The sequence below is a fragment of the Chrysemys picta genome, chromosome 2 (assembly GCF_011386835.1).
Source record: "Chrysemys picta bellii isolate R12L10 chromosome 2, ASM1138683v2, whole genome shotgun sequence".
NCBI classification, from domain to species: domain Eukaryota; kingdom Metazoa; phylum Chordata; order Testudines; family Emydidae; genus Chrysemys; species Chrysemys picta.
The window spans coordinates 104,952,454-105,024,542 of record NC_088792.1 but is presented as its reverse complement, the minus strand read 5'-3'; the positions used below and the strand labels follow the sequence as shown (position 1 = coordinate 105,024,542).

General features: G+C 43.2%; 1 protein-coding gene across 1 annotated transcript; it reads left to right on the top strand.

The window, feature by feature from the left end:
- Positions 1–24,394: 24,394 nt before the first annotated feature.
- Positions 24,395–26,779, top strand: LOC135981428 (general transcription factor II-I repeat domain-containing protein 2A-like). The gene has a single exon (XM_065583892.1). The coding sequence runs from the start codon at positions 24,649–24,651 to the stop codon at positions 26,455–26,457; it is 1,809 nt and encodes a 602-aa protein (XP_065439964.1). The 5' UTR covers positions 24,395–24,648; the 3' UTR covers positions 26,458–26,779.
- Positions 26,780–72,089: the final 45,310 nt, after the last annotated feature.

Below are 72,089 nucleotides of genomic sequence, written 5' to 3'. Positions count from 1 at the left end.
TTACCAAATTCTATTATTATATATACATTAGCACTAAGGTTGCCAGCTTCCTAATCGCACAAAACCCGAACATCATAGCCTTTCCCCTTCCCCTGAGGCCCTGCCCCTTCCCCACCTCTTCCCAGAGGCCCTGCCCCTCGCTCACTACATTCCTCCTCCTCAGTGGCTTGCTCTTACCCACCCTCACTTGCTTTTATTGGGCTGGGGCAGCGGGAGGGGAGAGGGCTCCGGTTCGGGGTGCAGGCTCTGGGGTGGGGCCAGGAATGAGGGTTTTGGGATGCAGGAGGAGGCTGCCGGGGGGGGGGGCAGAGAGGTTCAGGATGTGAGAGGGGGCTCTGTGCTGGGGAAGGGGCGGTTGAGGGTTCTAACTGGGTGTGCAGGCTCCAGAGTGGGGCCAGAAATGAGGGGCTCAGGGTGCAGGAGGGGGCTCCGGGCTGGGGCAGGAAGTTGGGGTGTGGGAAGGGGTATGGGCTCTGGGCTGGGGTTGTGGGCTCTGTGGTGGGGCCACGGCTGAAGGGTTCGGGGTATGGGAGGGGGCTCTGGGTTGGGGCAGAAGGTTGGGTGCAGGGGGGGAGTGAGGGCTCCAGCTGGGGGGTGCAGCTGGGGATGAGGGGCTTGGGGTGCAGGAGGGGGCTCTGGATTGGGGGGGCTCAGGGCTGGGGGTTGGGGCTCGGGTTTGGGGTGTGTGGGCTTACCTTGGGGTGGCTCCCTGGTCCAGCAGTGCAGTGGGGCTAAGGCAGGCTCCGCGCTGCACCCCAGAAGTGGCCAGCAAGTCTGGTTCCTAGGTGTGTGGGGGAGGGGCCAGGAGGCTCTGCGCACTACTCTCACCCACAGGCACTGCCCTCACAGAGAGCAGAGCCAGTGTTTGGAGCGGAGGCAGCGCGCAGAGCCCATGACACCCTCCCCCCGCCTAGGAGCCGGACCTGCTGGCCTCTTCCGGGGCACAGCATGGAGCCAGGACAGTCAGGGACTAGGCTGCCTTAGACCCACAGCATCGCCTACCAGACTTTTAACGGCTGGTCGGCAGTGCTGACCGGAGCCACCAAGATCCCTTTTTGACCGGGCATTCGGTCAAAAACCGGACACCTAGCAACCCTATGAGTAGGGCCAGTCACAGTCTAGCCCTGCCGAGAGTAAAAAAAAAAACAAACAAACACAAAAACCAGTTAACTGAAATAGCCAACACAGAATACATTTGATAATTTTCCTGTCATTCGTTTACATCACAATTTAATGTTTCATGCTCATATTTACTGCAGTCAGTAAAGCTGAAATATATTCTGTGTATCCCCACCGCAACGCCTTGTTGTTGCCTACAGAAAGAGAGCATAGCAACAAGTGTTAAGATCCAGAAGGTCATTTGGCATGTTGCCCTCTAAGGTTTTATCCTATGTCGATATTTCCCACAGAACTGCATCTAATTGCTTCCTGAATAACCCCATTGTTTTGGTCTCAACAAACTTGGCTGGTGGACTATGAAGTACATATACTGTGTGTTTCTCTGACAACCAGGCCAAGCAGTTTCTTATGCTGGAGGTACTCCAGCTTTCTCCATTTTGTATGGCTAAAGCCATTTTTCACAAACTGCTTTCCAGCTACGACTGCATTGGAAAGATTCCAGTTGACTTCAATAGGCTTTGGATGAGGCTTTCAAGAATATCTGTTCGCTGTGGTACAGTGATCTGTGTGCCAACCTGGGAGCTAAAATCTTCTAATACCATTGCTGACCTTGCTTCCTCCATAGCCTCCCGCAAATTAAATAAACCTTCTGCCTTAATTTACCTTTCTGTAAAATAGTAGTGATAATACTTACCTCAGTCAGGCTTTCTAAGAGTGAACAATTGTGAAGACAGAGCGCGAAGTATAATTATTGGACCTACTTATTAGCTTTCTGTCTATGAAGTGTCCACAAACAAATCAATTTTCTTAAATATACTTGTTTGAAATAATTTGTCAAATAACTGTCTTTAGATTGTTGGTGAGCAATTCTTAGTGAGGGCTTGATATTTAAAATAAAAAATATAAGCTGTGATGGTTACTTCGGATTGGAACCAGAGGATGCATAGTATGTTTCAGTTCCTTGACTAGATAGGTGTAATACTTTCAAATCAGGTTTCTATTTGTGTTCAAAATTAGTTTTCTCTGAATAGTCTCTAATAATTCCTTGAAACTTGCTGAGCATTCTTGCTAGTAAACTCATTGGTGACAATATTCACAAAAGGTGCATGGACGCAGTCAAAGTAAATTCAGATGTTGTTTTATTTGGGAATTTTTTTCTGGAAACTGTTGAGGTATTTGCTTATCCCATTTAGTCATGTGTATAGTATGTATAGCACATTAATAAAGGAAATTCTGGAAAATAAACTTAGTCTCACCTACTAAGGTTCCGTTTATATATGTGGTAAACCTCTACCCCGATATAACACAAATTCGGATATAACGTGGTAAAGCAGCGTTTGGGGAAGGGCGGAAAGGGGCGGGGCTGCGCACTCCGGCAGATCAAAGTAAGTTCGATATAACGCGGTTTCACCTATAACACGGTAAGATTTTTTGGCTCCCGAGGACAGCGTTATATCGGGGTAGAGGTGTATATACATTATTAATGCATGATTAACAGGTGTTATAAACAGGACACTACACTGATAAAAATAGCAGTGTAGCTATGGGATGCACTGTTTGGATGTGTAGAAAGCTGTGTAGGGTATATGCCCTAGGGTTCAGGCATGTAGGGCTCTCTAGTCTACTTTGCTCACCTAAGCTGTGTCTCACAGTCTACACTGCTGTTTATACCTGTGCTAGCGAGGCATGCGATATCTGTACACATCACCGTAAGTGTAAACATACCTTAAAGTGAAGCAGAGAAGGAGATGGCATGCTTTATTATTAAATTATAATATTTAGTGATAAAGTTTACCTTATCTGATCAATGTCAGGAGTATGTGACTCAGTTTAAAAAAAAAAAATCACTACATAACACTCTGGTGCATAGGTGCTGACTCCATGGGTGCTCCGGGGCTGGAGCACCCACAGGGAAAATATGGTGGTGCTGAGCACCCACCGGCAGCCCCCCCTATCAGCACTTCCCCTTCTCACAGCGCCTTCTGCCCCCTGGCAGGCCCCGCTGATCAGCGCCTCCTCCTTCCCTCCCCGTGCCTCCTGTCAGCCGCAATCAGCTGTTTCAAGGGATGCAGGAGCCTGGGAGAGGAGTGACGACTCGGCACGCCCTGGGGAGGGAGAAGAATGGGGCAGGAAGAGGCGGGGCAGGGCAGGGGTGTGGCCTTGAAGGAAGGGGTAAGGGGTGGAGCACCCCCAGACACAATGGAAAGTTGGTGCCTGGACTCTGGTCAGAGAAGAAAGTCAGGCCTTTATTTCTAGATTTGTCTAATAAAAGAAATATAAATACAGCAATAAAACAATACAAGAATAAATTTTGAGTAAAACCAGAAAAACACAAACATATTTACAGAGCCTAATGAAGACTCACTAGTAACTGTAATGTTTAAAGTACATTTTCTTCACATAGGGCCTGGCTCCTGGCAGCCTCTGCAACATCATTGGCGGTGGGGGGGGGGAGAGGGTGAGGGTGAGTGACTGACTGACTGACTCCATACCCTGGTGGTTCGGGCACCCACCTGGGGAAGAGGGAGACCTAGGTTCCACTCCCTGTTTCAGTGAATATTTAAGTATTTAATAAAAAGTGAAACAAGATAGTGAGGCTAGGTCTAGGGGTGTGATTTCCCTACTTGTATACACGTATTTGCACTAGCACAAGAATAAATAAGACTGTAGCCGGGGTAGCACTGGTAGGGGCAGTGGAGGAATGGCTGAGCCGGGGCAGGGGAGGCACAACTGAGCTGTGCCGAGTACATGCCCACCAGTTTCAGACAAGTACGTACTCAGCATTGTTCAACTGTGCCTCCACTAGTGCTATTGTGGGTAGCATGAGCGTGTATATGTGAGCAGAGGACTCACACCCCTAGCTTGCAGTGCACACATAGCCTGAGATAAATCTGTTCCAGAATATGCCCTAACCCATGGATAGGGCACCCTCCTGGGAGGCAGGAGACATGGGTTCAATACCACCACCACCACCTTCGGGTTCATCTTGAGAAAGTGCTGAGCTAACTCCAGTAGACATAGGTGCCTCCCTCTGACCTGGAGTTAAGGGGCTAAAGTCCCTTAGATGGGTGGGGCTTAAACCAATAGGCCTATTGGTTAATTTAGGCAGTTTTCCTCCTTAACTTGCTGGCTTTAGTGAATCCCATTGTTAGGTGCCTAAATCTCCTGGGCATTGTATAGGGAGCCTAGGCACCTAACTCAAGGTTGTGGATTCTATTAGCTGACAGGGTGCCTAAAGTTAGGCTTTGCAATGCTGTCAGTGCATCAATTTGATGAATACATATCTCATCAGAAATGAGTACAATGGGGTTCTGGTCCATGACTGGGCTCTATCACAGAGTGGCTTGCCCCTTAAGGACTGGAGCTAGTCAACTCTGAGTACACAATGAACCATACTTTGAGAGAGATCAGGGTGATTGCCCTCTAACAGGGCCTGTGCAACCCATTAGGCAACCTAGGCGGTCGCCTAGGGCGCTACAATTTGGGGGGCGGCGACCGCAGCGGTATTTCAGCAGCGGGACCTTCCACCGCCTCTGTGGGGGGTGGCATTTTGGGGTGGGATCTTCCACCACCTAGGGCGGCAGAAAAGCTGGCGGCACTCCTGCCCTCTAAAGAGCAGCAGGCGGCTGCAGTGAAGGGGGGGTGGGCAGGGGTTTGAATGCTCAGCGATTAAAGACCGCTAGGAGTGAGCAGGTTCTAGCAGAGAGTCCTGAGCATTAGGGCTGAGAATCCAGGGAGGCAGAGCCTGGGAGTGGCCAGACAAAGGAGGAAAGGCCCCAGTAGGAAGGCCTGGGTGGAGGAAGAGAGACATTTGTTTTGTGACTTTTGGATGGACTTGAAAACTTTATTTTGAATGTTTGTTAATTTAATAAAGCAGAACCCAAAAGGGGATGGGAAAGGACAAAAGTGTTTTTGAGTTTATTGAACAATCCGAGAGGGGAAACTGAGGCAGGCTGCTTGTCGCATGTTCCAAGACCACAAAATGCCTCATAGGATGCGACCGGCCAAGTTAGTCTCTAGGCAGTATGGTATTAGAGATTAATAATGATGGTACAGTCTGCTTGGTTCTGTCACTTTTGGTAAATTAAACAAATATCAGAAAGGGAACGTTTAATTCTTTTACCTTGTAATTCCTGATCACAGAGTATGAATTTGGACAATTTGTCACTCTGTTGGCACTCCTAATAAGGTAGTGATGTGATTTCATCCCCGCCCCTCTTTGTCTGGTTTGCACAGTGCAGGAATGGAACTGCATCCATCCATACAGACCTGGCATCACTTGATGTTTACTTCAACTTCATAATTAAATATGGATGGTAAGTGTAGGTCTCGAGTGTGATAGATTGATTGATTGATTGAAAATGCTGGAGCCTGGAAAAACTAATATGTTCCATAAATAAGAGATTTGGAAAGTACTATCCACTATGTCTTGAGAAAGATTAAACTTTTTGTTAACTGTATGTTGAAACTTTTCTGGCAAAGTCTACCCAAGCATGTCATTTATAATAATATTTTGGAGATAATGATCAGAAGCAATAGAAAAATAAACATATTCAGGGTGGAGATTTGTGAGCAGCTTTCAAAATACATAATACATTGAAAAAAGGGATTTGAGAATTTAAATTTACACAAAACAGGGTTTTGTTTTGTTTTAATTGATACCAGGAAACAAGCTCTTTTGTTAATATGTTACATAACACATGGAAACTCTGGGCTTTATTCAAAGTCCATTAATGGAAAAATGACCATGAACTTCAAGGGGTTTGGGATCAGACCCTATCTCAAATATATGGAAGCTGTTTAAGGATAAGCATGAATTAATGATGTGTATATAGTTAGGCATTGCTTTAACTACATAAAAAGGGTATCCGTAAAAGATTCAGAATCTGTGTTTAAAGGAAAGCTAGACAGAAATACTGTAATGCCCAGTGGCTAAATGTATCTCAAGAAGACCATAAACTGTATCCGGTGGCTGACGTATTTCAAAGGGATGTCATCTCTATGTTTAGCTGTCAATCCTGAATGGATGACACTTCTGTGAACATTCAGTAGAACATCCGAATATTATGTACCATTTTCTGTGTGATCACAGTAATCTCTCCATAGTTAGGAGGCCCAATCTTTTAATCCAGGATGGCCTAAAATTAGGCTCTTAAATCTACATTTAGACTTGATGAGAAATGCTGAGCACCTACAGCTGTCCCTGACCTCAGTGTATTTAGTGCATGCTCAGCACACTTGAAAATCAGGATATTTTATTTAGGTTCCTAACTATAAATTTAGGAGCCTTCCTTCATGCAACCAGCATTTAATAAATTTGGCCTGCATTTTCATTTGGGACCCCTTTAGCTTTCCACTAAGCCTTAATTGTCACACATATTTTCCCCGGGGGAGTGTATTTCTGGAAAGCTTGAACGTAACTGGGCAAAGCATTTGAGAAGGATGAGAGTGTAAAAGTGAGGGCTATTAACTTTTCCAGAAGTTTCCTAATTTTTCCCCTTCACCTCATATCTCAAAAACAGTTTGGCCCAGAAATTCTACTCTTGTTTATAAGGAAGGGTTAGCTATAATTTGGTGGTATTCTGCTTCTGTGAAGCATGGCGCTCGACCATCTTGGAAAAGTGTGATTGTAAGTTTTTTGGAGTAATTTGATACATAGGGACGTCCTGGATCATCAAGTCCAGTCTCTTGCTATCACAGGCAGTGCCATCATATAATCCTTTTCATAAATTTATCAAGCTCCATCTTAAAACTAGTTAGATTGTTTACCCCCACTACTCTAATTGGAAGGTTTTTTTCCATTCCTCGGATGGCTAGAAATTGTCTAATTTCCAGCTTAAATTTATTCATGGCAGTACAGATCCATTTATTATTGTGCCAACATCAGGCTTTAGCTCAAATAGTTCTTCTCCCTTTCTGGTGCTTACCCACAATGTATTTGTAGAGAGCATTCATATCCCTTCTCAGCCTTCGTATTACTAGGCTAAACAGGCCAAGCTTTTTTAGTCTCCTCTTGTCAAATAGGCACTTCATTCCTCTGACCATCCTAATAGCCCTTCTCGGCATCTGTTCCAGTTTCAATTATTCTTTCTTGAAGATGCATTTTCTCCATAGCTGTGAACTCTGTCAAGCAGTGAGCTTGTAAAGTTTACAAATAGTCTTGCATGGATTACAGGAAGCCAAGTTCATACTGGAGCCAGGTCAAAATATGTTTAAAGATGTCCACAGCTGAAGGCTTTAAGAAGGATTAAGGACAATCAGTACACAGGAAGATCCATGTGAGGGGGACAGTAACAGGGTCTCTTTCAGTACTAGCAAACTCCACTGGGAAGCCTGTATAACCTATATGCTTTGTAGTGCACAGTGGCGCTGGAACACTTAGTAGTGAAAGCCAGCCCCCTTACCCTGTCTGCCTCCCACCCCCCAAGCTGAGGCTGGGAGCAGGGCTGTGTCTCCAGGAGGCGGGGGACCCAGACAAGGGTAAGAGGGACAAGACTGTGGCCACAGCTGGGGCTGGGCCTGGGGCCAGGAGCGGAACCCTGGGCAGGAGACCGCAGCTGGGACCCCACATGTGGGGCCAGGAGCAGAGCCCCAGCTATGGGGCCAGGCGCAGGCCTCCAGGAGTGGAACCCTGAGAGCGGAGGGCTGGGCATGGGGCACTGGGAGTGGAGGCCTGGGAGCGGGAAGTGGGGTGGGTGGCCAGGGCCCCAGGAGCAGAGACTCGGTTGCAGGAGTGGGGCCCTAGGCATGGGCTCCGGGCACAGGACAGGGGAGTGGAGCCAGCGGCCGGCACTTCAGCCCCACATGCGGGGTTGGGGAGTGGACTGCGGGGCATGGGGCCAGCAGCCGGGGAACGGGGCTTGTGGTCAGGACCCGAGCCCCGGGTGCAGGGACGGGGAGCGGAGTCCCGGGTGGATGGCTGGGAGCAGGGCCCCAGGTGCACAGCCAGCGGCTGGGCAGCGGGGCGCAGGGCTAGACCCAGGACCCGAGCTAGGAAGTGGAGCCCCAGTTGGGTGCAGGGCCAGTGGCCCCGCATAAAACCTGGGGGTGCTGCAGCATCCCCCACACCTCTACTTCCTGCGCCTGATAGTGCAGCATTTGACTTTCAGAGAAGCAGAGGGGAGACATGAATATTAGTTGGATACTCCATGCCTTTGCATAAGTGCAGAGAGCAGGGCTGCTGGGCAGGGCAACTTCCAGAACAGGGTGTGGTAGTTACCAGAGACACTCAGTAATATAGGAAGTTTTCATTGTGGGCAACATACCTGAAAGGTCAAACCCTAGTCACCCTCTGAGAGCTCAGCCAATCATAGAGGAGTTAAAAACAGCCCTTTTGGTCCAAGAATTGTGTCTACTGTGTGGGCTATACCACCTTGGATACAGGTGAGTGCTACTCCCGGTTTATTTACTAGGGGAACTCTTTGATTTATGCTTATGTTTGTTCCCCACAGTGTGTGTTATCGATGGGCGGGGGGGAAACATTTATCACCCTTAGAGGCTACAGAGCCTGTGGAACTTACATTTGGCCGTCAGCAAACTGCTCTCAACTGGGATTCTTCTGCAATTAAAGAAAGAATGAGGCAGAGCTGTGTGACGTGAGGATTTGTGAATTTTTGTCTGAATTAGCTGCGCTTATGGGGAGATGGTGGTGCCCTAGGGGTTCTCAGGACTAATTTTTTGGTGGCCGCTCACACACTTTTTCCTAAAATACTTAATTAGCTTTAGGAAAACCAAATAAATATGCACATATACACATCCAAATCGTTGTAATTTATTTATGGCTAGCTAGTACGACTGTTGTGAAAAGTGATATTAACAAACATACAAATATCACTTTTCACAGCAGACTTACTCAGCCCTGGCAAGCCTGGGGACAAATTAAGCCCTGGATGGAGGGTCGGAGGAAGCAGCAGGGGGCTAGAGCCTGAAGCCCTGTAGCCATAGCACAAAGCCTCACGGCCAGAGGACAGGGCCCAGGGCTGGAGCCCGTAGCCCTGTGGCCAGAGTCTGCCATCCTGCCACCCCAGGGGCTGAAGCCCGAAGCCTGAGCCCCACCGCCCCTGGGAAGGTGGGGACCTCACCATCTGCCTGCATCTACAGCCTTGTGCCCCAGGTGTCTCCAGACGGGGGCAGGGCCCAACCCCTGCTGGTGGCCCCAGTAATCAGCACCAAGGTTGTGTGTCCAGGAGGGGAAAGGGGAAAAGGGGGCTGTGACGGGTTGGATCACAGAAACCCCTTTGGGGGCTGCCACCCGATGTGCAAAGACTAGCCCTGCTTCTGTTTTCCCTGCCAGCTCAGGACTCCATCACCCTGTCTTGCTGAGCCAGCCACTCCTGTCTGGCTCTAACACAGATCCAGGGTCTGAATCACTTATCCCAAAGCTGCAGGTTTACCTGAAAACAGCTCACAGAAGTGTGCTTGTCTTTAGCACTCAGATGCCCAACTCCCAATGGAGTCTAAACCCAGATAAATCCGTTTTACCCTGTATAAAGCTTATGCAGGGCAAACTCATAAATTGTTCGCCCTCTATAACACTGATAGAGAGATATGCACAGTTGTTTGCTCCCCCAGGTATTAATACATACTCTGAGTAAATTACTAAATAAAAAGTGATTTTATTAAATAGACAGTAGGATTTAAGTGGTTCAAAGTAGTAACAGACAGAACAAAGTAAGTCACCAAACAAAATAAAATAAAATGCGCAAATCTATGCCTAATCAAACTGAATACAGATAATTTCCTCACCAGTTCCAGAGTGCTCCCTTTTACAGGCTAATCTCCTTTTAGTCTGGGTCCAGCAATCACTCACACCCCCTGTAGTTACTGTCCTTTGTTTCAGTCTCCTTCAAGTATCCTGAGGGGGTGGAGAAGCTCCTTCTTTAGCCAGCTGAAGACAAAATGGAAGGGTCTCCCATGGGTTTAAATAGACTCTTGTGGGTGGGGACCCCCCTCCTATGCAAAGTCCAGCTCCAAGATGGAGTTTTGGAGTCACCTGGGCAAGTCACATGCCCCTGCATGGCTCAGTCTTTACAGGCCGACGCCATTGTCCACCTGGTATCTTGCATGTCTCCAGGAAGACTTCTTATGTGGATTGGAGCATTCCAAGATGCATTGTTCCCCAAGTGTTTCCTGATCAGGTACTTAACCTGGCGAATTCCTTCCTAAAGAAGCTGACCAAATGCCTCCCAAAGCTTACTTAGAAACCAAGCAAGCATACAGCCCATATTCTTAACCTCAAGTAGAAAATGATATATATATGTACAAATAGGATGAATAGATATAGTAGACCATAACCTTTACAGAGATATGTTACCTGGCACAGACAGCACAAAACATATCCCAGTTATGTCACACATACATTTATAAGCACCCCCTCCCCATAAAGCCTTATGGGGTACACTGTCACAGGGGCGGAGGGGACAAAGTAACACCTATCATAGCCCAGGAGACTCTTGCCGCAAGAAAAGCCCCTGGTGGCCGAATGCAGCCACAATAGCCGCATTTGAGAAACGCTAAAAGTCTTATAGCGACCCAGGGAATAGATATTTCATATACTGATCCCACTCCCTGTGCATTTTTAGATACAGGCTACAGACTTTGGTTTCACCAGCAACTGATACCTAATCAGCCATTAAGCTGAGAGCTGGAAAGCTGCTAGCTGTGGAGGTCCCCCAGGCTATTTGCTCACAGGGTTCTGAAGTATTTGAAAGGACTGAGGTGATGACATTTCTCAAGCTCTGAAGAGTACAGATGACACTTAATATATATTATGGTCACACTATAAAGACTGAGAAATCACCTCTGAGATTAGATCAGAGGGGAATGTGTTTTGATCTGTGTGCTGAAGTATAGAAAATGTTATTTTGAAACCTTACACTGAATCTTTGTAACAAAAATGAAAGGGGAAAATGTGTATAAGGAACTCGGGTAAATTCATTGTTTAATAGCTTGTGTTTAATAGACATTCAGAGTATTCCAAACACTATTTACAATGTTGTATGCAGTTTACAATGTGTTTTGTGTGCATTAAATGTTTGCTTTACTGAAAAAGCATATGGTATTCTCAGGGCTGCCGAGAGCGGGTTTGGGCATCGGTGAAAATTTTTTTTGGGCCCCCCCAGCAAGGGCAGACCGGCTAAACAGCTCCACCCCTCCCCCTCGTCAGCCCTGGGTATTCTTAGAGTCCCATTAAATTCTTCTTTTATAGCAATTTTTTGTTTGGTAAATTTGTGTTTTCATTTTATCCCTTTAAAAATGTTTTTATTTTTATTATATTTACATTAATGAAATATCTCAAATGACCATATATAAATAAAACCAGTATAAATTCCGGTTTCTCTGTAATACCTTTTTGAATTAAGCATTATGCTCTGGTACTGAAAGCTTTTTGGAACTAAAAACAAGCTTAAAACAGTACTCTATACTTTTTTGGTTTCTTTGTTGCTTACAATCAATGTATGTTTCAGAGGGGAAAAAAAAAGTTCAGAATCTACACTAACCATTAGCTACCTGAACCAGGAAATTATAACAGCAACATACATCCCCTCATGCTCAGATTCCTTGCTATGACATTTAATTGTAACAGATGGTTTAGGCATTTTAAAACCATGCATCTCTGGTGGCAAACTAAATTTCCATGAGGTGTTGAACCACTCACACTATAAATATATTTGCATAGGGGCAAACCTGCCTTGAGATGATCATCAATCCCCACCACAGTTAGCCACCCCAAAATACTCTGGACGGCTTCTTAGGTTCCCACCTTGAAATGTATCCAGTGTTGCAGCCCTCAAACCCCCCCCCCCCCCCCAGTTCTCCATTTTACACTCAGTGACACAATGGATATTCCCAATCCCTACTACTTCATTTTCCAGCACCCCCACCAATCCTCCTCTCTATATCCCCCAGGGACCACTTCCCAGGCACCCCAATCCCCTCTTATACAATCCTCCTCTGCCATTGAACTCCCATTAGTCCCAGGGACCACTCCCGTATCCAGTTTATATTTTCCCTCCCCTGCTTGCCGCCTTCAAGGGCTCTCCTGTTCCCTCAGGCCTGGCGAGAGGCTGAAGCTGCACCCCACTCTGGGGGTCAGAGAGGAGGCAGAGAGCTGGCTGCTGCTTCTTGGCTGCCCAGGGATCAGAGAGGAGAGGATGCTCTGCTGGTCCCAGCTTCACCTCAGTCTCCAGGTGGCAGCTCTGAGTGGCAGAGTCAGTGCCCATCTATCTCGCTTGTTATCTGTGTCCCCTTTGCCCGGCCACTGGAACCAGAACCACCACTGCCATCCACACACTTCTGTGAGCTCCCACATGCTTCCATCCCAGAGTCCGATCACTGCACACACTGAACACATCCCCACACTCTTTGCAGATGAGGAGGGCTAGGGTGGGGGTAATAGAAAGGGAAGAAGAGTTTTTTGCTTTTTGTGTTTTGCATTTGCTCTAGGTATTCTCTTCAAAATTGGCTGGAAACAGTTAACATGCATCTGTCAGAGTTTTACATACAATATCCCTGAGGGGTAGCTCTGGGATGCTCTACACTGAAAATGTACATGCCCATAGCTACGTCTCTTGGGATGTAAAAAAATCCCACCCTCGAGAAACGTAGCGAGGCTGACCTAACCCCTGGTGTAGACAGCTCTAGGTTGACAGAAGATTTCTTCCGTTGACCTAGTTACCACCTTTCGGGAAGGTGAATAAACTACAATGGCAGAAAACCCCTCCCATCGCTGTAGTGAGTGTCTACACTGAAGTACTACAGCGGCATGGCTTAACTTCTATGTAACGCTTTTTGAAAAGTCCTGAAAAGAGATCTCTGGCCTGTGCTTCAGCAAAGAGTTAAGTTGAGGTGTAGAAAGAAGGGGAGTGTAAATAGATTTATACAGACTGAGCATCCCCTTTCCCCTGCATGGCTTGCAGCAGTACAAACTCCGGTGGCTCCATGTGCGGACTTTCCCAAATCTTGCAGCTACCACAGGAACTCCCACAGAGCATATGTACTCTGAAATAAATCTCATGTAATTTAGACATCCTACAGGGAGTTTATAAGATTTGCAGTAGCTGCAAACCCATGTTTTCTCTGTTCCAAATTAGTGACTCCATCAACATCTAGTTTTCACACTTCAAGGTTATAAGAGACCATCCTCTACTAATGTAAGATACTATGGTTGAAATTTTCAAAGTGAACCAAGAGATTTAGTTACACAACTCCTACTGGAAAATAATTAAATTCCTTAGTTGCTTTGAATATCTCAGCATGAATCGGTATTCCTTAATATCACATAATATATTACCCCTATAACTCCTTCTTGGCACTCATGGGCTTTATCTAAATAGCTGTATATCCTCACTCTAATATACCATTTTAATGTAAAAACTACTCTTCTACTGTAAGAGGGACCAATTCAACCACAGCCCCTCTTCCAATGTACCATCCTCTTATGTATCGGCACATTTTAGCCAATACATGGTCCACAAATACTTCTTACCATTCCACTATAATAAGCCACACAGTCAAATATCAAAATCTAGACAGCAGAACAAAATGCCTGCCCTTCTCTGTAACCACTCTAATTAATTAGCACATTCTTTCTCCCTCTCCCCTGATGTGGGCCTAAGGGCTAGTCTACCCTGGCAATGTAAAAGTGCTGCCATAACAGTGCTTTAACGTGGCTTGTGTAGTCGTGGCACAGTGCTGGGAGAGAGCTCTCCCAGTCCTCTAAAAAACCCACCTCCACGAGGGGCGTAGCTACCAGCGCTGGGAGCCTGCTCTCTACACTGGCGCTACATTGCACTGTCTATACTGGCGCTTTCCAGTGCTGAAACTTGCTGCAGGCAGGAGGGGTGGTTTTTTTTACCCCTGAGTGAGACAGTTGCAGCGCTGTAAAGTGCCAGTGTAGACAAGCCCTAAAAGACACAAACATCTACGTCGAACCTGATCTATCTTATGTACTGGTATGGGCCGCATTACTGTACTATCTGAGCACCTCATAATTTTAGTGTGTATAACCTCCTTTGCCAATGGGCAACTGAGGCACAGAGAGTCTGTGGCAGAGGTGGGGATCAACCTCTGGTCTCATTTGACCCAGGCTAGGTTGGCTAGTGCACTAGCCACCACATTATATCCACTTTAGAGCTGCTTGACTCTACCCACTAGCCAAATAATCAACTTTGCAGCCATCTTCCCCACCTCCATAATGTCCTAATCTATGATCATATGAAAAGGATTTTGAGCTGCTCTATTTTGTTCCTTAAGCACAGCACTGAAAGTCATTGCTTTGCCACTATTAACTGAAAATAGAGGGAAAACCAAAATAAAATTAAATTGTTAAGGGAGGGTAGCAGCACTAGACCTTAACATTGAGATGCATAAGTTAACAATTAAGATATATATTAAAGAAATGAGGTGGTGGATTATAGTTTAAAAGTCTCATAATTGTACATGGGCATACAACATTGACATACAGCCAAGGACAATGAATTAGCAGTTTAAGCAGGTTAGCCTACGGCTGGTATGTTGCTGGGCGGGGTGTGAACTGTGGTCAGGTAAAGGTCACTCCAAAACTGCAGGGAGAGGTCAGTCAGGCATACTCAATCCAAAACTAGGTAAGGATCACTATCCCATAATAGTCGTCATTCCATAATTAAGAGCAAAGAAGCAGCAGCAAAACCACCAGCAGTAGTGGGGCTACTGGCACAGAGCAGAAAGACCCTGACAGAACAGAGGGGGGGAAGCTGACGGAGAGTAAGCATGCTAGCCATAGTATAAACAATAGAATAGAAATAGGGTTAATGAATGTGTATGCTTGGGTTAATAAAGGTGTTTGTTCATGTTATGAATCTTTCATTGTTCTGTATGTATAAACTTTAGGGTTTATTAAGATTTGCTGTCAGTGTCCTGCATATGACTGATCACCATGTGCAGAGCATAATCACTTAAGCCATTCCAACTGTATGACATTACGGTCTTGGGTACTTTAGCTTGTATACTTGTGCTAAGGGATTTGTTTGTTTTAATTTAGGTTTAGATTAATTGCATTAGGAAAGGTTAGTTACACTAAATAAAGAAAACACTTTGTTTTGGAAAAGTACTGCCTGGGTGTTATTCCTTTGAGTGGAGAGCTGTAGCTGAGTCCTCCCAAGGATGAACAGATCTAGTCTATTATGGGGAGTTTCCTGAAGAGCATAGGGAGATCCTTGTAAACCCTAGCAATTCTACTAGGGCAGGCCCCCTCCTTTCCCCTTGCAGGTACAGATTAACAGGTCAACATCTTGGGAACACAGACGTAAGCAATAGGAGGGCTACTCTGGGATCTCTGAGTCTCTTCTTGGGGTATCAATGACACCCCCAGTCAACCAAGCTGTGAACAGCATGAACTTTGGGCAAGTTTGGCTCTAGATCTGAACTTTATGGTTCATGTTCAATCCTGCTTCTAACAAGTTAGTTTTTCCCTCCAGTAATGGAATAGTCACTAAAACATTGAATCTCTCTTTAAGGGTTCCTTTTTATTTGTCTTGGAAATTTCATGGAATATCATGGAAATGAATTGTAAGAAAGAGAGGAAATTAGTGAATAACTATGAAAATTCCATAAAAATCCAGCACTAAGTTTGTATTCTTTGACCACAATTGCTTAATTTTTAAGGGCAGCAGTACCACCTAGTGGATAAGAAGGAAAAGAAACCTAACATGTTTTTGAAAAGCACTATCAAGGAGAATATTAGATTCCTTTTTCATCAAAATATTAATAAAAGTGACTGATTCATCTTGAAGAAAGATGTCTTTAATAAAACAGTGTAAAAATAAATAGCTATGCCTGATGCAACTTCAATAAGAAGAGTTCTGCAGGTATGTAGGAACATAAAAATTGCTGTATCAGATCAGAGTAGTCATCCATCTGGTCAAGTGTCCTTCCACTGTTGCTGGCCAGAAACAGATGCTTCAGAGCAAGGCTGGCCTTACCATGAGGTGAACTGAGGCAGCCACCTCAGGTGCCAGACTGGGTGGTGGTGGGGGGGGGCGCCACTAGGACCCAGAGTGTAGAAAATTCTGTCTGCTGCTGGTGTGTCTGTATTCTCTCTGCTCTAGATGCACAGAGATGGAGTGCTGTGCTGGAGGAAGGAGGGCACAAGAGATATAACAGGCAGGCAGGAGAAAAAGTGAGAGGGAATAACAGAAAGCAGCAGGAGCTGCAGGGAGAGAGAGGAGGAGCCTCTTATGTACCTCTCTAGCCCCTCCAGGAGTCTGGACTGATTAACACCAACTTCTCAGGGAGCTTCCTGTTTCCTGCTGCTTCCCTGAACCCACTTGAAGAGAACTGGCAGTCAGCTGAAGTAGTAGGAGCCAGTTAGGCCCTTAAGATGCTGATATCTTCTCTCACTCAGGCCATGCTACCAGCCTGCTTATTTGTCCCCTTCAATTGAGTGTTGAGAGCCACTATAGCGGGCACAGAACAGCAGTCATGAGTGAAAGACGAAAATGCCCCTCTGGGGCAGCATTCAGAAAAAGAGAGAGCAAAGGAAGCTTTTCTATCTAAGCAGGAAGGAGTCCTCCTGAGATACATAGACACAAATGTTCATGATGAGCCTTCCGGCCCCAGTGAGGATGTAAGTGGTGAAGCGGTGCCTGATCTTCCAGTTAGTCGAAGTGCAGGTGACCTGGCAGCCACTGCAGTATCCATATCTCCATCTCAAATGGATGTAACCATGCACATTCCTGAAGAAAAGTGTAGATCAGAGAAGAGGGGGGTGGAGGCACAAGAAACAGCTGCTGCTGAGTTTAGTTCCTTAAGTCTAGATGATCCAGGACCGTGGACCCACTTGAGCAGTAGCCTGAGGAACTTCCTTGTACTACATGGGCAACAGCAAGTGAAAAGATTAATGTTTTCCAAAGACAATGAAAATAGAAGTTTCTATCCAACACATTACTGGCATGAAATCCCCAGTGGTGACAAAGTGGAGAGGCCATGGCTTATGTACTCAAAAACCCAGAATGCTGCATACTGTTTTTGTTGTAAACTCTTCCAGTCTAATGTTTCAGCCACATTGGGTTCTACAGGAACAAAGAACTGGAAAAATCTGGCTAGAAATCTGGCATGCCATGGGAAGGCAGCAAATCACCAGAGAGCATTCCATAGGTGGAAAGAGCTTGAGATGAGACTAAGGTTAAAGGCCACCATAGATGATCAGCGGCAAGAGAAGATTGCATCAGAGTCTCTTTACTGGCAAAATGTTCTGAAAAGGCTCATTGCCATTGTGAGAGTGCTTGCTACCCAAAACCTGGCACTGCCTGGCACTTCAGATCAGCTATATGTGTGAAATAATGGAAACTTCCTTAAAATTGTGGCGCTGATGGCTGAGTTTGATGCTGTGCTCCAGGAGCACCTAAGAAAAGTCACCACCCAAGAAATGTACACACACCACTATCTTGGAAAAACAATTCAAAATAAAATCATACAGTTACTGGCAACAAAAGTCAAACAGAAGATTGTGGCAGATCTGAAGTCAGCAAGATATTACTCTGTTATTCTGGACTGCACACTTGACGTCAGCCATACGGAACAAATGACTTTAATGGTGCGTTTTGTAACAACAACAGAACCTAATGAAAATGTCCCTGCAATGGTGACTCAGAGAGCATTTTCTGGAATTTATTGACATTGATACTACAGGAGCTGGTATGACAAATGTGCTTCTTAAAAAGCTGGAAGATATGGGAATTGTGATAGCTGACATGAGAGGTCAGGGCTACAATAATGGTGGCAACATGAGAGGAAAGAACAGAGGAGTGCAGACACGGATCCGAGAGTTAAACCCTCGAGCTTTTTTTGTACCATGCAGTTCTCATTCATTGAACTTGGTAGTCAGTGATGCAGCATCAGCATCTAGTGATGCTGCTGAATTTTTTAATGTCCATTCAAAGCTTCAATGTATTTTTCTTTGCATCAACTCCTCAATGGCAAATTTTGAAGCAACATCTGGGAACATCCTCTCTGACACTGAAATCACTGAGTGCCACATGATGGGAAAGTCTAGTGGAAGCGATAAAGCCTATCAAACACCAAATTGGGAAAATAGATGATCCTCCATAGTTGCCATTATGGAGGATAATGCTATGACAGGACCTGTTCGTGGGAGAACAGTGCCAGAGGGAAATGGAATCACCAGAAACATACATAACTTCAAATTTCGGTGTGGCTTAGTGTTGTGGCATGACATACTGTTTGAAATAAATGTTGTAAGCAAGAGACTCCAAGGTGTTGACCTTGATATCATCTGGAGCAATGGAACAACTGGACATGCAAAGTCATACCTACGGTCAGATGAGGGATTTCAAAACGTTCTGAAGAGTGTACAGAAGTTGGCACAGGAACTTCACACTGAAGCTATTTTCCCACCCATTCAAGAATACAAGAGTCACTGAAGAAGACGACATTTTGATTACGAGGCACAGGATAATCCCATAAGAGACTCCAAACAACAATTCAAAGTTGAATTCTTTAACTAGGTGCTAGATTGTGCCATCAGTCAGTTGAAGAACGTTTCATGCAGCTCAAGGAACACAGCAGTATATTTGGGATGTTGTATGATATTCCAAAACTCCTCACTATACCTGAAGACGACCTATATCAGCAATGCAGGACACTAGAGATATTGTTGACACATGATGACATGTGCGATATTGATGCGAGTGATTTAGGTGATGAATTGAAAGCCCTTTCAAGATGCATTTCAGCAGGATCAACTCCAAAGGTTGTTCTGGAATATATGTGCACAAATAAGATGACCACCCTCTTTCCAAATGCTTTTGTTGCTCTGTGCATATGTCTAACACTTCCTGTAACAGTTGCCAGCGGAGAACTCAGCTTCTCTAAGCTGAAGTTAATAAAAACACATCTACGCTCCACAATGACACAGGAGAGGCTGGTCGGCCTTGCAACCATCTCTTGAACTGTCCCAGACTGTGGACCTTCAGCAGGAAGCAGTTCAAATCTTTGCAACCAAGTAGGCACGGAAAGCACCACTTTTATTATTCAAACAGATAAAAATGCCAGTGTTTACTAAGAAAAGTTACATTTGCTGTTCAGGCGTTTGAAAGTTAAGTGTTACTTAAAATTTTTGAACAAGGCATTTTAAGTTGTTAGTTCTCTTTTATTGGGGTAGGTAGTAGAGCAGTACCATAAGAGGAGTAGAACAGGAAGAAGGCAGAATTGAGACCTTTCAAAGTTTTGGCCCAAGCGAGGGGGCACGGGGGCGTCATTTGAGCTCCCTGCCTCAGGTGCCAAAATGTTGTGGGCCGGCCCTGCTTCAGAGACAGGTGGGAAGGAGCCCGACAGTAGACATTTACAGGATAGGAAAAGTTTCTTCCTAACACCTGTTAGCAAATGGTTGGCTTATGCCTTGGAGCATGAGAGTGTTTAAGTACCTTCTAAAAAATATTATTCCATCTAATGTGAGTGTAGATAGTCTCACTGTCCATATAAATGTCTAATCCTATAACGGGTAATTCAAGGACAGTTAAAGGCTTTCACCCTTTGCCTTAATTCCTCTCAATGCACTCAAAATGCAGGATCCTGGAACATATAACATCTTATTGTGTTACTCATTATTTACTAATGCCTCATTAGTTATAAGTGCTTACATCATGCCATAGGCTTACACAATATCTGGAATCCCTAGGCAGCTATATGGAGTATATCATTTGCACTGCACTGTCTATGGGAAAAATAGATGCGTGCTCTTGAGGTTTCTGTTTCAGACATTCAATGGTGCAATTTATAGATCTATAGACCACAAACACAGAGTGGGGGCATGTTAAAAACGCCTTCCAATTTTAGAGGTTCAGGGATATTCCTTGCACTGAAAATGTAGAATACCCTTAGAATAAGTAATATCTCTACAAATGGAAAGAAATTGATTGTATTCCTTGTGTGTATAGACCATCATTGGTGTGCCTGCTACTTTACAGAGAGTCCTGACCCAAGGATCTTACAGTCTGAATTAGATAAACACCACAACAAAGTGGGCAATACACTATGCTGAAGAGGCAAGTAAGGAAACCTGGTGTATGTGGCGGAGAGAAGAGACAAGACAAGGATTAGAACTAAGGTCCAGATTAGGAGTTAGGCATCTAGGTTATTTTGAATATCTCAGTGTGTATCTGCATCTTTAGGTACCTAAATACTTTTTGAAAAAATCTGTGTCTAGCTCTCTTTTGTGAGCATCGTTCTTTACCTTGTAATCTTCTCAGGACAGGGACCATTTCTTTTTCCATACCTTGCAGAGGGACATGTCTGCTCTCAGTACTTAAAAATAATAATTAATAGTTATTGTTGGAAAAGTGGCTTGCTGCTGCAAATACAGCAGAAAACTCATTAAAATCATTTCCCCCTCCCATAAGAACAAACTGAAGTTAGAGGTGTCCTTGATAATCTTCACCATTTAGACAACTACGCTTTTCAATTGGTAGAGCATTTCAGCTGACATTTCTGCCATCCTGTGGCACCTCGTCAGACCATAGAATTGGTGACCCTGAATTTTGTAACACATACTTGCTTCTGAGAGAAGGGGATAACTGGAAAAATGGTATGCAGTGTGCCTTGTTACAACACGGCTCAGTCTGTGCATGCAAATCGAGCCCATGTGGTTGATACTTAAGAGTCCACATGGCTCAGAGGAGGGCTGAGACACAGAGTCTGTAGCTTTGCTACAAGCTTATTAGTTTTAATGAACATTTCTGGTATTTCACAATTTTCAAAGCAATATGTTAAACAGATGTTTCTAAGATGCTGTGACTGGGTGCCTGGAGGGGCCACACTGAGAATGCGTATTCAGGGAAAACTGCAAAAAATGGGGAAGACAGTCCCCCACACTGGTGGTTTATTCTATCTCTAGATTCACCAAGCCAATAACCAAACAGCTTCTGTAATAGCACACTGGTTACCAAGAAGGCAAATACAGTCTTCTTTAAGCATCCCAGCCCTTGAGTCCTATCTATACAGCCAAGTCTAATATAGTGAGTGGTTACTGAAAACCAGATTTGCCCTCTGGCTGCCTGGCGCTGGGGCTGGGAGTCGTGGTGGGCATGCTCTGGGCTCCTGCAGGGGATGTGGGGGAGGGGGCAGGGTCTTGAGTACACGGAGAAGGGCCGGGGGCTATTCTCCCTTAACGGCCGGGTCACCGGCCGCCCATGATTTAAAGGTTCACATTTTGTTACAAAAGCTACCTCAAACAATGAAAACAAGAAGGGTATACATTTTTAACATCAACTGAAAATATTTAAGTGGTGCTTGAAAGTATTTTCTATATCTTGCAACGTTGGTAGTTGTGGTTTGTGGATGCAAGATGTGCATATGAAAAATGGATATTGCTAAATTTTCCCTGTGAGTAGAATGTTTTAAAAATGACTAATGACAGTTACAAGCATGGGAGTGACTATGCTAATAAGATGATGCAAAGTTACTTATGGGAGTGACTGCATTAGTATCTGCTTAACCTCTGGGTATAACCTAGTTTTGTCCAAAAGGCTCTGTTGGGCTGTCTGCTTGTGCAGGTGATAAAAGTGCTGTACCATCTCTTCAGCCAACCTACCCTCCTTAGTGATTATTAAACATTACATCATATCCCAAAGATGGTGCATGTACTGCCTCTGTGTCTGTTGGATTTAAAGAAAATTGGCATCAATTTAAGCAACAATTGGAATTTTCCTTGATGCAAGTTTTCAGGGAGAGCACCTAAAGACAAGCAATGCTTATCTACTTGGCAGCTCCAGCAGTATTGGAGGCATTCAATGCATACATAGTATGGTAAAGACGATAAAACAGATTTGGCACACATGTTATGGATACCTTTAGGGTACTAAAGCCTCTGAAAATAGTCTGAATTTTGAAAGATAGTTGCTTTTTCTTCACTATTAATACTATGTGAACCAGTTAGTGCATATGTGACCAACTTCTTGCTCAAATGTAAATTTATGGAGCTATAGTATTATAAACTGACTTGTCAATAGAGTGACTATGTGAGGTGTAAATTGCTGTGGAGAAACAGATTTACTCTTACCTTGAGTTATAGAAATTTAAGTAGCTAGCAAAAGTAGGGAAATTCAGATTCAGGTTCCGAGGCCCTGATTCTGCAAAGAACTTTGAAGACAGACCCCTGTGCCTTTCCAAGTGCCATTGAAGTCTGTGAGTTCATTGCAGGAGTGGAGCCATAGAGCCAGTGCAGAATGAAGAGTTAGTTCATGTGGCATCTTTCTCTAAATGAACAAACTGGAAATGAAGGAAATCAAAGTAATAAAATGGTTTAAAAGGAAGTGGAACAGGAGGGTTTTCTGACAGGATAAAATTCACATGCACTGCATGTGGTCAAGAACATGAGCCAAGGTATTTTCCAGTATTTGGTGAAATGTGCCATAGGCACAAATGGAACAATGTTTCCCAATTCAGCTGCAAGCATCCACAGCCTGGAGAACAGTAAGACAATGAGACAGATATCCTTGTTTGTAGAATGACTACAGTGCAAAAATTAAGTGAATGGCAAATACAGTCAATGTCAGGGTTGTATCCTCCAAATTGGAGAACAAAGCAGTGTTCACTGAAGAAAAGGCTAATCCTCTCCAGTCAGATTGGCAGACCCTGGTGTTTTTTGCCTTCCTTTGAAGCATGGTATATGGGTCATTTGCAGGTTTAAAGTAGTTGTAAATGATGGCTTCTCAGTAACTTGAAGTCTTAAAATCATGATTTGAGGACTTCAGTAACTCAGCCAGAGGGGTCTATTACAGGAGTAAGTGGGTGAGGTTCTGTGGCCTGCAATGTGCAGAAGGTCAGATTAGATGATCAAGATGGTGCCTTCTGACCTTAATGTCTATGAATCTATGATATATAAACCTAAAGTAAATCTTGATTAATATTCCAATCAAAATATCAAAATAATTGTGTTCACAGCATACAGACAGAAAAGTTAGATAAAAACATAACACTCTTGCTGGATGGAAGGTAGCAGTGTATCATACTTTTTGCTTAAAATCCAGAAAGATAACAAACAATAACCAAAAAGAGAGAGAGACAAAGAAGGCTGCTCCCTAAAGCACATAGGCACAATTTACCTCACCTTGTTCTAGGCTGGGTCTTTCCAAAATGACTCTGAGTTGCACACTTCCCTACAGAGCCCCCTAGGTGGCAAGCAGGGCCAGGACTAGCTATTAGAATTTATTTTAAAAACCCTCAACCTTCCATGAAACCCTGTCAAATAAATGGCTTTTGCACCAGCCAAAATGTGTTCTGATAAAGGCCAAACATTTGAAAGTGAAGAAATGTATTGAGTACATCATGCAACTCAAACAGTCTTAGTCTCTACTTTCAGGAGACGATATATTCAACATTTCATGCAAAAAATGACCTTTATATTAAGAATTTGTGGGAAGTTGGGCAAAATCAGCATTCTATTGGAAAGTACAACCTTAGCTGTGGAGTTACTAACACAACTCCACAATTATTCTCAAGTGTACAGCCTACAGTTACGCTATTCTATTATTCATAAGGTGATGGATTTTTAAAAAGAAAAGTTGTTTAGAATCTGGATGACATGGTTAGCTGGATTATCATTTGATGGCAGATAAAATATATTGCTGGCTTCTGACAGCTATTATTTAGGTCACTAAGATTTGGTAGTAAAATAAATAGTTCACAGCTTTACTGTATACATGCTATCCTGCCATATGGAACTGAGGCCCAGATCCTGCACCGAGTTATGCTCAGCACACACCAGTGGGGCAATTTATCTATCCATTTAGCTCTTATCACAGGAGTATCTGAGCATCCCACAATCACTAACAGTTTTTATCTTCAGAATGCCCCACTGAAATAGGGAAGTTGTATCCCCATTGGGCAGGTGGGGAACTGAGACAGATGATAGATTGACTCACACAGAGTCATTCATGTAGAGTGTGACAGAGCCAGGAATTGAACTTAGGTTTCTTGAGTCCCAGTGAAGATCATCCTTCCTCCTGTGTGCGTGCAGGGTCTGTGCCCATGGAGTTCATTATAGCAGAAGGGTCTAAAATTCTCAAAGTCCCATCCCAGCAAGTGCTCATTCTTGTGTAAAACTCCATCCCAGTTTTGAGGGACACTCTCTCCTTCAGTTATGCCAAAGATCTAAGGCTTGTCTACATGGTGCTGCAATGATGTGTAATTTCTAAAGCACGCCAACATGTTGCACACTAACAGTCCTGAGTAGACCATGCTGGCAAAAATTAAAAGTTCTCTAGTGCTTGTTAACATAGTGCTGTTTCAGTCTAGAACACATGTGTCAAACTCAAGGCCCGCGGGCCACATCCGGCCCGCCATACAACTATATCCGGCCCGCGAAATCGTTTTATATATCTGTTTTTAATGGCCCTGTGATATGACGCCCCAATAACACACACTACAAATCCCATGATGCAGTGCAATTGCCGCCAACGGCAAGCCGCGGTTCAAGTTCGCGGTCTGTTGATGTATACAACGCTAATATCAAATCAAAGCTAGACCCCAACAATGGCCAAGAGAAAACTTGATTCTGAAAACCGAGGCTTTCAAAGCCGGTGGGAGAATGAGTATATGTTTACTGAAATTGCAGGTAAACCAGTGTGTCTCCTTTGCGGGAGTAATATCGCTGTAATGAAGGAGTATAACCTAAGACGGCACTACGAGACGAAACATGAGAACAAATTCAAAAACCTGAGCGCAGGACAGAAGCTACAAAAAGTAGAGGAGTTGAAGAAGAATTTGACATCCCAGCAGACGTTTTTCACCAAAGCAAAATCACAAAGTGAAGCTGCTGTGAAAGCAAGTTTCATTGTGGCCGAAGAGATCGCCAAATCAGGACGGCCGTTTACCGAGGGGGAATTCGTAAAGAATTGTATGATGAAAGTGTGCGACGTCCTTTGTCCAGATAAAACGCGAGCGTTTGCAAATGTAAGCCTCAGCAGAAACACTGTTGCTAATCGGGTTTGTGAGATGGCGACTGATTTGAAAACACAGTTGATTGAAAGAGCAAAAGATTTTGTTGCATACTCCCTTGCCGTGGATGAAACTACTGACGCGACTGACACTGCACAGCTGGCGATATTTATCCGTGGTGTGGATTCCAATTTGTGCGTAACAGAGGAAATACTGGACATTAAATCGATGCACGGGACAACGAAAGGAGAAGACATCTTTGGAAATGTATTTCAAAGTGTAACCGACATGAAACTGCCGTGGGAAAAACTCGTTGGACTTACAACAGATGGCGCACCTGCTATGTGTGGTGAAAAAAATGGACTGGTGGGAAGGATGCGCTCAAAGATGCGGGAGGAGAACTGTGCCGGTGAGTTGACAGTGTATCACTGCATCATACACCAGGAATCGCTGAGTGCTAAAGTCCTAAAAATGGATCATGTGATGAACACTGTAACACAAACCGTCAACTTTATCAGAGCCCACGGTTTAAATCACCGCCAATTCCAGTCTTTTCTGCGGGAAATAGATAGCGAGTTTGGCGATATGCCATATCATACGGAGGTCCGGTGGCTAAGTCGGGGAAAAGTTCTCAAAAGACACTTTGAGCTGCGAGAGGAAATCTGCCAGTTCATGGACAGTAAGGGGAAAGACTGCACAGTTCTGCGGGATGAAAAGTGGAAATGTGAGTTGGCGTTCCTGGCTGACATAACGTCGCATCTTAGCGCTTTAAACCTTCAACTCCAGGGACGGGAGCACATAATAACCGATATGCATGATGCAGTGAAGGCATTTCAAGTGAAGCTGCGCTTATGGGAGACACAAATGCACCAATGCAACTTGTCTCACTTTCCCTGTTGCCAAGTAATACGGAACCAAGAAAGTGCCACAGTTTTCCCAAATGCCACCTTTGCTGAAAAACTCAGCGCGCTGCGCACTGAGTTCGCACGGCGCTTCAGTGACTTTGAGGCACAGAAAAGTAACTTCGAGCTGCTTCGCAACCCATTTGCAGTCGATGTGGAAACCGCACCTGTAGAAATGCAGATGGAGCTGATAGAACTGCAATGTAACGGGACACTGAAGGCAAAGTACGACACTGCGGGGCCAGCACAGTTCACTCGCTTCATTCCTGAAGCGATGCCGCAGCTCCGCCAACAGGCGGCTCGAATCCTGTCCATGTTTGGCAGCACATATCTGTGCGAGCAGCTGTTCTCTGTGATGAAAATTAACAAAACGTCACACAGGAGTCGCCTCACTGATGAACACCTGCAATCGATCCTGAGAATCTTCACAACACAGAACCTAACCCCAAACATAAACGAACTTGTTGCAAAGAAAAGACTCCAAGTATCAGGCTCTGACTAAATAGGACAAGAAAATGGAATGTTATGATTTGTTATGATTATACTTTTGCTTTAAATTCAATTTTTTATTTATATTTTCAGATTTTTTAATATTCCAGCATGTACAGATTTTGAATGTATTGTATTGACAGGATATTTTTTTATGAAGAGCAAAATATTTTAAGTTCAAATGTATTTATTTTGGAATGATATCCTGTATTTTGGTTCATATTAATGGTTAAAAAACATAAATATTTAGTCTGTTAAATAAATGGTTATACTGTTCGGCCCGCGAGTTTTGAGTTTTGGCCCCCTGTGCAATTGAGTTTGACACCCCTGGTCTAGAATATGGGAAGGGCTCTTTCCAGGATATTACTAATATGTCTGAGAATAAAAAAAGTGCTGAGTCCTTCCCCAAGATAAAAAACTGCATTATTAAAAAATCATTTAGTAATTTGCTGAAAATATTTTTCCATGGTACATATTTTTGCCAGCTGTGCTCCTCCCTTTCCACCCCCACTTTTTGGCAGCTTGCAGTGTGAAGCATTTAGGAGAGCAGAAATTTCCCTGCAGACAATCCCCCACCAATAGCTCTTATAAAAATATTTTGAAAATAACAAAACTTTTTAAAAGAAACCACACTTTAAAGTTAAAAACAAAATTCCTGCCTAATACCCCCTCTTGATTCTGCCAGCTGCAGAGATGGAGACCAACTGAAACAGCTATCATGAGAGATGGAAATACATGCACAAGAGAAAAAACAACGAGGAGTCCTTGTGGCACCTTAGAGACTAACACATTTATTTAGACATAAGCTTTTGTGGGCTAGAACCCACTTCATCAGATGTATGAAGTGGAAAATACAGGAGCAGGTATAAATACATGGAAGGATGGGAGTTGCCTTGCCAAGTGTGAGGTCAGTCTAACAAGACAATTCACTTAATAGCAGGATACCAAGGGAGGAAAGATAACTTTTGAAGTGATAATGAGACTGGTCCATTTCAGACAGTTGACAAGAAGGTGTAAATGACAGTAGGGGGAAATTAGTATTGGGGGAAAACAGGTTTAGGTTTTGTAATATACCAGATAAATTTGTTAGACTCTAAGGTGTCACAAGGACTCCCCATTGTTTTTGCTGATATAGACTAACATGGCTACCACTCTGAAACCTGTCACGATACACAAGAGAAGAGCTTTTGAGATAGGGGAAACTCTTATAAAAGTTCTGTCTGGTGAGCACTAGGCTGTCATTTGGCTCTGTGCTCCCTTTGTTGTGAGTGTGGGATTTGCTGACAGAGAGAAGGCAGTTTGGAAAGAAGAGGGATTTTGTATTGACTTCTGAAAGTTGCCGATAAAGTTTGTAGGAGTGGGTTTGAAAGGAGCAGGCAATGTATGAGCAAACTTCCTTGTGTTCATTATATTTAAGTGGATCGTGTCTAATCTCCGTGACACTGACTACATTTTATTTAATATTTTTTGAATTACTAGTGTGGAAGTGTAAAAAAGGAAAGCATTCAGCTATCTGTTGGGTTAGGTACATTTTACTCAAGTTAGGAGAACACATTGTATTGGGGGTTTGATCTCTGTAGGTTTATCATTATGTTCTTGGCCTGATGGTAGATTGTTCCATAGCTTAATGCAATCTCTACTTTCTTTCTACTTTGTTCAAGGGTTAGGCACTAATTTTTGCCTGATTTGCTTAATGGATGGTTTTGCATATTCTTCTCCTACTCACTTTTCTTTATGTAGTTACATAGATTTGCTGTTGCACATTAGGCAGCAAAATACACATTAAACTCCATTTCATCTTACCTCTGAAGAATGCTTTGTTCTAACATGGTACAGAGGTAATTTAGAGCAAAGTTTTCATTTATAAAATCTTGTTTCCAATTTCTCATTAACAGGGGCAGATCTTCAAGTGTTCCCAAGTTGTGCTCAGTGTACTTGCACATGGTTGCTTTCTGCCGCCTTTCCCTCACTCAGTCCTCGAGGCAGAGCAAGTTCAAAACCTAGCAAAAGTTAGAGCAGCTTTTGTTGTGTTTTCTTACATTGTCAGGCAGCCAAAAGTGTGTTACTTGTGAGTATGCTGCAGCCTTTGTACTACAGGAACTCATTGTGAGACCAGGGATATAATCACAACACTCTGTTAGTTACATGACAAGATTACTCCTACAGAGTCTGAGCATGCAGACCCTGAGTGTCCCTGCATGACATGAGAGACGCATCACAGTGGAAGGCTCTCTGGTGGAAGTTTCATTTTGGAGAGACAGTACCACAATACACTACGGTTTTGGCTGCACATTTCTACCCAAGAACGGCTGCTTTGGGAGGTCAGAAGCATGAAATAGCTAATTATGTCACTTTGAGTATTCCCTAGACTTGGCTACTTAATCTACCATTTTGTCCCTTTTGTGTGGCTATGGCTGCACCAAGAGGACAGAGGGGAGGCCAGGTTCTGTCCCAAGTATTGTCAAATATTATGTCTATAAACACAATAGCCTCTCAGCTATAAGTGGTAACTGGAAGGATGATCTTGTGGTTAAGACACTAAACTGTAACTCAAGAAATCTGGGTTCAGTTGCCAGTTCTGTCATGAACTTCCTATGTGCCACTGTGCAAGTTCTCTCTGCATCTTGGTTTCCCATATGTAAAATGGGGTTTATAATTGTTCTCTACTTTACGAAAGCATTGTGGAAAATAAAGTCATTAAATGGTTTGGTGTCATTTGGATACCATATCCAGTAAGTAGACAGATGGGTTTTGAATGGGTGCTCTCTCGGTTCAATTTAACGAAGATGTAATCAACAACAATTTCCTTTGGCTCTTCAGAATATGGCTAAAAAGGACCAAGAATGCTGAATGGAGGAATCCTAGGCAAGCCTTTCTTTCAGTGGGATCAGATTCACTCTGAATTACCGAACCCACCAAAGAATTACATCCTAACCTTGCATGGCAATGCTGATGAGGTATGAAGAGATTACAAATATTTCTCAATCTTTCTTTTCATTGTTTTCTTGTACCTTTTTATCTTGTCATTACTGAATAGCTAATTTTCCCAAGATTTAGTGAAATATCAGCCTTTTTTAGTGGTGACTTATTGACACAATGAGGTAGCATAAACGGGGAGTCATCTCCTGGAACTGGTGTGTGTCAGAGGGCAGACAAGCAAGGCTGCTTTTCAATGGGCAGTTATGGTTGATTCCAGCCATAAAAATGATTTACTAAGTGGGAGAACAGACTGGATCTAATTATTCACAGCTTTCAAAAACCTCAGAAGTGCAGTCTGTGCTGTGAGCATATGTGAAGAAATGTAGCACCCAGCAGTCATGGTTTCAATATGGTATATACTGTGAATATTATTCCTGGAATAGTGACTGAGGTTCCTAGAAAGCTGTGGTTTTGGGCATACTTTCCCCCTCTGCTACAAATAATGTGATATATTACATCTGGCTGTAGACTGGTCACTGATTTAATGCCATGTCCTAAAACACAAGGGGCAGGGGAAAAAATGGATGATTGCTTCAAAACCCTCTATTGAAAAACATGATTATAGAAAAGGAGCAGGCATCTATGACACATGTGGGATAATAAGGAAAAATAACAGCTCATGATAAATATTAGATTGAGTCAGGCGTCAGTAATCTATTGCAAAATATAGGTGGGATCTGGGCAACAGTGATTGGAAGCTACTTGGTTTTGCCATAAGAAGTCTAAGGTGATACCTTTATGTTGACGGGTCAGCAGCTTCAAGTCTGACAATGACTGATCCAATTTGGGATAGGTCCCTGGTAACTTCATCCACATTGGCTAGCACAGTAGGTGCCAACAGGCACTTGTGAAATTCTAGGCAAGTCATTTGGAATGTGGGAAGAAGCAACAGAAAAGGAGTCTTTGTCTTCCTGAAATGAGCTGAGAAAAACTGATTAGAAAGAACAGAGACTAATGTATTTTCCATCTCTAATTTGTAGTACCCTAGGCACCAAAGAACAAAGCAAAAACATTTACTGTGGTAGAATATAAATACCTCAGCACAATTTCCATTCTAAATATAGGAAATACAGCATCTACATTGACTTTATTATGGTAAGTCTTCCAGCCTACACCGTTGTCAGTGCAGAATGATTTATTACTATTCATTTTTCTAGTGCTTCAGAGTTTCTACTGCTTCCCTTCTGTATGCTATGAATTAAGAGATCTCAGCTGTCAAAGCCCCCCTACCCTACCGATAGTTAACCTAAATGTTCTGGTTCTTCCTTAGTCTTGGCTGCCCATTGGAATTCTGGGTTAAGCTCCATTGGGAGCAAAAACATTGTCGCAGGTGGTTTTGGGTACATGTCGTCAATCTCCCCTCCCTCTCTCCCTCCCTCCATGAAAGCAATGGCAGACAATTGTTTCGCACCTTTTCCTGGGTTACTTGTACAGACGCCATAGCACTGCAAGCATGGAGCCCGCTCAGCTCACCGCTGCTGTTGTGAGCATTGTAAACACCTCGTGCATTATCCTGCAGTATGTGCAGAACCTGGCTAAGAGATGCCAGCACGAGGACAATTGTGAAGAGGACATGGACACAGACGTTCCTGAAAGCACGGGCTGTGGCAATTGGGACATCATGGTGGCAGTGGGGCTGGTTGATATAGTGGAACGCCGATTCTGGGCCCAGCAAACAAGCACAGACTGGTGGAACCGCATAGTGTTGCAGGTATGGGATGATTCCCAGTGGCTGCGAAACTTTCGCATGCGTAAGGCCACTTTCCTTAAACTTAGTGAGTTGCTTTCTCCTGCCCTGAAGCGCAGGAATACCAAGATGAGAGCTGCCCTGACAGTTGAGAAGCAGATGGCGATAGCCCTGTGGAAGCTTGCAGTGCCTGACTTGCTACTGGTCAGTTGGGAATCAATTTGGAGTGGGCAGATCTACTGTGGAGACTGCTGTGATCCAAGTAGCCAATGCAATCACTGATGTTCTGTTATCAAGTGTAGTGACTCTGGGAAATGTGCAGGTCATACTGGATGGCTTTGCTGCAATGGGGTTCCCTATCTGTGGCGGGGCGATAGACAGAATGCATATCCTTATCTTGACACTGGACCACCTTGCCAACCAGTATGTAAACTGCAAGGGGTACTTCTCAAGCTGCAAGCACTGGTGGATCACAAGAGACGTTTCACCAACATCAACGTGGGATGACCAGGAAAGGTGCATGACGCTCGCATCTTTAGGAACTCCAGGCTGTTCGAGAAGCTGCAAGAAGGGACTTACTTCCCAGACCAGAAAATTACCGTTGGGGATGTTAAAATGCCAATAGCTATCCTGGGGGACCCAGCCTACCCCTTGCTCCCATGGCTCATGAAGCCGTACACAGGCAGCCTGGACAGTAGTAAGGAGCAGTTCAACTATAGGCTGAGCAAGTGCAGAATGGTGGTAGAATGTGCTTTTGAATGTTTAAAAGCTCGCTGGCACTGTTTGCTGACAAGACCTCAGCACAACCAACATTCCCATTGTTATTGCTGCTTGCTGTGTGCTCCATAATATCTGTGAGAGTAAGGGGGAGACGTTTATGGTGGGGTGGGAGGTTGAGGCAAATTGCCTGGTGGCTGTGATAACCTCAGGGATGGAGATGATAGGAGGAGCATAGAAACATTTGCACCTGTGGGGGGATAAAAAGGGAGAGTAAAATTTAAGATGATGCATTTCTGAGAACAAAAGGGAGACTCTTTCATAGGGAATCAAGCAAATCCCAGCAGACAGCACATGTGCTTTAGGTACAAGATGGCATTTTGCCTTCTATATTGAGTGTCTGCCGGTATGGTGACACATCACACATGGCTGGGCAACAGAATTGGGTTTCCAGGCAGCCATGGTAAGCCAATGGCTATGCGGGATTTGCTTCTAACGCCTTCATAACATGTGGGAATGGTTTCAAACTGCAGCGCCCTCCTTTCCCATAGCAAGCAATGCTGGTTGGGTTTCACATTTAAAAGGAGGGGCTGAGGTTTTCGGGTGGATGTGCAGTACACACCTCCCCCCACTCCTCTGTGTGGCTATTCTCCAGGATTATCCCTTTTAGCCAACTGCAAACAGCCCAGCATGAGCGGGGTCCTTTTACTGTTCCCTTACAAAAATTCCCCTATTTCAACCAGGTGACCATGAATGATATCACTCTCCTAAGGCTAACACTGAAAGATATAGACCAAATGCTGCTTGAATGCGACCAAAACCCAGGACCATTCGCTGCCATGCTTTGTGCTGCAATGATTCTAGACTACTTGCTACTGGCTTGGCGTGGAAAAGTGTCCTACTGTGGAGGACGAAATAAGGCAGCCCTCTCCAGAAACCTTCTGCAAAGGCTTTCAGAGTACCTCCAGGAGAGCTTCATGGAGATGTCCCTGGAGGATTCCCGCTCATCCCCAGACACGTTAACAGACTTTTCCAGTAGCTGTACTGGCTGCGAATGCATCCCAGTTCTTCAGGGCAAATCAAACATTAAACACTATTGCTTTTAAACCCTGTACTGTAGTTACAAATGTGCACTCACCAGAGGTGCCTTCTCCGACTTCGGGGTCGGGGATCCCACCTTGGGAGGGCATTGGCTCCAGGGTGATGAAAAGGTCCAGGCTGCCGGGGAGAATGTGACTAATTAGCATATGGATATAAATGTTATTAAAACAAGCCATTTGTGGAACAGTAGACTGTAGCTTGGGAAATAAAGATCCACTTTTCTACAAAGAGGTTTTTAAAGAACTTCAAAGCCGTGCAGTGCAAAGTAGATGTCATTAATGCTCAGTAAGTTGTGTGCATTTTCCATAAGGTTCTTCTAATTAAAGAAGCAGCGGCTAGGGATTCAGGACACCAACTTTCCTTCTTACGGTATTTTTGTGGTGGTTTGCGTGAACAACAATTTAGTATGTATACTTTATGGCTTTGAAATCTGAGTGAGATATGCTATAGAGCAGGGGTAGGCAACCTATGGCACGCGTGCCGAAGGTGGCACGCGAGCTGATTTTCAGTGGCACTCACACTGCCTGGGTCCTGGCCACCAGTCCGGGGGGCCCTGCATTTTAATTTCATTTTAAATGAAGCTTCTTAAACATTTAAAAAAAAACTTATTTACTTTACATACAACAATAGTTTAGTTATATATTATAGACTTGTAGAAAGAGACCTTCTAAAAACGTTAAAATGTATTACTGGCACGCGAAACCTTTAATCAGAGTGAATAAATGAAAACTCGGCACACCACTTCTGAAAGGTTGTTGACCTCTGTCATAGAGTTTAAGGCCAGAAAAAACCACCAGATCATCTAGTCTGATCTCCTGTATCACAGGCCTGGTAGCATCTGGCACCCTCACACTACACCCAACAACCAAAATTAGACCAAAGTTTACAACCCACAGGAGACTAGACTACTATGTGCTACAGGCAGACAATAGGAGGAACCAAGGTGCAGCAGTGCCTGAGGCCCCCACAATGAGAGTGAATAAATGAAGACTCGGCACACCACTTCTGAAAGGTTGCCATCCCCTGCTATAGAGCTTTACTCTATTTCTGTTTTGTCTGTCATGCTTTTTATAACCCTTAGCATTCAGATAGGGTTTGATCCTCTCACTAGATTTTCTTTGGTCCAGTTTGACTTCAGTGGAATTACTAATGATTGAATGGGTTTAAATGTCAGAGCACTTGTCTGAATTGTCTGAAAGAAGTATTGGGGCATGGGTTTGAATTATTTGCCTCAGAAGGAAGGGAAACATTTGCTGTGTTTGTAGTTGGGTGTGTTATAATTTTTTAGGAAAAATATATTGAGGCATTTAATAAAAGTTTGTTTGCCAAGAGGCTCTGCCTCCTTTTTACTTATAGATAAACAAGAACATTTTTATTTAAATAAAGAAAACATTTCCCCATCTCTCACCTTCCTTTTTATTAGAACATGCACCCCTAGGTATGGAATTAATCACAAGCTAAGTAGCACATTTTTTGGGGAGCCCCTTGATAAAGCATCAGTAGCATATCTTTAGATAACACCCAGATAATGATAGGACTTCTTGAGATATCTAGAAATGCTAGAGAACATCATTGGCTGTCTATTGTACTCAGCTGTTAAACAACTTTTAACTGTACAGAATGATTAAAAAATGTTAAGGGATGCACAACTATATGCAAGATTAGTTATTGCTTTTTTTGAGGCAGCCAAAGACCTAACAGGCGTCAGATGAGAAGAGACTACAGATACCTCATGATTCTCAAGAAATGGATTTAAAATGAAATCTTTGGTCACAAGTGAGAACCTTCAATGGTCAAAAGAAAGATGGGGATGTTGGGTCGATGAGGAAGAGGGTGGAAGAAAGACATAAAGATCATTGCCGGGTCTGTGGCCAAAACTAGGAACAACTGTGAGAAAACTATACCAAGGCCCATGTGTTGGCATCTCCACTTGGCACTGTGGTAGCTAAGATTAAACTAATCAAAATTCATTGCAATGTCAGGGAACATTTTAATCTTAATGATTAACAAATTGATTTGAACCATTCCCCACTTTTTTATTATAGATTTTCCAACTCCCCTGCTTCCAGGAATCTTTATATAATTCCATTTGCTGTTCTCTTTCAGACTGTACCACAAGAAGTTTGAACAAAATTTTAATGCTAGAGCCAGTTGATTTATGATAATGACCTTCTTGCATATTAAAGTTGAAAGCCTACTCTTGGAACATTGTTGTGCTCACCAAGCTATTAAAGATGGTGTTGGATTAGCAAAATTTAGATACAGTAATTTTGCATGGAGCCATGAAGAAAAGACCACATGTTACAGCAAAACCCAGTGAAATTTTGCTTTTCCCCTTCATTCAAAGGTTAATTCCAACCTTCTTGTTTTGCTGAAGGTAGTGCACTTGTTTTTATCTTAAGTGGAAATGAAACTCAAGCATAATGCTACTGAGGAGGTGGGGGACAAGGGAATGCAGAATGCCAAAGGGGAAATCTCAGTTACTGAACTCATTTTCATGAATATCACGTACATGAGCAGTTGGGTTCTTTACAATCAGAGAATTTAGAGGAAGGACAAGGGCCTCATTAAATACACAAGACAAATAGGAGTATTTTCCACTTAACAGCCCTAGGACTTCACTCACTCTTTTGCTGCCCATAATATAACAGGGTGTCACAGTTCAGAGCATCTGCAACTATATTTCCCCACAGTGGTCCAGCAAGGGCACCTATTTTCACGTGTCCAGGTCCTCAGTTGTTGCCTCTCTTGGATGGAGACATGCCTCCCTCTCCTTCTGGCTGGGGCAGTTTCAGGCTGCACAGTTCATTACCTACACTGTGTTTTCCCCAACAAAGATAGGCTGCCCATGCCAAACCCACTTGCTTTCTCCTTAGAGACAATTAACATGTGTAATTCCTACCTATGAGGTACCACACAGCACTTCCTGTGCAAGCCTACTTTATTCTTGCGGTAAAAAGCATTACAGAGAAAGCATATTCAAAACAATAAAAGAACCTACATGAATGCTAATAAGATTACTGGAATTAACCCCAACCCTAACATTGGCTTTGGCAGGAGCAGTCCTTCAAATCTCCACCCTAAGGGATTCCTGGAAGTTCATCACAACTTCAGCTGAGAACAAGCGCGGAGTCTTTTGGGGTCTTAGTAGGCCCAGTCCTTCCAACTGTACCCTCAGGATTGGGGCCCTCCATGGACCAGGGATCCTGCCCATTTGCTAGATTAGGAAGAAGGCTCTGCGCCTGTTTAAAATGGCTATTCAAAAACCCTTTCATTGTTGGTCTCTGGAGAATCGAATTTGAACTAGTATATGGAGACCTCACAAGGGGGCAGCTTCTCTCAAAACGTTACAGCGTAAGTGAATTTGCCTATTCATCCCCTCTTGTTCTCCTATTGCTCCTTCCTGTGGAAGGAGACCTACAATTCCACAATAACACATACATAGTTGTATTTTTAATACAATGTATCCCAAAGTTATTAACCTTAATTCAATAAGGTATTACTTAATTCAGTAAACTTTATCTCAGTTCCATAAGATATGGTTCAGGATATTACAGAATATTGTCAGCCTGTCACACAGGTTCCCATAAAAATTCTCTCCTCCCCCCCCCCATCCCTTAACCTATAATACATTCCGTATACTGGTCATAGGACGTATGTGCATGTGCTCACACGACTCGGTTCAGCAAAACACTTAAGCCCTTGTTCAAATCCCTTGGACTTCACATGGTTAAGTATAGTGCTGAATCAGGACCATGGGGTGGGACACAAGAATCTAGTAACTTGTTCTCCCACTTAAATAAAAATGCTTTCCCATAACCAACACCATTTTGGCAAACAAACTTATATTGGAAAAGCCTATACTTTGTAACAAAAAATATGCTGAGTATATTTATAGTTTAGCTGTGTTAAATTTATGTAATTTTATATGGAGGAAGGAATAGGGACAGAGGACCTATTAATATGTCAGAGGTTCTTTTGGGTTTTTGAACACTTCATGTACTTGGTATTATTCCTTAATTAAAAAATGGGCTCCCAGAAACATTTTTTGTGAGCCTCTGAGGGCTGGCATGTTTTTTAGGATCATTTAACAGTATTCAGAGAAGAGGATGAACTCCAGTTGAAGGCAGAATTTAATGTCTGCCTCCCCCCATGCCACCTCAGGTTCATCACTAACTTGACTGGAGAGCTTGTGAAGGCTCAGCGCCAGCTGCAGTGAGAAAAAACAGGGCCTGGGCGCATGCCTTGCTGATCAGGATGGAGTTGAGATACCAATAGCTTTATACTGGACGATGAGAACGTTCACTGGCAAACATTGTGCTAAATTTTGAGACTATAAAAATGAGGTGGCAATGGCTTTGTCAGGCTAAGTCCAGAGAAGATCTTGCTGAGGGGAGAACACTAATAAATTATAGGTCCTATTTAGGCAGGGTGAATTGAGCGGACAATAAAGAACATAATGTTATTTCAACTTTAACTTCCTGTTATTAATATAGGGCATGATTTTACAAAAGCACACAATGTTGGCCTAACTCTGCTTCCAAAGAAGTCAATGGGTGTTTTATCATTAGCTTCAAAGGGAACAAATCTTTTGAATTTGCTTTTGAATATCATACTTAGTTTGAATTGTGCAGGGGACTTAAAACAAAGTTTATATAGGGGTTTCATCTTTAAAACATACTTAAATATGAAATATGCATGGCTTCTGCAGCTCCTATTGAAATCACGGGATAGTAGTAGTAATAAGCCCAGCTGTTTGTGGGGGAGTGAAAGTTGTTGGTATTCCACACTTATCAAGATCACAACATTCACTGGCGCATGTATTTGTTATCCCTGTTTTTATTAATAGGAAAACAGAGGCAGAATGCTTAAGTGTTTTGGCCACAGTTGCAGACCCAGGACTAGGTAGTTCCTGAGTCTTGAGCTCAGACTATGCCTTTTTGTCAAATAACTAATATAAGTTGATTTTCAAAAGCAGACTTTTTTTTTCCTGTGGGGGACACCTCAGCTGGTCCCTTAACAGAACTTAAATTGCCATCTGCCTACCTTTTTGCCCCGTTGACTGTGGGCTGCTCCTCACCCACTCAGAAATGCACCATGCACACAGCAGGATAAAATCTGCCATTAGATCCACGTAACGCTGCTGTTTGTAGCTTTTCCAATGTGTGATTTGAATAGTCCCATGGTTCCCCTCAAAAAAAGATTGTTTTTTGGAGTGATTACATTTTATTTCTTCTATTTTTGTAACTACTTCTTGGGCCTACTTATCCTATGTGCAGCAAAGAAGATTATTTCTTTTTTTATTTTTCCATTGGCAGTCAGTTTGGCCTTCTCTGGACCTATTTAAATTTGTTCACACACCCAATGGAGGTGAAGGGGAGATGAAAAATATTGTTTGATTAGTCTGTAAATGTTTCTTTTTTGCTTAAAATTCCTCTTGGTATCTTGCCTTTGTAAATAGAGCAGTTATTTTCAGTCCAAAACTACTCTTTACGATCATGCTGCCCTGCATGTGAGAAACTAGAAGAGGTGCGTCTCTCTGAGGAAATTCACAGCTCAGGCCAGAAGAGACCGTTAGATCATCCAGTCTGACCTCCTGTATAACATAGGCCATAGAATTTCACCCAGTTATTGAAACCAATAAATTGAGTTTGACAAAAGCATATCTTAAATTAAGAAGCATAAGCATAAATGAAAGAGTTGGAAGGAATTGTTGCATCCTCTGTTGTGGCATTCTGACGCATGCAGTGTTGTAGCTAATGGTGAAGAAGATTCCAGGTAGACTAATGATAGTCTACTCTAATGCATTTAATGTCCTGATCGTATGATGGGATGAAGGGGGCATAGTACAAAGAAACTAGAGACCTCATCAGCTTCTTCTGCCACCGTTTTTAATAAAAAAATAAATAATATAACTCCAGCCCTGGTATAACTTTGATTTTAATAATAAAGTAATAATAATAAATAATAAAAATAATTGATATATAAAATTAATACCTCACTTTTACATAGCACTTTCTATCCATAGATCTTAAAACACATTTCAAAAGAGATAAGTAGCATCACCCCCATTTTACAGATGGGGAAACTAAGCCACAGTAAGATGAAGTGACTTGCCCAGGGACACCCAGCATATCGGTGGCAGAGCCATGAATTGAGCCTATGGTCTCCTGAGTTCCAATTCAGTATCCTATCTTCTAATAGGCCACATTATGGTTTAAGAAAATTTTGCTTTGTGAAATTTAAAAATTATTGTAATTTTCATGAAGTTTTCCTCAGCACTCTTCTCATTTTGACACTTGTCTTTATTTTTTTATTTTGCTTTAAGAAAAAAAATCATTGTGCGATTAAGGACCAAGACAATGCTCAAGGTGGCCAACTAGTTCTTATTTGGTATGAAGAACATTTTTGTGATTAAGCACTGGTTTGGGACTAAGGAGACCTAGGTTCTATCTTCTGCTTGGCCACAACTTACTGTGTGACCTTAAGCAAGCTATGTAGTCTATCTGTGTCCCTGTTCCCCATCTTTAAATTGGAGCCAGAATAAAACTTCCTTTCTTCTACCCTTTGGCTGTCATGGCTGTATAGAAGTCTTCAGGGCAGGGACACTGTTACTATGTTTATCTAAGATTAAGACTATGTTTATCTACGTTAGGACAGTGGGGCCCTGATCTTACATGAGCCCTGTAAATACTACTGTTATTATTTTAACAAAACCCATCTTCTAACAAAATGTATGACATTCTATACAATTAGAGTATGACCCATCCCAGGAACTGTTCGAAACCTGCTGCCCACACTCTCTCCCCCACCACTGAAATCGACTGGCTTGACCCATTGGGAGGTGAGCAGGAGGATGCTGGAGGGGAATTCTCCCCTGAAAGCCAGAATCTTTTTGTGACTCAGGACTCTGACGATGGCCAGCTGGAAAGCCAGCCCTCTTCCTGCCCTGCAACAATGAAGTCTGATTCCTGTCCTGCATCAGCTAAAGCCAAGTTGCACTCAGAAACTCAGGCCAAGCCTGAAGTCAGATCCTCTGGAGTGAACTTTGGCATGCAAATAACTGTCTTTATCATGTATTATTATGGTTGGCAGATGTGAGCTAGGAGTCTGCACCTCCCTCCCACCCCACCCCTTTTGCTGCTTCAAAATGGCACCGCCAGCATGGTGCAATCACACTCTGCCCTCCTCCCATGGCAAATTCAATTTTTAAAAAAGCATTCATTTGTGCAAAATTCAACAGTATATTGAGACAGTGCTTACAGGAAAATAAAATTGGTTAGCTTTTGTCAGGGCCGGCTCTACCATTTTTGCTGCCCCAAGCGCGCTCTCCTCCCCCCCCCCCCCCAAAAAAAGCTCTCCGGACAGTGCTGCCCCAAGAATGGACGGAATGCCGCCCCTTAGTATGTGCCGCCCCAGGCACGTGCTTCCTCTGCTGGTGCCTGGAGCCGGCCCTGGTTTTTGTAATTTACATGAGGTTTAAGTACACATTCCAACCCCAGTCAAGACACAAACAATACTCTTCCCTGCTGAAGAACAAATGCCCTGTAACATGCATTGTAGCTGATAATCATTTTAGGACACTATCTATTTTTCTCTACACTTTCTCCTGGTCTGCAAGGGAGATAAAGCAGAACTTAAGACTGAGAAATTGCTTGATATTTTTGTTTTGTTTTGCACATTGTACAGAATAGCCACATGCCCATGCTCCACCAGGATAGTTTGCAAGCCCTTTCCATTCCTGGAGAGCCTCTGGGGGAACCATCCCAGTGAATAACTTCACAGCATATAGCACTGGTCTGCCCTTTGCCTTTTTGAATACACTCATTCTCTCCTCCTAGTCATCCATCTCAGTGTAACATCATCAAGTCAGGGCAGTTTAAAGTGGATAACATAGGAACAGCCCTACTGGGTTAGACCAATTGCCAGGTGCCCCAGAGGGAATGAACAGAACAGGTAATCATCTAGTGATTCATTTCCTGTTGCTCATTCCCAGCTTCTAGCAAACAGAGAGCTAGGAACACCATCCCTGCCCATCCTTGCTAATAGCCATTGGTGAACCTATCCTTCATGAATTTATGTAGTTCTTTTTTGAACCCTGTTAGTCTTGGCCTTCACAACATCATCTGTCAAAGAGCTCCATAGGGTGACTGTGCATTGTATGAAGAAATACTTCCTTTTGTTTGTTTTAAACCTGCTGTCTATTAATTTAATTTGGTGACCCCTAGTTCTTGTGTTATGAGAAGGAATAAATAACACTTCCTTATTTATTTTCTTAACAATAGTCATGATTTTCTAGTCCTCTATCATATCCCTCCTTAGTCTTTTCCAAGCTGAAAAGTCCCAGTCTTCATACGGCAGCTGTTCCATTCCCCTACTCACTTTTGTTGCCCTTTTCCGAACCTTTTCCAATTCTAATATCTTTTTTGACATGGGTGACCACATCTGCACGCAGTATTCAAGATGTGGGCGTACCATGGATTTATATTGAGGCAATATATTTTATCTTTTTATCCCTTACTTAATGATTCCCAACATTCTGTTCACTTTTTTTGACTGCCCCTGCACACCGAGTGGATGTTTTCAGAGAACTATCCACAATGACTCCAAGCAGGGGCGGCTCTAGGCACCAGCAAAGCAGGCACGTGCTTGGGGCAGCCCATTTGCAGGGGCGGCAGGGATCCAGCATGGGAGCTGAGAACCAACAGGGGGCCCTGGGAGTTGTAGTTCCTTGGTTAGCTCCCTGCCTATAGAGCCAGCCCTGGAGCAGGGAAAGAACTACATTTCCCAGCATTCCCTTGGCCACTACCAACAGGAAAGAACGGGGAGGGAGTGAGATAGCTGAGACCTCATGCTGCAGCCTGCCGTGAATGGAGAGCTGCCCTGTGAGTAGGGATACATATTTTAAAACTAAAAAAATAGGACACTCCACAGGGAGGGAGGGTAGCCCCACCCTGCCCCCATCCACTCCCTCCGACAGCCCCCCACAGAAACCCCAACCCATCCAACCCGCCCTGCTCCCTGTCCCCTGATCACCCCTGCCCCTAACTGCCCCCAGGCCCCCATCTAAGCCTCCCTTCTCCTGTCCCCAACTGCCCCCTCCTGAGACCCCCCCCCAACTTCCGCCCTAGGACCCCACCCCCTACCTGTCCCCTGACAAACCCCCGGGAGTCCCATGCCTATCCAACCGCTGCCTGTCTCCTGACTGCCACCCCAAACCCCTGACCCATCTAACCCCCCCTTCTCCCTGCCCCTGACGGCCCCCCCCCGAACCTCCAACCTCCCAGCCCCCTTACCGTGCCACTCAGACCAGCGTGTCTGGCTCCACACAGTGCCAGACACACTGCTGCATACATGCTGCCATGCTCCCCCCACAGAGCCACAGCCCCTCCCCCCCCCAGCACCTGCCTTCCAGATTTGAACACCTCAAAATTCAGGAGTGCTCAAGCTCAGTTTGGGCAGCTTCATTTCTCCCAAATCAAATATACTGATCCACTGTAACTTGCTGTAGAAAAAGTAGGATAAAATTGAGCAAGAAATGCTTCCCAGTGGTTATTAGGATTGGAATTGCTATTTTCAACAGCCATTGCCTTGTTTGTTTGTTTGTTTGTGTAAAAGGAAGACCGTGATATTGCACTGGCAAATTCCCCATAGAAAGAAAGAGTGGAACAAAAGAATAATAAAGGCACCTCAACTTTTCCTCATTTATGTAGGACAGTCTTATAATATGCATCCAGATATCCTCCAATCACACAAGCTGAAAATTATTCCACTTTACTGCAGTTCTGTAACTATATGGGAACTAATCCTGTTTGTGTTCTGTGCACATCTAAAATTCCTGCTGAATGACTTGCCGTGGGAGCGAGTTACCAGTGACCCAGGGCTGCTGCGGAAGGAGGGTGCAGGTGGGGGTGGGGGAGAGAGCCCAAGGCTGGGGCGGCAGGAGGTGTGTGTGGGGGGCAATGGTGGGGAGGAATGAGGGAGCCCAGAGCTGGGGCGGCAGGGGGTGTGAGTGGCGGGGGAGAGCCCAGGGCTGGGGCAGCAGGGGCGTGCGGTGAGGAGCCCAGGGCTGGGATGGGGGTGCAGCCAAAAATTTTTTTGCTTGGGATGGCAAAAAACCTAGAGCCGGCCCTGACTCCAAGATCTTTCTTGAGTGGTAACAGCTAACTTAGACCCCCATCATTTTATATGCATAGTTGGGATGTAGAGAGGATTACTATCCAGCTTGCTGTCTAGGTCCCCCATAACTCTCCCTTTACACCTCTGAAACCATCGTGGCACCTCCAGCGCATAAACCAAACTGCAAAAAACAAACCTGGAACATAGCTCCAACCACCCTATCTCATCTGTAGCACTTTGAAAGCAAGCAAAAATGACTGAAATCCAAATACAGCTAGCATATGCAGACCACTTACCATCTCTTGAATTTGTAAGGGTTTTTTTTGTTTGTTTGTTTTTGTTTTTTGCTATCACGACTTATCTGGGATGTGAACAGTAAATGACTGTTCTTTTCCCTACTCCCACAGCACTTGCAACAGCCAGACCATCAAGGATAGGGTCTCTGTACTGCTGACAGGTTGGCCAACCTGAAGGGCAGAAAAAAGAAGACTTGGGACGAGACATTTGCAGAACTCATGACAGAGTTACTGTAGAAAACCAGGCTGGCTGAGAGGCTGGATATGAGGACCCTGAGGGAGAAAGAAAAGCAGCTCAGGGAAGTGGCCAAGGACAGGGTCACAGTGGCCAGAGAAAGTGTGGCGGTGGCCAACAACAGCATCACCATGGCAAAGGAGAGCATGGAAAAAGACAGAGATGTGAAGGCAACTCATGAACACTGTCCTGAGCCAAAATGCCCTCCTGCAAAATATTACTTACTAGGTCAGCAGGCCCTGCAGTCCCATAATTTGTTTGTTAAATGTATTTCCAGATACAAACACATTTTTCCATTGATTTTATTAAAACTTTATTGGGTTTTTATTGCTCTCTCATAATAAATCTATTTATAACACATCCATTATGGGTCATCATGGCATTTAACACAGAAAATCCTTTAAATAAAGCTGAAATAATTGATAGGGTTTTACAATTGCACATAAGGAACATTAAACTTTAACCAGCCACACACCATACCTCTGTGCTCATAACACTCCCTCTACCAAGGTTAACGTGTTCAGGCATGGAACTCAAAATATGAACAATAAGCATCCCTGATAGCATTCCCCCTTGTATTTGTGCTCTCAATGGGATGCCTTGCTGGCTGCTTGAACCTCCGAGCAAGACTCTGCAGCCTCCTACCCATCAGTGAGGCTTTCCCCTTTGCTCTCACAGACATTGTGAAAAACACATGCAGTTTTAATGCCTGGAATGTGTTTTTTTTTTTTCTGGCGCTTCCAACCTAGTCCATAAACAGTGCCAGTCTCCTTTCAAACAGCCAAATGAACACTTGACTACCATTCTGCAACCATTGAGGTGACAGTTAAAATGTTAAGAACATAAGTAATGGCTATGCAGGATAAGACAAATGGTCTATCTAGCCCCGTATCCTGTCTTCCAACAGTGGCTAGTGCCAGAGGCTTCAAAGGGAATGAACAGGGCAATTGTCAAATTATCCATTCCCTATTGTCTAGTCCCAGCTTCTGGCAGTCAGAGGTTTAGGAAGACCTTGAGCATGTGACGAAGTACTTTCTATTTTCCTCAGTAGGATTTGACTTCCAATTTTTAAAGGATGTCTTTTTGTCTCTCACTTCCTCTTTTACTTAGCTGTTTAGCCATGCTGCATTTTTTGGTCCTTTTTACTGTTTTTTTTTAAATTTGGGGTACACATTTAGTTTGAGTCTTTATTAGGATGATTTAAAAATATTTCCATGCAGTTTGCAGGCATTTCACTCTTGTAACTTTTCTTTTCATTTCCATTTAACTAGCTTTCTTATTTTTGTGTAATTTACTTCTTGGACCTGATCCTGTGCTCCACTTAGGACTAAATCAAGCATTGTCTCTGCCTTTTGGGGTTCCAGGATTATCTGCTTCAAGAAGCAGTCATTAATGTCTAGAAATTTTATCAGCATCCTGTCCTGAGGTGACATATACCCAGTCAATATGGGGATAGTTGAAATCCCCCATTATTTTCTGTTTCTGTAGCCTCTGATGTCCCCCTCAGCATTTCACGGTCACCATCACCATCCTGGTCAGTGGTACATTCCTACTGCTATACTCTTGTTATTCAAGCATGGAATTTCTAACCATATTCTATAGCACAGTTTGGTTCATTTAAGATTTTTACTATATTTGACTCTATACTTTCTTTCACATGTATTGCCACTTCCCCACCACCACAACCTATTTTCATTCCTCTCTCTCTCTCTCTCTCTCTCTCTCTCTCTCTCTCTCTATATATATATATATATATAGTATCCAGTTATTACTGTGTCCCGCTGCTTATCATTGTTCCTCCAATTTTATGTGATGCCTATTATATCAATATCATCATTTAATACCAGGCACTCAAGTTCACACATCTGACTTTTATATAGCTGACCAAAAGTCTGGAGTCTGGAGGCGGATTTCTCTTTATACATACTGTAATGAGTAATCTCTTTGTAATGTTGCCTAGTGCGCTTTAACATAGTACTGTTTCAAACAGCACTATGTTAAAGTGCACTAGGACAGTGGTTCTCAGCCTTTCTAGATTACTGTATCCCTTTCAGCAGTCTGATTTATCTTGTGCACCCCAAATTTCACCTCACTTAAAAATGACTTGCTTACAAACTCCGACATAAAAATACAAAAGCCTCACAGCAAACTGTTACTGAAAAATTGCTTACTTTCTCATTTTTACCATATTATAAAATAAATGAATTGGAATATAAATATTGTACTTGCATTTCAGTGTATAGTAAGTATATAGAGAGCTATAAACAAGTCATTGTCTGTATGAAATCTTAGTTTGCGCTGACTTTGCTAGTGTTTTTTATGTAGCCTGTTGTAAAACTAGGCAAGTATTTAGTTGAGTTGATGTACCCCTGGAAGACCTCTGGCATACCCCAAGGGGAACACATACCCCGGGTGGAGAACCACTGCACTAGGGAATTTTTACTGCATACCATCTGGTTTGCACAGACCAATTAATGTGCAACATGTTAGTGTGCTTTGGAAATCACATCCCCATAGTCTGTTACTGCTGCATGAGACAAGCCCTGAGATACAAGTAACCATTTCTGGTGGTTTTCTGATGTTTATTGGATAGGCACTAGTTTCACTTTCTTTGTACTGGGGGTTTTTCATCTGTGTCTATCAGTTAAAACCGAAAATCGGAAGCCCTAAAAACACTTCCACTTTAATTGCAATTATATATGAGTGCAGCTCAGGCCTATGTGTATCAATATACTATATCTGGCTTTGAGAAAAGGAAATCAGAAGATTCAAAGTGGAAGGCCATCCACATACTGCTAACTCTGCAGAGCATAACTCATCACAGCCTCACATCACCTATGATCTCACTTATCTCACTTATAACATCTGTATCCAGGTAATATTTGAGTGTTTGCATTGCTGTTAATTGATTTTATTTATTCTGCACCCAAAACAGTGCACTTGGCTCTTTAGTATTCAACAGGATCCATGATGAGCTGTCTTAAACCAGAGAGCCCTTGGGTAGAGAAAAAGCAATAGCTGAGTACTACGCTCTGGAATCTTTCTGAGAGAAAGGAGTGAAGCCACAGCAGAACAGTACCCTGTCAAGAGCCCATAGATGAATAAAATAATTGATTGTGAGTTATTCTGCTCTTTGAAAAAAGCATGGGCGTCTTACTGTTTGTTATTCACCAATGAGAAGATGAGTCATGGATAACAATATAGTATCTTTTCCCAGGTCTGAAACTAAACCAATAGGGATCTGCAAAACTCAGCGGGGCATGGATTGATCCATAATTACTAACATTTTCCCTCCTCCCCACTCTCCCAAAGGTTAATAGTAAGGCTGTGTTAGTAAGAAAGAAACACAAGTTACACTGACTGAGGCATATGGGATTTAAATAGATGGCATCCCATATTACTCAAAAACACTGAACATGCCAGAGGTCGTGTGCAAGTTCAGTGAGCATTTCTTAAAAAATTTCTGCCCCATGGAAATTTTTAAAAATGGAACTTTGATTTTGAAATTGACAAATTCTGTTTTTGAAATTTTCTGATTTGCAAAACTATTCCCTCCTCTCAACCTCACCATGCAACTCAATTAAATTGGCTGGTAGTTTCTGGGATTGCTGAAGGAAAAGCTTCAAATATGAAACAATGCTCAAGGTAGCTGTCTTTGGCTTTAGCAAATTTGAAACATCATCCTTTATGACAGACGTTTAAAAGGCATCTTAATACTAAAAGCAAAAAATGATCGTCATTGGCTGTTGTGCCCTTTAAGGTTAATCAGGTTCATATCAATATTCATAATATTGATCAGCTGGGAACTAGCTGGGTTGGGTTAATTTGTGGGCTTTGCTGGGAGGAAGCTGTGTGGATTGTATACAAGGCTGAGAGAGGTTAGGTGGTAAGAGAAGAGCTACAAGGTGCATGTGAGAGGGAAGGGGGGAGGGGCGCACAACAGGAGCCTGACTGCCCGCCCAGCCACGCTGGAGCTGGAGCTGAGGTAGAGCAGACCCTGAAAGTCAGATGGCTGTGCCTGGTGGGAAGCAGGTGCCCATTGTGTGTTGACTAAGTTTGGACTCTGAGAGAGGAAGAAGCCTGAAAGTCCCCAAAAAAGGACTGAGCATTGAGCCCACGATTGATGGGAAACTATTTTGGCTTACGCTGAATATGAAGATTGTTTTGTTGGTCTCTTTGCTTACACCTCCATCCCTTCGCCCCCAAACAGGACAGAGTTGAATTTGACTTGGCCAGACGGTCAAATCAACAGAACAGTCTACCTGAGCCAAAGAGGGAAACAGAGCAGAGTTGTTCTAATGTCAGGTCTTGCTGGGAGGGGGCATTCAGGTGGTGTGGTGATTTCCCCCAAGACAGACACACACACTTATCTTCTGTCTCTAATTAATAGAGTTCCTAAATACTTGTGGGGGAAAAATTGTACTTTAACCACTATTCTTATATATCTTGAAGCATCATGTTGATTCACCATCAGTAACGGGGAAAAGCCAGTGTAAAAGAGCTGGGTCTTAAGGACGGAAGGGGGAACAAAATAATCATATCTTCCCCTCACCCTCTTGCCCCCTCACTCTCTGTCTGTCTCCCAAGCTCATGTTCCTCAGTAATCTCCATGTTTGCTCTGAATCATGCAGGAAAGGAAGGAATTGACTGGTGGATGTGTATAGTTATGGATCCACTGGCAATACCCTTGCCCTACCCCAAAGTCCCCTTTACTTGGGACTGCAGTTGAAACCCCCTGTGAAGTCTTGCCTTCTTGCTCCATGGAACTTCTTCCAAGCTCTTCCATTGCCCTTACTTGAGCTGGAAGATCTGGCTCCAAGTACCTTTGTTGGTGGGAGGAGGGCTGGCAAATGTAAGCTGACCCAATTAAGCAAAGACATTGAGTCCTCTGGCAAGAAATTGGTAAGGAATAAGTTTTAGGGTTCACACAGCTCTAATTACTGCCACATGGCCAGATTACGTGCAGAACAGCAAAACAAAAAGGGAAAGTAAGTGAAAACAAAACTACAGCAGTGTGGTGGTGATCTCTGTTGGGCCAGGCACTGCATCAATGTCACAGCAAGAGCTTTTTTTAGTGCTTCCCTTCCCCCAGTTAGTCTTCAGCTTATTGTAGAACAGACTGTGAAGGAGACTTTACTAACCACAATTACTATAAAATCAGCAAGCTGACAAAACAGCTTACCTAGAAAATTAACTATCTCTGAATATTAGAGCTGAATTCTGAAGTGCAGGGTGTCTTTGGAAAATGTCCAAACTTGAAATGGCTACAAGACATTAGCGATGCTCAGAGACCCAGCTACAGTGCTTCTCAGCTTGGTGGCTTAAATCCATTAGACATGCTTAGACATCTGCTTGTTTTAATAACCCTTTCACCCTTTTTCATGAGGCTTGAAGTCCATTAGTAATGGTCAAAATGAGGATTAAGAAACCCATTCCACATCTGCTATTCCAGACAGCTGAAAAATGAACTTGCAGATAAGTTCTTCACTCTTTCCTAAATAAATCTGTTAAACAAATCAGAATCTGAATGATAAAATGTTTATGGATTGGTGCCCTTTGTCAGTCAGATGAAATATAATTATTTTATGTATATATTTGTCTACATAGTCACTGTACTGCCAATGTCTAACTCATTGGCTTGTAAAAAACACTTGGTCACATTTTTCAAGAATGCGCTAAATTAACTGTCATTTCTTCCTGTCTAGATCTCCAAATTCAAATGATCCATATTTTTCATCATGATAATAAAATTCTGTGGCACCATACTCCTTTTAATCTTGCTCAGATGGTGCATAAAAGTTATCAGGAACTTTGCACTGCCAAATATTGTAATGTCTCCTCATTGGCAGATCCAGCATTGTGGAAATGTGTAGTCCAAGTAAACTACCAGAATTAGATGACCATAAGCAATTTAGGTAAGGTTTTCAGTTCCCAGCCAAACCTAATTATCTATCCTGATGAGTCACAAAGGTGAAATTAATGGATGTTACTGAGTCAATTAACTTGGAAGGATAAACAAATTAGGTCAGGAATCACAATCTTCTCTGAAGTTGCTACGTTGACTGAATTGCAGCAACAATGAATACTCATATGCTGCAAAGATTCTGTGTTTTTTGGCAATGCAGACATCAACATACAGTTGCAAATGTGTGCACAAGTTGACTTCTATAAATAGAAAACTTAAGCTATTGAAATATACAAGGTTGAAAGTCTTTCATATTTGCTGTCAAGTGTGCCAGTCTTTCGTTAAATGCAAGGATTTACCCAGATACAAATAGTAGGGGTATCAACTACAAAGAGACATTCACCATTATGGTGATGATAGCTAAATCTGTGGTGACTACAATAGGAGACAGAGTTGGATTCTGATCTCCATTGCAGCGCTCTGGCACAGGTGTAACTCCATTGACTTGAGTGGAATTATTCCTGATTTACAAGAGCAAATGGAAGTGTGAACAGAATCAGGTCCATTTACCATTCTTTTTGGCATCCACTAATATCTTTCTTTCTCTGAGAGTGTCGTTACATATTTTATTTTATTTCAGTCTCTGATTGCTTTCCTTGTGATCCAGGATTTCTTTGCGTTTCCCCATGGCTCTTTCTTTACATTGCTCCTCTCTGTCCAGTTTACTGCTGTCAGATTTACTTTAAGGTAATTAAAGTAGAAAAGGTAATTGGGCTACTCAGAAGACTTTTCATTACCAGGGAATAGGTTCACTCGATGCTCCTTTTACAGGGAGATTTTTCAAGACTTTCTTACATGTTCATGTCTAATAGGCTTAGAAGTCATTACTATATTTCTATCTGACAGTTCCTGGTTTGGATGGGTACTTTCACATGACTAATCACTTAATTGTGAACCCTCCTGCTTGTTCAATAATAAGTCTACTTGAAAAACTCTTAGTAGTAGGATTTAGCTTTTCATATCTATCATCTCCTTACATTATATAGACTCCCTTTTCTGAACTTTCAGGAACCTCTCACTTCAGGAATGCCTCCAGGTTGGAAAATGGGTTAATATTTACTCCATAACTTTGCTGTGACGATAATGATCCATTAAGAGTCCGGAACAGTGGAGTGATATGAAATAATTTAGAGAGGTGTTTGACATGTTTCCAAGTAGGTAGTAAATAATAATTCTTCAAGAGTGTGTTAGTGTGTATCCTATAGTAGAAGTGCATATTTGTTATGTGCATGTGATTGGAATATTTTGTACTGCCATATCTGATGGGGCCATGCATATACCCTGTGTTTCCTTGTGCTCCCATGCCAAGGCATAAAGGACAGAGTAGCTGGGACTCTCCCTCAGTTCCTTCTTGTACTTCCTTCTGTGGCAGCAAAATGGAACATGGTGAACGTCTGAGCCACTAGTTCTGGCTAAAACTTCATAAATTTTTTCAGAACCTCCAGAACTCTCTTATCCACTGATAGTCCAATTTCATTCATGACAGTTCCTTATCTGGATTGAATTTTGACACTCAGATCCCCTATATATATATCCTCCTGTGCTGGACACCTTAACCTGGCAGTTTCTAAATCTGCAGGTTTCAACCCTGGCCCTTCCTGCAATGGATTTATTCCATTGTAAGACAGACATTGCATCTGCCTCTTCTTTTCGGAGATACCCATATATCAGATAAGTGCTTGATATGCTGGCTGTTTTCATCGAGGATGTGCAAATTATGAGATGCCCAGATGAAACTTCATCTACTACAATGATCTACAAAAGGCTCTTCAGATCTGAAGAAGGCTGGCATCAGAAGTCAGGAACCAGATACACTAACTTCTGACTTTGTCAAGCACCCTGACTAGCAGACACTCAGTGTTGAAGACCAATGGAGAAAAGACCCGACACACCAACATTTTCACCTCTGGCACTGAAACCAGCAACATCAGTACTAAAATAAATGCCAACACATCTGGTAATGAAGCTTGGCACTGAGAGTGGGTTCCCCACAAACATAAATGTAGATACTCTAGATGGAGCTCAGTGCCTTCCCACAGGGACAGACCACATGAACCCAAACCCTTTGGGCAGGAAACCACTAAGCCCATATCACACTGTGGCTAGCCTACCACCGTGGCACCTAGTAAAAACTTCATAGCACTGATCCTGGTATCAGCGAAAAATCCTTTAACATTAACATCTGCAACCAACCCAACGCCATCCAGTGTATCCCTGGAAGAACTGGAAATGGCTTAAGTACCGGGACACCTGCTGGTGCAGATCCCAGAACGATGGATATCTTGGTGCCTATACAGATCTACTCCTTTCCATCACAGGGGCACACATTCTTGCCTTCCTTGAGCAGAGACCACTCTCCCCTGAGATCCATGGCTGACACTGTAGACAGACCAGTGGGCTCTGTAGGGCTCAGCCATTATCACATCAGAACGGCACTGGGCTGGTTAGTATGAGATAAGCCAGCCATATCTATATGTCATGATCCTGTGGCCCTATTGAACTTATTATGGTCTGCCCTCATTGGGCATCCATGTCTACCTGTACCTGGACGACTAGCTTATCAGTAAAGCTGGTTGCAGTAGGAGGCTGCAAACAGTCCCAATTAGGACACCTTGTGATCTATGAGAAGTTGCCTATTGTACTATCATCTATGATAGCATTCATAGGAGCCAAGATAGACTCTCAATCAGCAAGATCTTACCTCCCAGAGCACAGCTTCTGATCTCACCAACCGATGACAAACAACCTGCAATCAAAGCTGATGTTGTGCATGTCTGGGGCTACTAGGCATGTATGTATATGATATCTCTTGTATAAATGTGACACCACTTGCCAGACTCCATCTGTAACCTTTATAACTATGGCTGAGGTTGCTGTACTCCCCATCCTAATATCACATGAACAAGAGTTGCAGTGGTGCCCCAAGTCCTTTGAGAACTCACTCTGTGGCTGGTCACTGAGAATGTGTGTGAAAGATGATTCTCTTCTGTGCCCCTTCCTCAGCGGTGACACACATAGCTTAAGGATTGCTTCTGGTGCCCACCTGAACCATCTGGATTTGAAGCTATGTATGAACATCCTGGACCTCACACACATGTGATGAATTATATAAACAAACAAGGAGATGCTCAGTCATCCTTTCTCTTCTATGAGAGACTTGGTGTCATTACCATGCAGCATCCCCCTTTCAGAAGCCAGCAACAACCTGGCAGACTTGTTAAGCAGGTATGCAGCAACCAACCACTGCAAAAGCCCATTAGAGAACCAATATTTTGCCAATGTGTGACTCCCACAATAGAGCTATTCCCTACAGAAGACAACAAATGTCCAAACTTCTGCTCCAAAGAATTCTTCATCAGATGCATTTCTGTTACAGTGCTTGCTAAGATTTTTATGTGCCTTTCACCTGATTGCTAGGGAAAGATCCAAGATCTGAGGGGATAAGTCTACATTAATCCTGACAGCTCCCTATTGGCCTAGACAATTCTGGCTATTGGTCCTCTTGCAAATGTCCTTTCAGCTTCCCATCCATCTCCTGATCTGGGTAGACATGATATCTCAGAACCAAAGTCAGATATTGCACTCAGAGCTGCAATGATTGCCCCTGACTGCTTGGATGTAGGCTGGTTGAGCAATGCAACCTTGTAGGGTGCTCTTTTAGCTATATGACTAACTCTTTATGCACTAAAAAATGTATAACAGTCTATGGACAGAGGAAGTAGTTTTCCACCCATATTATTGCCCATCAGAGTGACATCATGCCTGGTGTATCATCATTTTCTAACATACAGGGACCAAGATTTGTGAAAGTAGGAGTTTAAAGTTAGGATCCCAAACCCAAAGTAGGCATGTTAATAAGTGGACTTACATTCAAAAGTGCTGAACCCTAGTAGTTGCCAATGAAGTCAGTCACAGCTGCTGAGTACTTAGAACATTTGAACATCAGGACACTTAAATGCCTAAATATGAGTTTAAGAGCTTAACTTTAGACTCATATTTTGGAAAATCTTTGTCAAGAGCAGAGGTGATGGTGGGGTAGGTTGCAAACTAAGGGAAACCGGTGAAGTTTGTTTCTAGTGGGTATCTGAAAACAAAATAAACATTTACTGTTCATGGCACCAATTAGCAAAGTATGTGCCTAACTTTAAACACATGAGCACTGAATGTGCCTAAGTTTCTTACTAAAAAATCAGAGCCTACTTGCATGATCACTTGTGGTGGATGAACTTCAAAGAGGTTCCAAAAGCTGAGATACTTTTCTGAACCTTATTAGAAGAATTATCTTAACCTCAAGTCTGGAAGAGTTGCGTATACTGAAAGTCTTATGAGAACAGGATATCTCTTGAAACATCCTGTACTGTACTATTACTTCCAGTCCATTCCAACTGGAGCCAGGAAGTGCAGAGCATGCCAAAAATAAAAAATAATAAAAGGGATGGAGAAGATATCTGAACTCTTCTGAATCCCAAAAGGTTTGATTCAGGTTTTGGATACAAGATCAGGTTGCATCTTACTTTATTTCATTCAGTTCATACGTTTCTATTTGGAACAAAATAATAAAGAGTTTACTGGAAGTGACAGTTAAAGAAAATAAACAATAAAAGCTATTCATTTTCCCTTCTGCCACAATGTTAATTCCTCATGTTGCAGTGTATACTTGCAAGGAGGGCAGTGGTTTGAATCATTACAGACCAGCCCATATTTCTACATCAAACAATTTCTGTGCCTGGTCAATAGCTAGATCTGGGTCAAAGGTTGAATTAGTTCCTCACTCCCCCTCCCCCTCCCCCCAAGACAGTGCAAAATCATCAGGTAGGGTTGCCAGGCGTCTGGTTTTCAACTGTAACGTCTGGTCGAAAAAGGACCCTGGTGGGCCATTAAATGTCTGGTTGGTGGTGCAGCAGGGCTAAGGTAGGCTTCCTGGCTCCACATGGCTCCCGGAAGCGGCCAGTGTGTCCCTGTGGCCCCTAGGTGCAGGGGCAGCCAGGAAGACTCAGCGCATTGCCCCCGCCCCGAGTGCCAGCTCCGCAGCTCCCATTGGCCAGGAGCCGCGGCTAATGGGAGCTGTGGGACAGTGCCTGTGGGCAGTGTGCACTGCACAGAGTCCCCTAGCCACCTCTACACCTAGGAGCTGGACCCCTTAACCCCACTGCGCTGCTGACTGGGAGCAGCCTGAGGTAAGCACCACCCAGCTGGAGCCTGCACCCCCCACCCTCTCCCACACCCCAACCTCCTGCCCCAGCCTGAGCCCCCTCCTGCACCCAAAACTCCCTCCCAGAGCCCGCACCCCAACCCCCTGCCCAGCCCTGAGCCCTCTCCCATATTCTGAACCCCTTGGCTCCAGCTCAGAGCCCCCTCCAGCACCAAAACCACTCATTTCCTGCTCCATCCCAGAGCCCGCACCCCCAGCTGGAGCCCTCACTCCCTCCCGCACCCCAACCCCCTGCCTCAGCCCAGTGAAAGTGAGTGAGGGTGGGGGAGAGCGAGTGATGGAGGGTGTGTGTGGAGTGAGTGTGGGCAGGACCTCAGAGAAGGGGCAGGGCAGGTGTGGTAGGGGGTGGTGGGGCAAGGATGTTCGGTTTTATTTGATTAGAAAGTTGGCAACCCTATCAGGGTGAATCCCCACGGACACCACAAACAAACTCAATCACTCAGTCTATTTTTATTTTATACTGAATGTTGTGCTGATGGCACATTCAGTCTTGTTATATAAGACTGTCCTCAATGTCCATTTCAGTCCATCGGTGACACGTCTGTGTAATATCTATGGACAGTTTGACTGTCCATATATATTTGTTTTCAGGGTGTGTAATACAGGTTTTGTATTAGGCAAGCAGCCGTAAGCATCCATTTACCCCTCACCCTTTCCTTCCTTGCTCTTTGATAGAGGCAATCAATATCCCTCAAACACATAGGGTGAAATCCTGGCCCCACTGAAGTTAATGGCAAAATTCCTATTGACTACAATGGGGTCAGAATTTTACCCACAATTTCTATGTTAAGTAAAAGAAAAACAAGATATCACCATAATTCAAAACTCTTACATATTCTTTCTCTCTTTGTCTCTACCAGAAGGCATTTAAAAGAAAACAACACTGCAATATAAACAGCACCATCTCAGATTCCTCACGTAGCTATGAAGATGAATAGCTATGAAGATGAAACGATTGAAGCTGACCCTCCTCCCGGCCCCCAGGCAAGACTGAGGTGAATCCGTTACTTACTTACTTAGGTAAGTGCCTTGAGAATATGTCCTTCATAACATTCTCCACTACTGAGGGCATTTGCCCTCAGATGATACTGGTCTTAAGTCACAACTTTTGGATTTCTCAGTGTTCGTGGTGGTTTCGGTCCCCTGCTTTTCAGATGCAGACTGACAGGAGAGATAGTATTTTACTTCTATGTGAAGGCAGCTTTCTGATAAAGATAATATTCTCTCTGGCTTGTGTATCCTGAATAAGATTTCTCATTGTGATTTTTATTTGGTTTAAGTGAATTAAAGATTACAAATTTTCTATTGAGTGCCTTAGCATTAGATTCAAAGAGCTCAGTCTGTTTCGCTGAATGAAGAGAAAGTTAAAGGGTGACGACTGCGGTCTATAAGTGTCTATATGGGAAATGAATATTTAATAATGGGCTCTTCAATCTAGCAGAGAGAAATATAACAAGATCTAATGTCTGGAACTTGAAGCTAGACACATTTGGACTGGAAATAAGGTATACATTTTTAATGGTGAGAGGAATTAACTATTGGAACAAATTATGAATGATGCTTTCTCTGTCACTGACAATTTTTAAATCAAGATTGAGTGTTTTTCTAAAAGATGTGCTCTAGGGATTATTTTGGGGAAGTTCTATGGCCTGTGTTGTGATCTTTGGAACTCTTGCCAGCCATACAGGAGGTCAGACTAGATGATCACAATGGTCCCTTCTGGCCCTGTAATCTATGAAAATCGGTAGGAAAAGTTTTCCCTGTCTTTATTTTTAGAGTCAGGTAGATGGACATGTGGATTTAAAAGAATAACTAGTAATCTATGCACTGTTTTAAAGGTTGAGGATGCTGGTTGACTATCAATGAAAAATAATATTTTGTACAATGCTGATAAACGGTCCCTGGCAACTGATTCTTCAACTGATGGGTGGTGATTGAGGCATGGTTAGAGAGAAGCATTTTTTTGGCTAACGGTTGAGGATCCAAGAAGTGAGTTCATGAAAGAAATTGAGACAGTGCACCATACATTTATAAGGATGATGATTATGTTGTGGAGATACAGTAGGAGGCACAGAGGTGGAATCAGTACTCTAAGCCAGAAAAACACTGAGGGGAGTTTTCTGTATGAATCGAATCAGACATATTGGCTCCTTTCTTGGACATTTAGGTGATGTTACTGGTTGTGGTGGCTTTGTAGGTTTGAGGAGTGTCAGTGCTCTTCTCCCAGTGGCATACTTTACTGTTATTTATTAATTATTATTACATGAAATTCTAAAAGGCCTCTTTGACATATTTCCTGTGATTGCTTTCTTCTTTTTTTCTACAGCGTATACAAATATACAATAATTTTGCTCGGACTTCTTGGATTCCTCCATCTTTGGATTCAGAATGTTGCCCTTTTCGATAGGGATAACAGTCTCTTCAGCTGCCTTTGTTGTGAGCCTTACACTCCGCTACTGTATAATAACTTCCTTACTGCCAATACAAGGAATGTTCACAACAGCGTCCGAGACCAATACAGGCTCGAATGAGGATCAAGTGGAAGGGGAAAATTGAGGCAGATTGCAATTCAAAAACAGGTGGCCATTTATTAATGGGAAAAAAATCACAACTTGGGCTGGGGAGGAGCACTTTTACCAACCAACAATACAAATTCAAACAAGTAACCAACCAGAAATATTACCAGAGCAGTAATATAAAACAAGCTGTATACATTTAACAACAAGGAATCTACAACCAACTATTTACCAAAAACCAGAACAAGCATAGAAAACTGAATAAACTGTAACAATTTGCCCTCTATACACTGTACAAGAGATTTGGTACCAAGTAATAAAGAAAAAGGGCCTAACCAACAGAATATCTACAAAAATTAATACATGCATACCACATTCCAGGCGCAGCTGACCAGCAGTACAGACACCAAGGACATGATGAGATGGAACCCGAAATTACATGACACAAGCTAGCTAAATCCGGAAGGGATCCTGGCTGAAAGGGTGATCAGGCCTTTCAGCTAACACGCGGACACTCCTGCTGATTTAGACCAGAGACATAGTTTTGTTCGAAGACCCTTGCATGTGCTATCATCTAATTGGTTCCCCGCTCCTACACCAACCAGGCTCCGAGCTGGTGCCCCCTATGTAACAGGCACTGCACACGGCACACTAGGCTTATGCACACGGCCCGCTGGAATTGTAGCACACGGTACCAATGTGACCTACAATTGACCAGGTGGAAGGTTCGAGAATGGTCACACAGCACCAAGGTGAGGCACATGAAAACGATGTGACCTTCTGACCGACATTTGGCCATCCGGACGCATGACAGAGCATAGGGCTGCGACAAACAGCATAGGTGTTGCTAGGATTATGTTTACGAGACAATCTTTCATTGTGATTCTGAAACCATACCAGTCACACTTGATGTTAGGTGTACATTTATAACTAGTGTATAAAATGGTTAATAAATGATCTCTTCATGTTAACAGTGAGAAAACATGTAAAAGTAAACTGTTGGAAAACAGCATTTCGTTTATTGGAAAAAGTAGCATCTCTACTCAATCTCTTGAAAAATACATACAGTTATAAAAGGAATGACCAAGTTACCCAATAGCTTGTCAATCACTGCTCAGTCCATTTTTTTTGGATATCGTAGGGGAAGCAGATTATCTCAAGATGACATGTCCAAGTGAAGAAAAGACTCTGATTTATGATTTGGTGTAAATGAAACAGCCATTTCAACACTTCTTATCAGAGCTGGAAGTCTATTGCATTGCAATATGAAATATTCAACTGGAATATCTGATAAATAGTTTTCCAGGTCTCTAACAGTGCCCCAACACTCTCTGTATTCTTGTAGGAAACCAAAATCTAAATGGAAATATCTGAAATCCAGTGGGGTTGGGTTGGAAAGTGACAGTAGTAAGCATTTTATGCTGCACAAATTAATCAACTTAAAAAAAAAATTGAAACCTGAGCTGGTTAGTTGTGGTTTCTCCACATGGTCAGCTCCATAAGGGAAATTCAGTTTATGCTACAACCTCCTCTACTGTTCTCAGACAAACAACCCCCTCTCCATGGAGCGTTTCACTGGATACCATTGCATATCTCCTCCCTCTAAATTAGTGTTTGTTTTTCATGTGTGACCATCCATAGTACATCAGCTGGGAACAGATCTGGTATTTTATTATTTCTGTCTTCCAGAAAGAACTAAGTCAAAATGAATGAAATATTATCTGCTACTAAGAGTTGAGTGAGATTATCCAGGATGTAGCTTTCCTCCTTGCACAACAACATTAAAAAAATAGCAATTGAGTAGCCATTATTCACAAATGCATTTCAACTAAGTTACCACAAATGTCTATTAACTCAAATTACAAAGTCATTTATCATATTTATGGTAACCAAGAGTCTATAACTATTACCTGGGGAAAAACTGTTTTTCACTGAGAGATGACTGAAAAATTCATTTTAAACCTGAAAATAATATTTTTAATGCAATCTCTGGGAATGTAATCCTTATCCTTCAACCTGCTGTAGGTCAGTGAGTAACCGTGAAGTGCCTGGGAATCTGACCAATTCTATATTGAAGGTGAATGTTTATATGATAAAATAGCTGCTTGATGTGGAATAAGTATTGTCTCCTCAGTACTGCTGTGAAATCAGGAAGTGAAGAACAGAGGTTCTCAAATTGTGGTCCATAGACCACTGCTGGTGATCTTTGGAACTCTTGCCAGCAGGTCACGTAGTTAGCTCCACCTTAAAAAAAAAAAAACAAAAAACAAACAAACAAAAAAAACCCGCAAACATTAAAAGACAGTTAAAATGTATTAAATATTTTCCTAATATTATTGTTCCACATAAGCTATTAAAGATTCATAGATTCTAAGGCCAGAAGAGATCACTGTGATCATTTAGTCTGATATCCTATATAATACAGGCCATAGAACGTCCTAAAAATAGTCAGTGATGGAGAATCCACCATGACCCATAGTAAATTGTTCCAATGGGTAATTACTCTCAATGTACGCTTTATTTCCAGTCTGAATTTCTCTAACTTTAACTTCCAGACATTAGATTGTTTTATACCTTTCTCTGCTAGATTGAAGAGACCATTATTAAATATTTGTTTCCCATTATTGACTGTAATCAAATCTCCCTTTAACCTTTTATTTGAAAAGCTAAATAGATTGAGCTCCTTGAGTCTCCTACTACAAGGCATGTTTTCTAATCCTTTAATCATTCTCCTGGCTCTTCTCTGAACCCTCTCCAATTTATTAATATCCTTCTTGAATTGTGGACACAATGTTCCAGCAGTGATTGCACTATGGCCAAATACAGAGGTAAAATATCCTCTCTACTCCTACTCGAGATTCTCCTGTTTGTGCAACCAAGATAATTAGTCCTACCATGAGTGCAGGGGGCTGGACTAGATGACCTCTTGAGGTCCCTTCCACTCCTATGATTATATGATTCTAAGAATAGCAAATAGCCAATAGCCTTTTTGGTCACAGCATTGCATCAGGAGATCATGTACAGCTGATTGAAAAATACCTGGAGGCATTGATAGTCACCACTTCTAAGTATAGAGTCCCTCATCCTATAAGTATGGCTTACATTCTTTATTCTTAGATGTATACGTTTGCATTTAGCCATATTAAAACACAGATTTTATTTGCTTGCACCCAGTTCACCAAGCAATCCAGATCACTCTGTAAAAGTGACCTGTCCTCTTTGTTATTCACTACTCCCCCATTTTTTTGTGTCATCTGCAAACTTTATCAGTGATGATTTTAAGTTTTATTCCAGGTCATTAATAACATTGCAGGAATTACCATAGTTGCCACAGGAATTTCATTCAATAATGAATGTGGGTGGGGAGGTGGTCCACAGGATCATGGATAGAGCGAACAGGTCTGTATTAATTAAAATATTTTCCATACCATGCAATAGTTTGAGAACCCCTGCCAGGGACATGAAATGAGACCAGTGAGAAGAAAAAAACTACTGTTTCATAACTTTTGGAAATTGCCCTTGGCAAGTAGAATTTTGTGGTGAACCTGAATCTTACCAAGGATCCTTTTGGTGAACATGGGGGGAGTTTTTGGTCTAGATTTGATGCTATCTTGGGTTTTTTGGGGGGGCCAAATTGGGCTTTCTCTCAATTTTCCTCTCTCAATAGAACTCCTTCCAAAATGCTGGGTTCTCCCTAATCTTTTACTCATATTCTGGGGGAAAGAGCCAATGGACTTTTTCTTCTTCAGTGTCTTTAGGGTGAGGTGAGTGGGCATACTTCTGCTGAATTTGTTGAGAGAGCCAGCTGGTAGGTGCATTCCTGTCAAGTATTTTCTGTGGGAGAGGGGGAGACCTATTTAGGGTGACCAGATATCCCGATTTTATAGGGACAGTCCCGATTTTTTGGGTCCTTTTTCTTATATAGGCTCCTATTACCCCCGACCCCGTCCCAATTTTTCACACTTGCGTCTGCTCACCTTAGACCTGTTTCAGAAAGGGATTGTAGATAGGTTTGATAAATTTGACCACATAATACAGAACCATTAGACACAACTGCAACGTTAAGGTATAATATCTGGTATAATACAGGGCAACAGAGTGGTATGGGGGTGATTTGTCCTGCTGAATAAGAATGGGAATCTAATGGAATTGTAGTCGGGTACCACAATGGGAGCTGTGTTAGAATATGATCTCCAAATACCAACAATAATAGTAACATTTTGGTTTAGGTAAACATGAGTAACGTTGGGGAGTTGAGTGACACTAAGGGTCCAGACTGCAGCTGTGCATCCTTGTTGGCACTCTGGCTGTCTTTGGCACTGGTAAGTAAGACCAGGAAGAGCAATTAAAAATATTTCAGATGCAAGGCCCTGTTTCTTCTCTCGACATGTGGTGAGCAGGCAAATTATAGAGGAGGAGAGAATAACATCCTGGTTGTTTCATAAATCTGTAGCTCTTCTGCCAGGTGGACCTGGCAGCAACAAGGGCCGGTTTCAAAATCTAGGGGTTCCTTTCCATCAATCCAACTCAGAACTGGCTTGAGCCTCCACCTCATAACCTGGGAAATTTACACATCGCCCCTAGGTGCCTCTGAGAGCCAATACTTCTCCACTCGTAAGAATAGAGTCCAGGTGTAGAAAAGAAACTTTTAATAAAAGGAGGGAAGTAACTTGGGATTAATTTGGGAAAACACCACAAACAGGGTTCATAAACATGAACCATGAGTAAAAGACCCACCCCAAGTAGGTTAGGCAGTGTCCTTTTCCCTCAGGTTCTTAAGTCCAGCAACCCAAAAGTCCCCTTCACATGCCGACCCTTCTCTGTGCCCCACACACAGTTGCTGGTCAGTGCAGACCCAGAGTTCAGAGGTGCATCTGCAGAGTTTACCTCCCACCCTGGGTGGGGAGCAAAGAGGAGGGGAAAGAGGCATCTTACTCGCTCATCAGCCTCTCTGCCACCGCCCTGCTGGCCACTCGTCACACCTCTCTGCCGGCGCCCTGCTGGCTGCTCATCTCTGGCCACTCCCACCGGCAGCCTGATCGCTGCTCCCGCCGGCCACCCCGCTGGCTGCCTGCTCACTGCTTCCACCGGCAGGATCTTAGTGATTTTAGTTCTGTGCAGAAACAGAGTCCTGCCACAAGTGATTTAAGCTCTGGACAGAAACACAGTCTCACCACAACTAGATTCAGCTCTCAGTGAGCCATTTAACATACTAAAAGTAGCACCTAATGAAGCTCTATTCAGCTCTATTCTTTGACCTGTGTGTGGGTGGGTGTGGGTCTGGGTGAAATAGGTTAAACCAGCCTGGGGAGGACCCCTGAGGATGTGCAGCCTCCTGGCTGGTATTCCTGCCCCCACCACTCTTAGTTTCATAGAGTTCGGCCATTCGAGCCCTTGTTTTACCAAGGTTCTTTACACTGACAGTGACTCCCTACTTTGGGACAGGTTTAGCACAGTCCTTCTTTTCTGTTGTCCCACAATAGTTACAAACATTGGTAACCCTAATTTCACTGCCCCCGCATTCAGTACTAACATAATTTATGACCCAACACCAGCCAAGTTGATTAAAATGAGCAAAACACTGCTCCATCTGCTAAATATCTAGCAAATTTAAGCAAAGCAGGAGCAAACTGTATTTACATAAGCACACCACAGGGTCTCTTCTCCGCTCCTAGCTCGCTGTCAGGGAAGCATTCATTCAGACCCTGCTTACAAATCTAAGAGAATCCCACCTTCATTTTGCTCCCCAAGGATGGTGAGCGAAGAAGCACCTTCCTCCCATCCATCCTACATTTTTCCTTTCTCTGGAAATAGGGAAGAAGACTCTTATCTCTGACCCAGGTCACTCACACTCTGTCTCTGATTACTTGAACAATCATCATTGCCTTCTACTTCTGGTTGCTGGCAGATTTGGTGCTTCAGATATATACTAAAGACTCTCAGTGCCCCCTTTAAATCGCAACAAAAGCTTGTGAGTGTCTTGCTTTCAGCCACCTAAGAATATAAACAGCCATTAGGAATACAGTATTCTACAGAAATGGCCCTACAACATTCACAATGGCTGCCATGCTTTGGACCATGAATGCAGCATACTGTGGGAATTTGTTTACAAAAGGTGGCCTCCATTTCCACCTCTGATTCAGCCAGATAAAATTCAGAATGAAGTGGTATCAGAGAGGGCTGTATTCCACCCAGTGGCCCATACAGGAACAATCTAGCCCATTGTTCTTATTTTAAAAAATAAAATACCCTTCCCCCCCCCCCCCCCAACCCCACCCCAAAATACCCTACAGTTACAGCCCAAAGCAGTGTAACTTTACAAGAATGTTGCTACAGTTTTCTGAGACATTACTTCAGAATAACATTTTATGTAACTGTGCCTTAGTGGGTCATAACTGAGAATGCCAAATTCAGGATAAACTGCTAAGAAATAGGGCAAACACAACCCAAAACTGGTGGTTATTCTTTTATAAGATATACCTAACCAGCCACAAAAATAAACTCCTGTTTCACCACACTGGCTAACAAGAAAACATACAGGCAGTGTCCTCAGGCATTCCAGTTCTTATATCACCACCAAAAGCACTGGATTCAGAGATGAGAGGTTCTTTACAACCATTCTTATCAGATAATAGGTTCTTCTGATCCCAAAGGACCTGCCACATACCCAGGTCAATATATAACTTAGATCTTATGCAAAAATCATGCTGATGCCAATCCTTTAGTACAGGGGTGGGCAAACTTTTTGGCCCAAGGGCCACATCTGGGTATAGAAATTGTATGGTAGGCCCTGAATGCTCATGAAATTAGGGTTGGGGGGTGGGACAAGGTGAGGGTTCTGGTTGGGGTGTGGGCTCCAGGGTGGGGCCAGAAATGAGGAATTCAGGGTACGGGAGGGGGCTCCGGGCTGGGGCATAGAGGGGTGGGGCACGGGGTGTGTGTGTGAGGGCTCCGGCTGGGGAGGTGCGGGCTTTGGGTGGGGCTGGAGATGAGGGGTTTGGGGTGTAGGAGGGTGCTCCGGGCTGGGACCAAGGGGTTCAGAGGGTGGGAGGGGGAATCGGGGCCGGGCAGGGGATTGGGGTATGGGGGGCGGGGAGTGGCTCAGGGGTGCAGGTTCCAGGCGGCACTTACCTCAAGCGGCTCCCAGAAGCAGCAGCATGTCCCCCCTCTGGCTCCTACGTGGAGACACGGCCAAGCGTCTCTGCTGCATGCTGTAGCATCCGCAGGCACTGCCCCTGCAGCTCCCATTGGCCATGGTTCCTGACCAACAGGAGCTGCAGGGGCAGCGCGCGGGGTGGGGCAGCATGCTGAGCGGCGACTCCTGGCTGCCCCTATGCAGAGGAGCCAGAGGGGGGACATGCCGCTGCTTCCGGGAGCTGCGCGAAGCAGCCCCTGACCTTGCTCCCCGGCTGGAGCAGGGCAAGCCCCAAATCCCACTCCCCAGAGGAGCTCGAGGGCTGGATTAAAATGGCTGGTGGCCGGATCTGGCCTGCGGGCCGTAGTTTGCCCACCCCTGCTTTAGTATCTAAAATCTAACGGTTTATTTATAAAAAGAAAGAAAGAAAGGTGAGAGTTAAAATTGGTTAAAGGAATCAGTTACATACAGTAATGGCAAAGTTCTTGGTTCAGGCTTGTAGCAGTGATGGAATAAACTGCTGGCTTAAGTCAAGTCTCTGGAAAACATCCACAGCTTGGATGGGTCATTCAGTCCTTTGTTCAGAGCTTCAGTTTGTAGCAAAATTCCTTCAGATGTAGGAAGCAGGATTGAAGCCAAAATGAAGAAGATGCAGCTGCCTTTTATAGTCTTTTTTTCATGTGGAGGGCATCCCATTGTTCTTACTATGGAAAATTACAGGACCGCCTAAGTCACAGCAGGACATTCCATTAAGTGTAGATTGGCGTCTCCCATGGTCCATTTTCAGTTAAATGTTCTTTTGATGGGCGACTCAATTTGAATAGGCCCTCCAAAATGTGCTGGCTAATTACTTTGTGGGCATTCCCCCAGGAGCAAACATTTGAAATACAGGTATAGAGCCAATACTTATAACTTCACATACAAAAATGACATGCATACAGATAGCATAATCATAACCAGCAAAGCATAATATTTTCATCGATACTTCAGTTGACAACTCTTTGCACAATATTTGCTGCAAATATATAACAGTGGTTGCAACAATACTCTATATGGTCATATTGTAATCAGATAACGTCACATTTTATAATGATGTATTGATAATAAGGCCACGCAAAAACTCCTGAGTCCTAACTCATAGGGGTGCTGGAACAATTTTTATAGTGGGGGTGTTGAGAGCCATTGAACCAAACTGTAAACGGTGTGTATAATGGAAGCCACGTCAAGCCAGGGTGGGGTGAGGTGCAGCAGCACCCCTAGTTCTAGCACCTATGTTAATTCAGGCAACACTCTTCTTGAAATCAATGGAAGTGTGGCTTGAGTAAGGACTTCAGAATGCAGTCAGCTTTTCTTAAATGAATAAATAGCTGATGAGAGGTATGTATAGGGATGTTTAGAGGAATGCAGCATACAGGTAATGCATACCAGTGTCATTTAAATTAGTCAACAGCGCCATGCCAGACTCTCATGATGTAAGTAGGGTGACCAGACGTCCCGATTTTATTGGGACTGTCCCAATATTTGCTTATTTGTCCAGCGTCCCGACCTACCTTCGGTCTTTTGCCTCCACTCACAGGCGGAGCGGAGCCCGGAGGGGCCTCGCGCCCCCCCCCCCCCCCGCCCCAACTCCGCACCCTCGTTCCCCCATTGGATCCCTCCCCAAATCCCCGCCCTGGCCCTGCCTCTTCCCCAAGCACGCTGCATTCCTCCTCCTCCTCCCCCTCCCTCCCAGGCTTGCGCTGATCAGCTGTATGGCGGCGCAAGCGCTGGAGGGAGGGGGGAGGTGGAGACAGAGCGGAGGCAAGCTGGGGGCGAGGCGGGGCATGGAGCTCTGGGGCGGCAGGTTTTTTTTGCTCCACTGCCGGCTTTTTTTTTTTTTTTTTTTTGCTCCACCCCCCCCTGCGTCCCAATATTTCACCTGTGTGATCTGGTCACCCTAGATGTAAGTGAGAGCAGAATTTGGCACAATGTATTTTTACTGAAGGAGACTGGAGTTGATCATTGTAATGTAGTCAAAATGAGATTTATATTAAACTGATCATTTATAGATCATACAGTCTTGTTAACATCATACGGACGTCTCTTTTTTTAAGTTGTGCTTTTTTCAAATGGTCATTCATCATTTGTTCATTACAACTATTTCACGTTGTAAGAAAAAGGTTTTTGAGATTATAGTGATAAGGACTACTAGCTTTCATTTAAGAATGTACAAAGTGCTCCTTGTTCTGGTAATTCCCACATGAGGCCCAGAGCCAGGAAAATGAATTTTAACCTTCCACAGTAATTGGCTTATCATAAACAGTTATGCTTGCAAAGGGACATCCTGGTGGATGTAGTTTAATTCAATAATAATGGATCATTAAATTCAGTGCAGAAAAATGTGAGGGCACTTGTTCGTTCTGAACCTTGAGAATGGAAACCAAGGTGTATATTACATAAGTGGATTGCATTCTGTTTTTATGAGCATCATTCCAAGGGACCAGCCAAAATAGGATCAGTCATAGATGCTGAATGACAGAGCTGCTTTGGTGCATTACTGACATGCCAAGTTCAGTTTTACTTCCAAGAGACGTCATATTACAATGGGAATAAAATGCTTGACCTCAGTGATATAGCTGTGAAATTTCTTGAAGGGTTGCAGAAGCACCATCCAAGTATTGAAGCTGCAAACCAATGTAAAGAGTGTCGGTATATAGCCATAAAAACATATTGGTAAATAAAAATGTAGACGGCAGTGAAATATATAGAGAAGTGCAAAAATACATTATTTGGGTGGAAGGTTATGAAAATGTAGACCCAGGGATCAGACAGACTAGGGAAGGGACTTGGAATTAATTGCTGGTTCTAACGCCATTGAAGCAAATGAAGATTACCTCAGATGAATTTGGTGCCTTATATTGACTGCTTTGGTCTTTGTTTTATAATTTGAATGTTATGTAGTATTAGAGCTGACTGAAAAAATTAAGATGAAACATTTAAATTGTGAATGGTCTTTGCAGAATGGTTTGATTTTTGCTGAAATTCTGACAGTGACCAGGAAATGTGCCTGGTTTCCTAGCAGCTTGCCTCCACAGCAGTTCATGGTTGCCACTGAGGGCTTTGCATATCAGAATTGGCACCTGGCTGCTTGGGACTCCAGAGCTACAAAGGTCCACAGCTCCAGGGCAGTCTGCCAGGCAGACTGGCTTAGAGTCAGGGAACCTAGGCTACAGGGTCTTTTCTTTTAGGGGAGGGATAGCTCAGTGGTTTGAGCATTGGCCTGCTAAACCCAGCGTTGTGAGTTCAATCCTTGAGGGGCCATTTAGGGATCTGGGGCAAAAATCTGTCTGGGGATTGGTCCTGCTTTGAGCAGGGGGTTGGACTAGATGACCTCCTGAGGTCCCTTCCAACCCTGATATTCTATGATCACATGGACTACTGTGAAGCCGGGGCTCCATTTCCTTTCATGGAGAATTTCAAAATGTTGGGGTTTTGTTCCAAAGAAGAATGAACCCAAATTCTGAAATATCAAAATCCTCTGTAAAACAGACCTTTCTCTGTCTAGCTATGTAGTATATTGTTCTCTGGACAGAAGAATAAGGAGTGGGGGAGCCCAAGCGTAGTTGCTTTGTGTAAAGACTTTAATTGTTTTGACTCTGGATTTTGAGGCTGGACATAAATAAATGCTCTGGACACATTGTGCCTTTTTAAAGAATTTTGAAAAACCGCTACATGTTTCTGATCAGTTTCCCAGGGTGATGAAAGACTCAGACTCCAAGCAGAGGATTCTCCATTTTCCAAAAGAAACTTATTTTGTCCAGTAGGTGGCATTCCTTAACCAAGAATCCAAAAATAAATATTTTGGAGCTAAACCTCAGATAAAAGGAGACAATATTTAGAGTCCTTCTGGACACATTATTTTTTTTACCACTGTAATCATTTTTCTCCCTAACTTAAAACAAAAAATGAATCAACACATTGTATCATACATTAAGTAACTCAGAATGAAGTTCAGTATCTTGGCTCGTCTTCAAGTATTGAATCCAGTTCAGCTTCAAAAAGAACAAAATTAAATTTCCCATTGGGGCCTCATCTAAACACCATTGAAGTCAATGGAACATCTTTCAGTTGACTCCTGTGGTCAGGTTTAGAGCTTGCAGGTATACAATATACCTACTCAGGGGAATGACTTGTATTGCTGCAGTGCTTTCCATTAAAAGAGTACTTCTTATCATAGGATTTACATTATAGTCCTAACATTATTGTCCTAATGAAATCAGCTTATTCTGAACCAGTTCCCTTTGAATGGAGATCACTTTCTTACACCATCAGTTCACATCAATGTGGTTAAAACATACTGAAATCTCCCAATATATATTATTAATGTGAAAACATTGTCCTCTTAGTATTTCAGACACTCCTCTTTTCTCCATCCCACCCTATTTTAATTTAACAGGGTTTTTCGATAGTGTACAAAAATCCATAATTAAAAAAAAAAAAAAGCAAAGCAATTGGCTGACAAAGCAATTGCTTGACAGCTGCAGCCATGTTAAACACCTTAAAGGGGAAAAAACAAGAATAAACAGTTGGTGCAGTCATGCATATTAAGATGCACTCAGCTGCTACTGAAAACCATTTTCTTAGTACTCCATTTAGGAGAGGAAAAATTTTGGAGGGATGTACAAATATATATTATCACCAGTGCCTGGAGAAGCAGAAAAGTAATGATGAATCAAGAATAGTGAATAGTAATGTTAATATCGTCTAAATACACCATACTTGGAGAGTAGCAGCACCATTCCTCTAACTCTGCTTTAATCAAGGAATTTCTAATCAAACACTTTTTCAAAAAGTCACATTACTATGGCAACACTTCGAATAATACAGCAATGCATAATTGCTGCTGCAACTCTGAGACTAAAATGAGATTAATAAACGTGAAACTCTTGCAAACCCAAAATAATTTAAGATCCAGTTTCCATTGTATCTGAACCAACAAAATCTTGAGGGAGGAGGGAGTGTTAAGTTAGAGATGGTATTGCCTTTGATCACTTTATAGAAGGACACTGATTAACATGGTGAACAAAGATCTGAATCGCCCTTTCAGTCTCAGTATTATCCCAGGAAATGGTAGGCCAGGGCATGGCACTTGTACGGCACTTACGCCTCTGAATTACCTCCGACTGGCTATAGCGTGCCTATACTCATCCTGACGGAACTCAGTGGCATTTGATACTATGGATAGTTCCCATCTCCCAGAATCTGTAGGAGGGAATGGAAATGCTCTGAAATGTCTCAGGCCCTTCTCAGAGTGAACTTAGAAGGTCATTATGGGCAACTGTTCCTCCACATACAGAGTTCCCTAAGGCTCAGCCTATTATACAATGGCTGTATGAAGCCACAGTAAAAGTAATGTGAGACAAAATGGCAGGAGTACATAGCTGACACTCAGCTCCGTATCTCCTTTACATCTGTCGTAAACAGCACCATCTCCCTCATTGTTCAGCCAAAATAAATTCCTGGATTAAGAGAGCAGTTGTCTAAAGGTGAACCCAAGCAAGACAGATGAGATGCCGGTAGGAAGAGGGGAATCTCTTTGAAGAATTTGTGTCCTTTATCACATTGAGGTCTTGAGGACACCCAGCCTCAAACTGTTAAATCAACCGGACGACTTCAGGTCCTTTTCAACACCTCATGGTTATTGAACACTCATAACACATTGGCAACCCCCTTTCCCACTCACTTCCATCTGCAAATGGCCAGAAGATTGAGCCCCAAACTAGCAGATGCAAAACGGTCATTGTGATCCAAGCAGGCTTACCTATTGCAATCGACTATATCTACGGAAGATGGAACGCACCTTGAAAAAGCTCCAACTTTTACAAGCTGGCATCTACTTCGCAACTGAGGTGGCTTTATGCAAATCACCCCAATACTCTGCTCTTTGCACTGGGTCCCGACTGAGCACAGAGTCCTGTTCAAGGTCCCAATCCTGATATGCAAAGCCTTCAGTGGCAGCCATGACAGCTGCTTTCCTCTAGAATACTGAAACCGTAGACTGATGTGGGGGAGGATTGGGAGTGCAAGAGACAAGAATGTTCACACAACTGGTCCCAGACTATGAACCACATCTTGGAAATATGCATTGTTACTCTGACTTGCAGGAGGTGTATGGATGTAACTTCAGTTAGAAAAACAATCATGGAGCTAACCACTTTCAGAATTAAATAAAAAAAACCTCAATTCTTTGACCTAGCTTACCCTCAGTCATTTATGCTCTCTCTCTCTCTTTCTCTTACACACACACACACACACACACACACACACACACACACACACACACACACACACACACACTCTCTCTCTCTCCCCCCCCTAAATTAGTCTATTTCTCCTACATGCTGAATAGGAAGAAAAAATAAGAGAAAGTGTGTTATTTTTATTTCTATTTTGAAATATTTGGGTGGTGCTGAGATACTACAGTGATGAGGACCATATAATTAACTAGATAAATAGATAGAACCCTTCCTGCTGTCTAGCCAAAGATTTTTTTTCCCTACTAGTTCCCACCATGTAGACTCCTTTTAAATCCTGTTTGCCCTACTGGTTGACTGGATGACAGTTAAGTCGGCTAGGGACAATCAGGGGTCTCATGTTGCTGTTTACACTGTGCTGTAAGGAAAAGGGGCTTGACACTGCACTGGAAGAAGGGAATATGTGGCAAGAGGAAGTTAAAGAGTATAAACTATGGGGCAGTGTTCTGCAGTCTGATCTAATGCAAAGGGCTAAATAAGAAGCCCCTTTTGCTCTGACCTAGGAGCTGCACCCACAAGCCCCTCCCTCACTCATTCATAAATAGCCAGGAGAGAGCGTCTTTGCTTCACATGTTGGCAGGCAACCCCTGCCATTAAGGTGCATTCCATGGCCCTTCTCCACTGGCACAGAGCAGCTACTAATGGGAGTGGAGCACCACAGAAAAAACAACAATCGGTGAGACAGGGAAAAATGGTGTCTCTCCCACTTAGAATCTTTCATTTTATCTTTGCGGGGCACTGTTTCTTGAACCCTCTTCTGCTACACTGTTGAACACCTGACACAAAAGACCCTTAGAGACATTGAGGTAACTATCTGCTGTCCTATTGGATAACTCCCCCGCCCCCCATGACAAATGCCAAAAGAAAGGCAGGTGTTCTAGGTTCAAAACTTTTTTTTTTTGAGGGTGGGGAGGGGAGAAGGAATGGCAAAATTGATAAAATAATGGCAAACACTTGTGTAATGCTTTGAACTGACAGTTTTCTCACAAAATACTCCCCCAGATGAAAAATATCAGTTGTCAGCTAGCAGTAGGCTAGCTAATGGGTTGAAATGCTTTAAAAGTTAACTGCTATCAGTTACATGCATTCAAAAATAACACTTCACTATAGCACTCTGTTATCATATCTTTGCTAAGAAGATTTGGGGAGAGTGAGCCAATAGTTAATGTGAATTATAGGCCTTGATTTTCAGACCTGCTGAGTACCTACAAATCCAATTTAAACTATTGAGAGCCGTAGGTGCTCAGTGCTTCTGAAAATCAGGCCTATAATGTGCTTCAAAAAGTTATCTTTTTTTCTTGATTAGATTCCTATGTCAGCCTATGCAGTGGGTTTTCATCTCCCTTACAACAGATAATGACAGGAAAATATCTGAGGACAATATCCTTGA

What these genes read in the sequence shown, in the direction of transcription:
- LOC135981428 (XM_065583892.1), top strand. Translation starts at nt 24,649, where the DNA reads ATGGCCAAGAGAAAACTTGATTCTGAAAACCGAGGCTTTCAAAGCCGG.